Below are 53946 nucleotides of genomic sequence, written 5' to 3' on the forward strand. Positions count from 1 at the left end.
AATTCTACTATAATTTTACTTTAATGAATATCATTTATTTTAATTTTTTACGGACATGATGATTGTCATTTATCAACAAAGTAGAAAGATCATGATAATTATTTATCAACAAAGGAAAGTTGATGCGTGTTTTTTCATAAAAACTAGACCACGTTGACATAGACTGATTTTATACTAAGTCTTACTTCTTATATTTTCTTTTAAAAAAATTATAATAATATAATTTCTCCGTTCCTAAATAGTTGATACATTTGACTTTTTTCATTTTTTATATACTATGTTTGACCATAATTTTTAGTAATGTATTAAAAACAAAATTTATCGTGGAATATATTGTTTAGTAGTTATTAATATATAGATTTATCATAACATAATCATGCGAAATCCTGTTTGAATCGTCCCAATTTATAATTTCATAATAACAACATTGTATAAATTTTACTAATTGATAAATAAAATTATTTACCATTGAAATTGAGTGTGACCAAACATGTTAAAAAAAAATCAATTAAAAATGAACACAAAAAAAAAAATATTAACCATCCCAATGCTTTTTTAAGGAGTAGCTAAGATTCGCTTCCCAACGCACGTGTGTCAGCCACCTTTCCCATCATTCATAATTACGCTTAACCAAGGGATTGGGCTTTTAACTCACCTTTCGTTGCCTTTTGGATGGAAAAGTAGACATAGGTCTCAGACGGTAAAAAAAAGGTCTCAAGTCTCAAAAAATGATAAATTAAAAAATTAGATCCAAACTTATACTTAACTCGATATGACAAGGCTACCATTGATTTATCAAGTAAAATGACAAAGGTGCCCCTCATTTATTAGCTAAAATGATCGTACAATTTTGTGTACATTAAACTTGCAAATAGGGCTGTCAAACGGGGTGTATCATATCGGGTTTGTTTTCGTGTCGATGTTAAACTGTATAAAGAACCCTTGACCTAAACCTAAGCCGTTATTAAACGGGTTGAAAATTCTTAACTCAAACCTAACCCGCTTATTAAACGGGTTACTAGGGTACCCTTTTACCTACATCGTATGTAAAAAACTAATTAATATTCAAATCTAAAATTAAAAAGACATATATCATTAATTCATTAAAGATACTACAAGAGTTTAAAGCTGGTAGGTTTAGCAAAAGATAATACAAGAGTTTAAAGCTAGTAGTTTTAGCAACACAACCATACATAAGAATTGTCCCAAATTAACCGCCAAATTTTAATTTACAAAAGTTGAGAATTTTAATTTGTCTCCAAATTAACTGCCAAAAGATTACCAAAATGTATCAATAATGCCAAGGCAATTTACAAAATTATAAATTTTGAATAAAAAAAATCAGTTTTTTTTACTACTTAATTAATAGGTTAAGTGTGTCAGGTTCGGATTGACGGGTTGTCGTTCAACCCATTTATATAATCGGATTATGCATAGCTGTTTCTGGTTGAAAATTTCAACCTAAACTTAACCCATTTAATTTCGTGTTGAGTTTGTGTCAACCAAATTACGTAAACGAGTTGAGAATTCTTGATCGAAACACGCTTATTTTGGGTTGGATTCGGGATTCGTATGGGGTTATTGTTTCGTGTCAGCTTTTGAGCGCCCACTTGCAAACTTGATTTTATTTCCTCGAAAAGACTCAAAACGTTCTCATTTCCTTCTCTCACCTTCTCTAATCTCCAGTTCTCGACTATACACAAAAACCCTCTGAAATTCCATCTGCCATAACTAGGGTTTTGAAAATTCCCAAATTTCGAAATAAATTCACATCAAATTAAGCAAAAAACCAAATCTATGGATGGTGCATTAGCAAGTGCCGCTGCAATCGGCGATCAGAGGCAGAAAATCGAACAATATCGTCACATTCTCTCTACTGTGTTGTCCTCCAACGATGTTTCTCAAGCCAAAAAGTTCATCGATCACAGTACTTTCTCTCTCCTCTTTCCCTTTTGTCTAATTCAATTTCCTAAAGAAAAAAAATTAATTTTGATGCATTTTTTCGAAAGTTTCAATAATGTGTTTGGTTTTTGTATGATGAATTACAGTGTTGTCGGATGATGTTCCGCTGGTGGTTTCGCGGCAGCTTTTGCAGAGTTTTACGCAAGAATTAGGGAAGTTAGAGCCCGAACTTCAGAAGGAAATTGCTCATTATACCCTTCAGCAGATTCAACCTCGCGTCGTTTCTTTCGAGGAACAGGTTTTTTTATTACTTCATTTTTTATATTTACAGGATTAGTATCTGCATTGTGCTTCGTTGAGTGCTTATGTTTGTTGTGTAAAATTTGTTGAAATTTCGGAATAATGGGGCGCTTTGTTCAGTATTGAGAGATTTTACTTGTTTGGTTATTTATAGGTTGTTTAAAATTTGGGCAGTATTGATGATTGCTGTGGCATTTCGTTCAGTTTTTTGGAGATTTAATTTGTTTAGTTATTAGTTGGGTAGAATTCGTTTAATTTGTTTAGCTGTCCCCAAATTATTTTCGGACTAAGGCTTTGTCGTCGTTGTTGTATTAGTTGTGTAAAATTCGTTGAAAGTTTGGTATATTAGTTGCTATTTGATAAATGGGGTGTTGGGGAATGGGAGGAATTATCTGCATGCAAAGAAGTGCTTGGATGACGAGCTTCTTTTATATAGCCAAATTGTCTTGAATTGAGGATTTGAAGTTGTGGTTTCGAAGTTGAACTTCTTTTTTGGTGCCTGTGTAAAATGTGCTGACCATATAACGAGCATGTTTGGCAACAATGTGGTATCTCGTATGTCTCCAAGTGTGATTTAGAGACATTTCTTCAGGAAGGAACAATATATTCTCTTAATGTTGATACTGGTAGTGAAATAATCTGTCTTGAAGTGGGCACAATATCTATTGATGATGAAATTATTTAAGTTCTGTGCCAGAAGCATGTAACAACTACTCTTTGGCATTTTGATCATGTATGTACAAGTGTATAACAATTCCAAGACCCAATACAGAGGACGTACAATTGATACTGTATGAGTTTTGACTTTTCCTCGGAAAAAACTAGCTTAATTGTGACGGTACCATAATCCCAAATAAAAGATGATTAGTGGGATCTGCAGAATGAGGCATTTGCAAACGATTTAACCTTCAAGAGCACAGTGCTGTTTAATAGTGGGGTACTTGTAGTACTGAGCTAGCGGAGTTTGGCCACTTTTGTTCACCATCAACTTGAATCTTATTGTCATTTTCTGATCCTTGATCTTTTCATAGTGAGGAATTTAGAATTCTGATTCAGCTAGGAAGTGAAAAGTGTGATGGCAGTTTTGTAACACCTTTTAATGGCCACTTTGAGCACTCTGGCAATATGTTTGGTTGGTAATGTTGCTATTTAGCTTGGATTTTCCTTGTCTGACACATATACTAAAGCATCCAGCATTGAAGCTATCACTCTGCAGGTCTTGAGGGTTTGGCTTTTACAAACAGATGTAGTCAATTTGATATAAAATTATGTGTTTGAGACATATTTTCTTTAAATGACGACACTTTGGTCTGTGGAACATATTTTATGTGCATGAAGTTGCTGTTATATTTGTAATGCTAAAGTCTGTAACTCTATGATTTGCTCCAGCTGTGGATTGATAAATGAGAATTTCTATCTGCCGCTGCTCTTAGAACTAGGAGACATAATCTTGAGTCTCATATTTCTTTGTCTTGATTTGCAGGCTCTAACCATCAGGGAAAAGCTGGCTGAGTTGTATGAGTCTGAGCAACAATGGTCAAAAGCAGCTCAGATGCTCAGTGGAATTGATTTGGATTCTGGAATGAGGTCAGACTATATTTTGGTTTTATTGCTCTCTCTCTCTCTCTCTTCACGATTTTCCTGTACTGCATTTTTCGTTGTCCTGCTTTACCCTTAAGTTTAATAATTTCCATCTTTTTTGATATTCTTCAGAGGTATTGATGATTCCTACAGGCTATTAAAATGTGTTCAGATTGCCCGTTTGTATCTTGAGGTACTTGGCATTGTTAATTTTCAGTATATATTATATTTTGCCCCACTCGTTTTGAAATAAGCCATACTATCCATTTGATAAAGAGATTCATGTGTATCTCATTGGTTTCGGCCTTGTTTGGTAATTATCTCATTGATGTACCTGATTTGACTAGCGGGGTATATTAGCAGGTTGTGTAAAAGTGTTTGGCAAATAGCAGTTAATTGTTAGTTGTTTTAGTTATTTAATATCTAAAAAGCTAATTTTTTTAATAAGCTAATTTCATAAAGTTCTTATAACGAGCTTTTTTAAGCCCCAAAAGCTCTTTTAATAAGCTATTTATCAAACACCCAAATTAGTTTTTTTTTTTTAAACGGTCAAACCTCTAATATGGCACAATAAGCTAAAAGCTCTCCAAAAATCTATCTACCAAACAAAGCCTTTGAGTTGTTGAGTATTTAGTTATCTTCCAATGCCTTGGAATTGGCTAGTAAGGTTTCTATAGATGAAACAATGTTGTCCAAGGTCAAAAACCATCCTAATAATATGGTTTCTCTAGATGAAACAATGTTGTCAAAGGTTAATAAGATCTTGGAGAGGGGATGGGTTGCTCACCTAGCTCTTTCTTGTTATTTGAGAGTAAATTTCAGAAAGCTCATAGAAGTTCGATTTTAGTAATTCAACAAAGTTAACGCTATATTTGTTATTTTTGAAGGATGATGATGCAGTAAATGCTGAGGCTTTTATCAACAAAGCATCTTTCCTGGTCAGCAACAGCCAAAATGAAGTATTAAATTCGCAATATAAGGTTGATATTTTACCTTTTTGTGAAGAATGCTGCTTCTTTCTTTTTATTTATTTATTTATTTATTTATTTATTTATTTATTTATTTATTTATTTTAAGCTGTACTTTTTCTGATGCATCTTGCCTTCATTTGTGTATAGGTTTGTTATGCAAGGATCCTTGACTTGAAAAGAAAGTTCTTAGAAGCAGCACTACGATATTATGACATATCTCAGATTGAGAAGCGGCAAATAGGAGATCAGTATGTGTTGAAAGCCTAATTATTATTATTATTTTTATAGTATTTCATTCCGTTGACTTTATACTCTCCTAATTGATGCGACTTTTGCCTATTATAGATACAAATAGGGGGATCTCTAATAACCGTCCTGTGTATGCTCCATGTGAAATTTTTAGTGGTAGTATTATGTTGATCTTTGCTCTATTATTTATTGTGATCTGAGTTTTAGTAATGTATCTGATTTGTCGGGCCTAAGGTACTGAATTTGCTGATCACCTTATTAACCCTGACTTGGAATGTGCCAATTGGTACTAAACTTTTGGACTAGGATAAAACTAGGTGGAACACTATTTTGGTACTTGTTCCTTGAACCAGAATCTACTGTGGTCTAGGTACCTTTGATCAACGCTTGATTTGTTGTTATTACAAAGTTATAGTTAGACTACTAATTATGATGATTTTAGACTTGCTATGATTCTTGTGCAAAGAGTGAAAATCTTGGTCTATAGTTGTAAATTTGTGACTATCCCATTGAGTTCCTGATATTTCCCCTAAACAGTTGTTCAGGGTCCGAAATTAGGTTCCATGGTACATTGACTCTCGCTACAGTTAAAATCTTCTGTGAAATACTCAGAATTTGGACATAGGGGTATGCATGCTTCAGTTTGTGGGTAACAATTACAAATCACATATACTATTTGGAAAAAGGTTGAGTATGACGCATTGATATAAATATCTATGTTGGATAACGGTAGCTGTTATAGGCTGTTAATACTTTTCTTTTTACATTATTTGGTTTCAGACCTTCCAATAGTGTGCAGTTTGAGAATGTGGTCAATCAACTTTCAACATCCTCAGACAAGTTTATTGATGTGTCAACTTGAACTAGATATATATATATTAGAACTTCGTGGTTTTCTTTAGTTTTATACAATTGGATGTTATTGTTAAGGTCAAGACAGTCAAGTAAAGATAATAAGATATATATACTGCAAAAACTTTACTGTGTGTCTGAGCTTCATGGTCTCTACTTTTTTGTTGTTCTAATTTTTTGGGTGGGTGAGAGAGGGGTGGGGAAGCTTTAGACTTACTCTTTATTAGCCTGCTGACTTTTTATATGTTTCATTTCGAAAGGGAAATTGACGAAGCAGCACTAGAGCAAGCTTTATCAGCTGCTGTCACCTGCACGATATTGGCTGGTGCTGGACCCCAACGTTCTCGGGTTCTTGCTACATTGTACAAGGTATGTATCTTCACTTGATGAGTCGAATATGTTGATTTTTTTTTTCCCCGTCTTGATGCTTAAATTTTGAACTATTTACAGGATGAGCGTTGCTCAAAGTTAAAGATCTATCCAATACTGCAGAAGGTTATCTCCGCCTTCTCCATTGTTGTTTAGAATACATATGGTAATCTCTGTCTATCGTTTGACTTCTATTTCTTTAACATAATACGAATACTTGATAATTCAGGTGTATCTAGAAAGGATTCTGAGAAAACCTGAGATTGATGCATTTGCAGAAGAATTGAAACCACATCAGGTTGTAGACTGCACTCTATCCCTGTACTCCTCAATATCTCGTTGAATTATGTACTTCCAGGGCTAAGGCTAATTTATATGAAAATTCCACCCCTAATTTTCTGACAGAAAGCACTTTTGCCCGACAACTTTACTGTGCTGGATAGAGCAATGATTGAGCACAATCTTCTAAGTGCTAGTAAACTTTACACGAACATAAGGTGAGTAATTCCTTGCTTCCTGCCCCTTGTACAAAAGGAAAAGGTTTGAACTGTTTCATTACTTCCATTAATTGCAATTGACCTTAATCTTAATGTCTTTGTCCATTGTGTAGCTTTGATGAATTAGGTACATTGCTCGGTATCCCTTCTCATAAGGTCGGTTTCTATCTTGCTTGAGTATACTTTGATATTTTGTATTGTCTTTTTTTTGGTTGCTTGTGTTGATAATTTCTATTGAACACCAATGTTTCTACTTCCCGCAATTATGTGCTTGGTCTTGCTGAGCTTTTTCCAAGTAGAGTGCAGGCCTGCAGCAGCTGCAGTTAGATATGAATCTGCAATACCTCTATCCTATATTTTAAGTATGGTGGTATTTTTGGGTTTTTTGTGGGTGTCTTTAGGTTGTGTGGCTGTGCAATTGTAAGATGTAACAACTGTTAAGCTTAGTTCGAGTCTTCACCATGTTCATGTTTTCTTTAGAAATGTGTTGTTAGTGCTATGACTCTCTTGAGCGTTGAGACGATAAAAGATGAATGTATTATGCTATTCTTGAGGTCATTTGATTTTATTTTGTCATCCGTTTTCACTTGGACATAAAGTGGAATATAGACTAGTGTTAATCAGTATTCTTGTGTTTTCAATCATACCTATTATTTCTTGTCATTTTATCTTTTGTTTTGGATAAGTTGGTGACGTTAATTCTCCCCTACAAACTGTGCTTAGCCTTTTGGTTCAAGTTCTCCTAAGTTGCAACACCAGTGCTTGTTTATGTTTCAAATGATTTTCTTATTTTCCTAGCATATGCCTCTTTCATCAAGGTCTTAATACGCTTTTGGGAGTTGGATATTTTTGAAATTGTTTTTGTTTTTTGGCAGGCTGAGAAGATTGCTTCAAAAATGATATATGAAGATCGAATGAGGGGCTCAATTGATCAAGTATGGTTAAATTTGATCTTATGAATCGTCTTTGAACTTTACTAATTGAAAATTATTAATGGCTGGGGATGAAATTTGAATGTGAGTGTATTGATAGAGTTATGTCCTTTAAAAGGGAAAATGAATAACGGTTCTTGTACAAAAAAGTAAATCGATAGATAAATTAGTCATTCTTACACAATCCATATTTTAGAATGTGAGGTATGATTGTTGCTTTTCCAGTGGTGAGCATGACATGAACTGGGAATAGGAAAATTTGTGTTCTGATTGTTATGTATCCAAGATCCATCTTTGTTATTTCAAAATTTTCGATTTGTATGGTGTCCAAAATGGCAATATATTCTGGATGCGTTATAAGAATATGGATTTTGGGTAGGATTATTCAAAAAAAAACAAAAAAAGCAACATAATTTGTCCATGTGGGACACTGCTGAAAGGTCAAACATAGTTAATAAATACCCATGGCATAGCACAAGACCTTGGATGATATCATATTGCTCTTGGTGGACATCTGATCTAAACCTGGTATGGAGTAATAGATGTTATAGTTCTACTCTCCTTTGCCTTTAAAAGATATTCATGTTTGGGTTGACACGAATATTAAGGATTAGTGTTTACTGTGAACTATAATTTGTTAATGGATAGAGAGAAATTGCTAAGAGAAAATGTTATGGTAGAGAGAGAGAAAGAGTCAACGTGGCTGAAAGAAAATGAAGAGATTTCTTGAACCCAAATAGGCTGTGAAAATTATTGAGGGACCGAGGGAGTCTTTCTTTTGAAGTTGGGGTATTAATTTATACAGCAGAGTTAGAAAAGTAGTTGGCTTGCTTTGTCTTAATATGTGTTTGTGGTCGAATAATTCATGCATCAGGTGGAAGCTGTCATACATTTTGAAGACGACACAGAGGAACTGCAACAGTGGGACCAGCAGGTAATTCCTATCGTGTCTTGCTTGGAATTTATCTTTTCCATTTTCCTTTGACCCCCCCCCCCCAAAAAAAAAAAAAAAGAAAACCCGGCCTGGGGGAAAATAGATGTAAAGGAAAGTAAAATATGAATTTACAAAGGTTTGAGCCGGGGCTGTCTTTTCACGCAACAACACCTTGATTGCACATGGGTTCTTTTCATGCCCAGCCAGCCAGCCAGGGCATTTGTGCGTATGATAGAATATTTAGGAATCCCATATCACTTCTTTACGAGAGTTTGAAATGATAGAATCTAGATCGTGAAACATCACTGCCTAAAGAAGCCATTATCAGAGTTACAACTTTCTTGATCACTAACTGGTTTACAGTCTCCTTGTGTACATTAAAGTTTGTGCTGCATTCGATTTGTGCTGTCTATATTTGTGCTGCATTCGATTGACTGTTATAAACACCCTTAATTTGAGGCAGCTATGTGGATTCTCAAGACACTTTTTTTACATCTACTTTGCTCAAAGCTCATATGTACAAGCAAAGTGACTAAGCAATCATTTGTACCAATCTCGGCTCCCTCCATGTAAAGACACGAGGATCGTTAAATTTAAAATATGTAATCTGGGATAATATACATGTAACCAAGCATTTAATACATATTTTTAAACTTCTACCAAGACAATCAGTTACCAAGAATAATTATTGAGATGAAAGATGGTCACCTTGTCTGAGTTTCTTCTTGCCTTGAGGCTTCCCTGTAATAAAACATTGGGAATCTTAAGATCCTATCTTCAAAACTCTCAGGCTATCTCAAAGTAAATCATACTGCCTTTTGAAAACTCTTGAGGCTGGAAACTGTTTAGTAGTCATACAAGTTTTGTTGATTTCAAGCTTAATTCTTTTATCCCTCTTAGCTCTTATTCCGATATATACACATGCGTTGAATGGAGACATAGTAACATAGGATGCAGATAAAGTGAGGGGAATGGGAATGGAAAATTCCTGCATTTGTTGGGGACTTGGGGTAGAGTACAATACCATGGTTTGGCATGCTAATACATTAAGCTTTTACTTTTTTTTTTTTTTTTTTTTTTTTTTTTTTTTTTTTTTTTTTTTGGGTTAACGTTGCTTGTGAAACTCTGCAGATTGTTGGCTTATGTCAGTCCCTTAATGATATCCTGGATGGCATGGCGAAGAAAGGTTATCAAATTCCTGTTTGATCAGGATGCAATTCAGTGGCAGGCTCACAGCTGCTGGAATTGTTGAGGCTTAAGGCTTTTGGCATGGCAATTTAATTCTTACATTATAGTTGCTCCTGCATTTGCATACAAGAGCAATCAGCTTCTTTGGTTGGGCTTTTCTTCTTTGGGGAGAGAAGGCGCTAGATAGGGTGTATAGAAATCTCACTTGATGAAACTGATTCTAACTTGTCGAGGAAGCCATCATTTTGCTAAGATCCCGTCTTCCTTTTTTAAACTCGCGTGTCCATCTGCTTCTGGTGGACAGTATCAATACAAATTGTTTCATTTGCACAGAAAGTTCCTGATTTTTATTCTTCTCAACCAATTTTGGTTGTCAATTTTTCTACTGCTTGTTTTCCGTATTGACAAACTTAATGCATTTGGGAAATTCAGTTACTCCAGGTTTTGTATTGTATTGGATTTTTTGTTGGATGATATCCCCCTCCAAATCTCCAATTGATGGAAATTATGGTGTCCTTGTATAAATTATCTACTAAAATAAACAAAGTTTTACTGTAATCCGCATCACCTTGTATAAATGATCACAAACCAACCAATGCAATTGTGTGCACGTTGAACGCCCTGAGCATGCTTTCATAACACAACACTGTCTTATACTCCAAAAGATTATGCATATATTCATGAGAGTAAAACCACTTTGCATTTCGTTCATTAATTTCCAATTTTATGTACACTATCTGTCTTTCACCTTAAAATGTTGCACATGCTACGAACTTCCTCCGTTTCACATTATGTGTAACAAACCTTGTTGCACGTACAGAAAGGGAGAAAATTAATCAACCACCACTACCAACTGCCATGGCCTCCCTCCGACACCACCCACCCACCAGCAACAACATCCACCCACTCCCTGAAATCACCACCACCACCACCACCACCTATCCCGTAACCACCCTCTCACCACCAACATGACCCGAACCCCACTACCAAATCGCACCAACACCGCAACCATAACCTAATCACCTAAAACTCACCCCAACCAAATCGCACCAACACCGCAATCGTAACCCAATCACCGCAACCAAGACCTGAAACTCCTCCATAACCACCCAAAACCAACCTCGTCCAACTCACAGCCACCACGTACAAACCCTAATCAATTATTAGGGTTTTAATTTTGAGGAGAATCGGCGGCTATAACAAGGGGAAAAGGAGCCGGCGGCGACTTTGACAAGGGAAAAGGAGACCGATGACTAGATAGGCGGTTTTTGTGAGAGAAAAGAGAAGAAAGAGAAGCAATAACAAGGTTCGTGGTGGCTGGAGGATTTCTGGGAATTTCGGGCGACAGGGGTGGAGTGAGGTGGTGCTTAGGTGGATTCGAGTTTGGGGGTGGCCTACTGGGTGGGGATTTTCGGGCTGGGTCATGGCCATGATAGAAGAGTGAGAAAAATAGTGGTGGTGGTGGTAGCGGCGGCAGCGGCTAAGAGGGAGGTGAGAGAAAACTTGGTGATGATGATGGTGGATGTGGTTGTGAAGGAGTAGAGAGATTAGGATTAGGGTTTAAATCATGAATGAATTAATGTAGCTTAATATGTTAATAACATAGTTCCTCTATTCTTTTTTACTTGACTTTTTCTTTTATCACGCTTGCTAATGCAAAACTTTAACGATAATTGTAATTCTTCATAAGTAAAAATTATAAAAGTTAGTATATTATGATAGTACTTATTGAGACAAATTCAAAAAGATCCCACATGAATATGTTTTTCCTTAAATATTATTTACAAAAGACTCTCAAAAGAGGTGTGGTGAATAGTGTAAAAGTCAAAGCGGGTCAAGTAAAAAAGAACAGAGGAAGTATAATCTTATTTATTTAAGTGGGTTATTGAAATTAAGTAAGGGTAGATCGTTCATTTTATACAAAAAAATTTACCATGAATGAAAATATTTACTTTGTTGCACATATTGTGTAACTTCCGTTTTTGAAAATTATTGCACATAATATAAAACGGAAGAAGTATAACATTGCATGAAATTGAGACTACAAGGCATCCATGATTCCATGGATCACCAAGAGTCCAAGAGCAACCCTCAATACTATGGAAGCATATTGACCGAACTTCAGTTTCCTGCAATTAAACACCCATAAATTTATTATATTTACTTTAACTATGTATGAAAGGAACATTCTAAAACCATAAAAACGTGACAAAACCTCTAACAAATGGAGAATTCATAGTAACACTTAAAGAAAGATACACTTCCTAGTTCTTCCTATATGAAAAATAAATCCTCTAATTGTTAACCAGGTTCACATAACTATGACATGAAAAGTCTTTTATACACAGTTTCTGATTAATTATGATTGGAATTAAAGTGTCAACAAGGTGATTACTAAATAGTCTATTATTCTCATTCTAAATACATAATCCGTCTTCATACATTTTTTAACAGATTGGAGGAACATTCGAAAATTATCCTCTAAGTAGTAATTTAGGGTATAATTACTATATCACGTAGCGATTTAAATGTATTAACTATTAAGTGACAATTATACCTTTAAATAGCGGTTTTTACATTTAAGTTAAAAATTATACTATACCACGGAGTAATATTTATTTACTTATACAATTTAGCCATTTGAGATATATACTCGTATTTCATTTATCATTACGGAGTACGAGAAACATTTCTCTTTTGTTTTCTACTTTTAAAACCCTTTAAACCCTCAAATCACCTTGTTCATCTTCTCCATTTCCAAAATTTCACACCACCTCAAAAAAACCTCCAACAATGGCGTTTCCTCAACAACTTTCTCTCTCCTCTACCTCCTCTCTCTTCTCTCCCCACTTCAAAACCTCAATACCCTTTTTCAAACTCCCCTTCAAAACCCCAAATCAGCTCACTTTCAACTCTCTACCTTCTTCTTCTTCTTCCTCTTATTCTTCTTCCGAAGAACAAGCCATGCTCGAAGCCGTGGCTCGGTCGCAGGGCAATTCACTCCCTTGCGTTCGCACCTATGAAAACGACATGGCGCGCCTTTCTCTCACAGGCTCCGTCGCTTTCGAGCAAGCCCTTACTGCCGCCGCTTCTGACGGCGGAGAAGCCGCCGGTGAACATGTTGATGCTGGGTTGTCTACCATGGTTGTTGAAGCCCTTTACCCTGGTCCTAATGATGAGCATAGCACTGTTTCTACTAGGCTGGTTAGTTTGAACTTTAATCGGATATTATTATGCTTTGATTTAAAATTATGTTTCTAATGAATGTGTGATTTTGTTTTTGTTGTTGTAATTGATGTTGAGATAATTTGAGAAATTATTGTCCTTTGCAAATGTGTTAAATTGGTATGATGGAATTTCATTTTATTAGTCATTTGTTAGAACTGTGTGGTGATTAGAGTATGCCGATTATACACCCGGGTGTACTTGTTAATGATATGTCAACCCCCCGATGAGTGTAAGAAATTGGGCAATATAACATGAGTATTTTGAAAGAAATTGAGCATGAACTTTTGATTTGGAAGAAAATGGGCATGAGTTCTATAAATTAATGTGGAAGAATGTGGGTGTATAATGTACTCATTTGGGCATAATAAAAAGAGAGAGAGAGCTCATTGCCAAATGCACGTAATTATTGGTAAAATTGTTGCCCTTTGAATTATGGAACTGATCTAGGTAGTGTCTTGCCACTTTGCCAGTTATGTGAACCTTTTGCTGTTCTGACTCCTTCAATGTGCGGTAAAGGTGTGGATTCTGCCAATTAAATGAGAATTGAGGCAACATAATCATATTTTGTTGTAAGTTGTTGTACGAGGAGCTGAGGTATTTACTGAGTGCGAAGTGGATTGAGAAACTTTCATTACACTCCCACATTTCTTAGGAAGGATGTCACTTTTGTCTTTAGGTGGATATTGAGAAACATGAATGTCTAAAATAGCTTCTTCTTCTTCTTTTTTTTTTTATTTTTTATTTTTTTTTATTTTTTATTACTTATTTATTTATTTAATTTTTTTTTAAAGAAATGTATTGTTTTGGACCTTTTGATGACTATCGGTTTAGATTAGGTCAATTGATATATAGGTGAACTGAGTTGTTACTTAGGGAAGCATTTGGGTTTGGGATGAATACCCAGAAAATTTAATATTTTTTTAGGGCTTTCTTCTTTGTTCAATGTAAGTGTTGTTTCACATCAAATCTCTTAGCACCAAATTCTATTTGATTTGCACAGGATTATCTATTCAAATAAGGGTAGATTCTCTTAAATTTCATTTCTGAGTACTGGCCTCAAATCCTATGAATGGAGGGAATTCACATTGTTTACAGATTTCCAAAAAATACATTTTCTTTTTACCATTTTGAAAGTTGATATTGCCCATTAAGATGGAATAGATTTTGCTTGTAATAGAAACTTCCTTTTTTTTTTGTTTGGTTTGGGAAGATGGTTAGGATTGGGTGGAGAAAAAGATCAATAATCCTAGGAGACATAAGGAGCAAATGAACAGAAAAAGGTTTGCAGTGAAGATCGACCAAACACCATAGAGGTTCGTCCGAACTGACATTGAGAATTTCAGCTCAAACAATCTGTGCAAATGTTTGGCCGAACATTGCTAGAGTTTGCCCGAACCTCCCTGGTTTGCCCGAAAAGTGGGAAGGTTCGGCCGAACCTCCTACCTCTGTTTTGATCAGTTGATTTCATCTTATTTGCGACGTGCTTTATTGCTAGCCCTTGGATTGTTACGTAATACCTAGACTATATATATTGTTTCCATTCCTCTTTATTAGGTATTCACAAAATATTAAACACATTTGAGGGTTTATGATAGGTTTTGTGAGGAGCATTTGAATACCACACTATTCATGCTTGTAATCTCATTTTCATTCATCATCAAAACTACTCCATAGTGCAAGGTGGATTTTTTCTCCCGTTTCTCGGGTTTCCCACAGTAACATCGTATCTGTCTATATTGGTATTATTAAAATTAGAGTCTTGCTATAGGTTTAGTTCATCAGTTGTAACTTGTAAGGATGTGTACATTTGGTCCTCTCAAGATGGCAAGGCCTACTAAATTACCAGTGGTAGAGGGGCTAGGTGGTTGCTGTGCCTTGGTGCCAATATGTCATGAATCATGGAGCATATCTCAGCATTTCGGCCCTTACTTTTGGCAATATCAATCATGACAAGTGCAATCAAGAAACATTTTGACTTCATTTGTGGTACTTAGTCAAGGACTTAATTTTACACCTTGATTCCTTTCTGCAAATCACCTCAGACTGAATTATATGCTGTGCAATCCAACTGGTGTGCTTACTGGTTTTTCATTGTTCTTAATGATGCCAAAAGCAAATGTAGGATAATGTCTGATGAAGCTTATTTCTAATCTTTTGATTAATTGTTGAGTATCTGTTTTTTGTGTTTCATAGTTTCTCCCAGCTAAGAAGGTGAAAGAGAAAGCAAGGAAGCTACGGAGTTCCCTCCCGGGAGATATGCTGTCTAGTACAAATTCAAGTAATATACTTGCAATGACTTTTAGACAAGTTGTAGTTCAGGAGCTCTGGAACTTTGAATTGGCAGTTTTTCGACCTGGATCACAAAGAAATATGGAGGATCTTGGAAGCCCAAGAGAGGTCAAGCTTTGTTCCTTACTAGTATTGTTTTGACAACATTGTGATAAATATCAACCTTTCTCAGTTGTAATACCACATAAAACATGTTTGGCCTGCAGGTATCACATGGTACTGATTGGTTCAGTTCTCTTATGCCTTTGCCATCGGCAGGTTACTGCTTCTTTTGTTCTCAGCTCGTCAGATGATAAGGTCATTGCTGGACTTGCAGAAGCTGTTTGCATGTTGGCTCTAGAAAGCACTCAAAAGGAATTCTCTCAGGAATCAGCAGGGAAGGCATCAGATGGTCTTTTCAATTGGTTTTCAAAAACTAAGCAGTTTTCATCAAAAGATTCATCAGTGATGATACATAGGTTTGAGGATAAAATAATTGAAAAGGCCAAAAGCCTTTTTGATAAGTTCAACGTGGTAAGAGCAAAGTATAAGATGACAAACAAGAAATCAACGAATTCTGCATGGACGCCATTGATGCAATCTAAATTGGAAAAGATTGGTGGATTTGAATTTAGTATGTGGACAATGGAGTATGTACCTGCTTATAAGCTTCAGATTGATGCTGATAGACTCACTAATCTGAAGTTTGAAGGATGGAAAAGGACTATGGGAAATTGTTGGGAAGTTTTCTTAACCCATTCACAAATGGTAATCCCCCCCGCCCCTCTTAATTTGTTATAAGATTTGTCGAGGAAATACATCCATTTTCTATTTACTTTGTTATTTTTGGACAAATGTATTGCAGTGTGCAAGTATCAAGTAAAGGTGTTCTCATGAGAGCTGGTGCATTTTGTGTATTGAGAGGGAGTTGTTTTTTTTTTTTTTTTTTTCAGTTGGGGGGGGGGGTGCGGTTGGGTTGTGGGGGAGCAAAGGAAATTGATTTTACGATAAAGGAGAAGCCTGGAATCAAATATTTAAGGGTGATGTGAGAAGAGATAGTTGTATAGGGAAGAATAGGGAGGCCGGAGGCAGGTAGAGTGCTAATGTATTTTGGTAATGTATATGGGATGGGAATAGGAAGTGAGGAAGATGGCATTATGTTGTTTGACTGGTGTGACTTCTAGACGTTATATTTTAATGTATTTTTTTAATAAAAATAAAATCAATGTTTTTATTTATTTATTTTTTATTTTTTAAATGTAATCTTTCATACTCCACCTTTTAGTTATTTCTATAGCTTATTGTTAAGCAACACAAACTCAGATATGTAGTGGGCTTGGGAAGACTGAGATTTGTTCTGGAATTTTATGGCCAGGTAGGTTGAACCATGGTAACAGAATAATAAGAAGTATGAAATAGAATATCTGGGTTGAATGAAAGTTAGTCAGATGGATGTTTCATTTTTGGGATAAAGAAGGCTACGGGCCTTGTGAGAGGTTATTAAAGTAATTTACTTTACCAAATTTAAAATATAAAATAATTTAAAGCTTAATAAGTATTATTGGTGAAGGATATTCGCTTCATGACAACAGTAATGCCTACTTCATATACTTGACAAATGTGACTATTTGCAGGTTGGATTGGCTAACATTCTAGATATATATTTCGAGGATGTCTGCACACTTCCCGGTAAACAACAGCTATCATGTGATGCTGTCAGAAGTCCGAAAAAGTTGTCAAAGAATAAGGTGTGAGTATGCAGTTATATATAATTCCCAAGCTCCCCTAGGAATGCAGTCTTGTGTAGTGAGCTTGATGAAGATGTTTACTTCCCTTTTTTTTTTTTTTTTTTTTTTTTTCCTTCTGTATTATTGATTGCCTTTTGCTTTTAAGGTAATGACTTCATCAAATAATAGTTCTAATACCCATATAAAATGGTTAATGAGTAGGAAATGTTTGATAACCCCTTGCATGTGAGTGTGTAGCTTATTGTTAATCAAAAATATTGCGTGATTCCATCTGTAATCTTTTGATTACCTCTTCCTTTCTTTTGCTCAGAGGGTTAGGGTTTTGAGGTTGGGGGAATAGCTTTGGAACTATTTTGATACCTTTTCGATCCTCTGTTTACCTTTCTAATCCAAATCTTCTGGCTTGATTTCTGCCAGGGAGGTTTTTCTTTGGTTGGTTTTCTGAGAACCACTCTTATCACTGCAACTCTACTGGTTTCTGTTGGTGTGCTGATCAAACTGTTTATGCCACATCTGAACATTACTAGAAGAAGATATCCGGGAGAAAATTATGTGCTTCCATCCTCAGAGAACAATTGTGAACAAGTGTGGTCTCTGAAATTAGAGGATTCTGAGGTATATGACTGAAAATAGCGTAATTGTCTATAAGCTTATATGTAGACTTTTATGCGAAGTCTGTTCATTGGTGCAACTCTGTTAAAGATATCATGAGTGTTTTCTAATAATTGATAATGCTGGCAGTTTATCATTTAATCATAATTGTTTGTAACTTTCTTGTTTTGATGGCTTTGTTTAACAAGGCAACAAGGTCGTCTAAAATTCTTATGAGTTGTGCTTCTTTCCTCTTTCGGTCCTTTCTAAGGTTGTTTTTGCGGTTTTTGATTTGGGAAAATCATCTTATAGCAATTGGATTTATCTTTCACAGCTGGATGCTTATTGCTCTGCAATTGTTAAAAAGATTAAGGATTCGTATGGTTGGAATGGAGAAGTAAAATTTGAACCAAGTGTTGGCGCTTGGATTGGGGAATTTCCTGTGTATTTAAGGTATAATCATGAAGCTGATCCCATTGATCAAAATATTACTGGCAGTTCTGAAGTGTCTGCAACAAATAAGGAAGAGCTGGAACCGTCTGTCCAGGAAATTGCTAGTTATCAGGTATGTTTCATTTGCTAATTTCTTTTCTTATCCTTTGATCAGGCAGTCACTCTGTAACAGTGATGAATATCAGAAGTTCAGAGCCAATTATTTCACATAAAGTGGACTTGAGGAATTTGATGGTAAAATCATGAATTTGATCCCTTTGATTAGGGCTAAATGGCTAATCATGTTTGAACAGAGTGTTTTTACTGAAACTTTTAATGTTACTTATCAAATCTTATTTTTATTGATTAAAACTAAAAATTGATGAATTCTCTTGTGTTTTTCTCATATGTAGTCATTGAACTACTGATCAAAGCTGACCTTTACTGATCAGAATTGTTTTTAAACGAATTTCATTTTCTAAAGTTTAAGAGAACAGGCTTGTCCAGTTAGGTTTTAAATTTCCAATTTGACTGCTATTTGCCTAAAACTATGTGCTTAGTTTTATTGTGAGAGGCTAGAATGCTAATCAAATATATTTACAGCTATATCAAAACATTTGACATCAAGAAGTCAAGAATTTTTAGGGGACTTTTAGGGGAGCTTTTTCCCCTAAACCTCTGTAGTTATGCATAGATTTGTCCCAACATTTCCTATCATGTAGCTGAGAATTTATTGGCAAGTAACTCATACTGTGGCGTAAATGTTTTTGTAGAGGTGAACTAGTACTGTGATCAGTGTGATAGTGTGATGTATAATTCACTGCTTCTATAGATTTGTTAAAGGACCTTGTGGTTTAATTGTCGAGTGAATACAGATAGTTTTGTCGCCTGAGGGAAGAATTGTTGGGTTCCAGCCTACGAGTCTTGTGGCAGTTAATCACTGGTCAAACAATCCGATAGCCAAGGAGCTGTATGGTGGCAAGGAGCTGTCCCCTGGTATGTATCAGCTGCTCTTCATATTTTGCTGCCCTCTCTTGCTGATTTCCTACCTTTTTTGAGCATTAGTTGAACTTCAGGGCTTTTGGAACCTCGTCTAAAGATCCACAAACCCGAGAAGGTGATTGTGCTGGAGTTATTGATGTCATTGAATCAAGATAATCATTTTGCATTGGTCAGACAAATGCAGTGAGGCCATTGGCTGTTGTTTCTCCAATGTAAGTTCTGACCCTAGCATAAGTTAGATCACAGGAAGGTGTACTCATAATTTCATAAATAAATGGAAGGGATAAAATCTATTTGGGCTTATGCGAATAATCTAGTTTTATGAGATTTTACCCACCAATCCAATTTTTTTGCACCTTGGCAGGGTAACTTTATTCAGAAAATTGTAAAATGACAACAGTGGTGAATTGGCTTTTATCACCCCCTACATTGAGTACATTCCTAACAAGGAGTAGGGTTGTAATTGCAAGCGTAAAAGCATGCCTGCTGTTCATGTCCTATCTGGAAGTTGCTTTGTTATCTTTGGTCGCGGTGTTGGTTTCAGATACTGTTTAAGAAGTCAGTATAAGAAACAGAATTTTTACTTGAAGTACCAGAGTCAAAGTGACTAAGCTCAAGTTAGAATGTGGGGACTGAATCTGTTGCATACAGAAATCAAAGTTTTAGTTGGATGGTGAAAATCAAAAGAGATCTTCCTGATGTTGACGCTACTTCCCTAGTGCTCATCTTCTTCACTTCATTCTTGGTTGGAAAATTGCTTCTTTGTCAGTCATGCTTCAATCAAAAGTTGTAATTAATTTTGGCTTGAAATGAATGGAGTTGTTACATATGAGAAGATACAATTGACAAGCTCAGATCAAACGTGTAATAGTGCCTTGGATTATTAGCATTTTTGTGCACTCATTAGGTACACTTGATAGCATGCATCTTGTAACAAACACTATAGTTCTAAATTATGTAATTAAAGATATTGTTTATCAAGATTGTGTGTTGGAGACCGTGCAAAAATAAAATAAGACTAACATAAAAAAAATTAATAATAATGAAAGTAGTAATATATTGCCATTGATAGGTACATTTCAGTTATAATTTCCAAAATTGATCATGCCATATAGATCATTGTGAAAAGGCTGTCCTCTTGTATGCAAGGCCTGATAGCTTATAAAACATGCAAGGAGGAATGCACAAATAATACACATTAGAAAAAATGTCCAAGGAAAATGGCATTGCTAATGGCAATGGAAACTGCAAGCATTTGCATATAGCTATGTGTCCATGGTATGCTTTCGGTCACATTACTTCTTTTCTCCACTTAGCCAACAAACTTGCTGAGAAGGGTCACAAAATCTCGTTCTTCCTCCCAACCAACACCAAACACAGATTTGCCTCTCACAACCACCACCCGAACCTCATCACTTTGATTCCTCTCACAGTCCCAGCTGTTGATGGATTGCCTGTTGGAGCTGAAACAACTGCGGATGTGCCTGCCTCTTCTCGGCCCCTCATTATGGCTGCCATGGACCAAACTCAGGATACAATTGAGTTTTATCTCTCTAGTCTTAAGCCTGATTTTATCTTCTTTGACTTCACTGAATGGGTGCCTAAATTAGCCCGAAAACATCAGGTTAAGTCTCTGTTTTATTCCACAGTGTACCTAGTGACAGTTGCTTACTTGCTCCCTCAGCCAAGGAATCTGCCTATCAACTCTTTCTCAGAAGACGAAATGAAGAAGCCCCCACCAGGATTTCCTTTACCTTCTGTAAGGCTGCGAGCCCATGAAGCACACAGTCTGGCTGGAGCATCTGAAGCCGAGTTTGGAGGCAGTGGGCTATCATTGTTGGAAAGAGTATCGGTAGCTTTCCAACAGTGTGATGCTGTTTGTATCAAGACTTGCAGAGAGATGGAAGGGCCTTATTGTGACTTTGTACAGAAGAATTATCGCAAGCCTGTGCTTCTCGCTGGACCAGTAGTGCCAGAATTGCCAGCTGGTCAGCTTGATGAGTACTTTGACAATTGGTTGAAGAATTTCGGAAATGGTAGTGTGGTTTATTGTGCACTTGGGAGCGAATGTTTCCTTCAGAAAGACCAGTTCCAAGAGCTTGTTTTGGGACTTGAACTAACAGGTACGTATACGACTATATGTTTATATAAAATTTGGTTCGCACCCTCCTTCACTGCAAGGCCCTAGATCCAACCTGCCATAACAAACCAAAGGAAATCGAACCTCTTTCATATAGGGAAGAAATGGAAGGAGCAAATAGTGCTCCATCCCCTCATCTAGAATGATGGGGTTGGATATTCGGCTGGTTTTAGTATGACAGTTCATTTTTTAAATATATATACAGTATATATCTATAAGTTCATGTTGAGTTGCAGTTGGTAAAGCTATAGAATGTTTTGCAAGGTGATCTGCTTTTAAATTCCACAATAGTATTATTATGATAAATAAAATCTGAACTCCAATCCCACATCTTTTAGTTGATTTCAAAGAGAATAATTGTTTGATGAAAAAATTACTAATCTCAGGTAAACCCTTCTTGGCTGCCCTTAAGCTACCTACAGAGTGCTCAACGCTTGAGTCAGCCTTACCGGAAGGGTTCACAGAAAGAACAAAGGGGAGAGGTATTGTTCACATTGGTTGGGTGCAACAACAATTGATCTTACAACATCCTTCAGTGGGATGCTTCTTAACACACTGCGGGGCTGGATCCTTGTCGGAAGCTATAGTTTGCAACTGCCAACTGGTGATGTTGCCTCATGCAGTAGATCAATCTATCAACGCAAGGTTGATGAGCCTTGATCTTAAACTTGGGGTGGAGATCGAGAAAAGAGATGAGGATGGCTTCTTTACTCGTGAGGCAGTTTGTAAGGCAGTGGCGACAGTCATGGAGGTAGAGAATGAAGTGGGAAGAGAGGTACGAGCAAACCATGCAAAATGGAGGGAGATTTTGCTAAGAGATGGACTCGAAGAGGCTTATATCAGTGGGTTCATACAGAGTCTGAAAGACATTCTCGTATAATCAGCTCAAGTTTAACTACACAAAGTCTAGATCTGCTGTTTTTTTTTTTTTTTTTTTTTTTTTTTTTTTTTTTTTTTTTTTTTCTTGTGCAATATTAAAAATGAATGTTTAAAATAAAGGTAGTAATTGTTGAACATGGAATTGTTTAATGCAATTTCATCTTCTTCTATGTAAGACAGAAGTTAAGGTTCAATACTAATTGTAGTTGTTGGTTCATTGGCATCTTTACTAGTTTCAGAAATGGACAAACACAAAGACTAATGTATGCAACAGCTGAAAAAAATAGCCTTGACAGTATAATAGAAATTATAGAGTAAACATAAATAAATAAAACAACAAAGGAAAGGAGTAGGATACATAATCGCAGATCCCGATTTGGATAGCAACCAGAAAGATAATGAGGTTGATGATAAGGAAATACAACCGAATTTGAGTATCACTGCTGTACAATTAATATAGCTAATCAAAGAGTTTGCAGGAGAACAAAGGATCTCTAAAAGGCAACTGAAAACATAGGGGTTGGACTGTTGGAGGTCTCTTGAATTTATAGTTGCTTTCCCTTGATCTCTTTACTACTGTAACTCTTATGAGAAACTTTAGTATAGACATTTGCTCTATGCTACTCCCATGAAAATGAGTATTTGTGATTGTTATCATTAATGGTCATCGGGTATTAAGGCTTCCTATGAATGGTGAAAAGATTGTAGAGCCATAACTCTAGGAAGATGAAAAGTGGTAACTCTCTCAATCTCAAGGAAGATATTATTAGGGGGTTGGAAGTATGACAAACACCATTCGATGACAACTTCATTTTTAGGAACTTCTGTGTGTTTCTGTGGTCAATTGGTCAACATAGAACAACACCAACTTCTTCGTGTTCTTGTACTCGTGCAATTGACGCAAGTTAGTACACAAGTGCTTAAAGTTTGCTTTGAAGAAATGACATGAGAATTGAAAAGGCTTTTACATCGCTGCACTTCCCTTCCTAATGGTAATATCAATATAATTCCATGTAAGTTCGTTTAGCTTGTCTTTCACTAATTATTTAAGGTGAAGTGAATATTGAGCACTCCATTAGGAAGAGAAGGACCATTGTAATAGAACTAGCTCAATGCGCCACTCCTTTCAAGCAAAAACTAATGAGAATGTAATAAATATCATTAACATAATCATCAATCAATAATAATAATAATAATAGGTCGTGTTGTGTCGGTTGCGGCTCAGCGGAAGCGAGACAAGTATGGGGCGCGTTGTAGGGCTATTAGCTATGGTTTTCTTCCTTTTCCCTTTACTTCATTGGGGGAATTAGAGAAGGATGCTGTTGCGTTGCTGAAGTGGGTTCAGGCGTTCGCTAGGACTCAGGATATTGGTGCTCGTGCGGCTGTTCACATCTTCAACAGGATTGGGTTCGCTATAGCTAGAGGGGTGGGGGCCCAAATTGTATCTCAGCTCCCCACTAATTTCTTGTAAATCATTTGACTTTGTAGGCTTTTGTTATAATAATAATAATAATAATAATAATAATATAATAATAATAATAATAATAATATTATTATTATTATTATTATTATTATTATTATATTATTATTATTATTATTATTATTATAATTATTATTATTATTATTATTATTATTATTATTATTATTATTATTATTATTATTATTATTATTATTATATACTAAAAGACACACCAACAATGACACATGTCATCTCCTGATGTGTCCTTAGGGTTTATTTTATTTTATTTTATTATAATTTTATAAAAAGATCTTATACTAAAATAATAGCTATATTCGTTAATATAACAATTACTTAAAATAAAAGATTTAATATACTCAGTATCTTTTAATATACAATAATGACAATTATAAATAAAAAAGTATTCCGTAATCAGATTTTTGTTGTGAAATAAAGAATGAGAGAGAAATTGGGGAGAGAATAGATCAGTCTATTATTCCATTGAGTAGGAAATATATATACATATACAATAGCTAGGGTTTTCTTAGAACACACTAAACCCTAAACCTAGAATATTTCAAAGTGTATAGGAATATAATGGGCATCCACAAATATTTCATAACACTCCCCCTTGGATGTCCATCATCGAAGACTGTGCTTCATTAAAACCTTACTACGAAAAACCCCGTGGGAAAAACTTAGTGAAGGAAAAAGAGTACATCATTCTTCGTAATACGCTTGCAATGCTGCCTCATTAAAAACCTTACCAAGAAAACTCAATGTGGGACAAAACCATGGTCAAGGGAAAAAGAGTGCAACGCGTAATTTCTCCCCCTAATGAATACATAACTTGAGTTCTTCTATTACAATGAATCCAATGCCGGTGGGTAACTTTTCATTTGTAGCAGAATAACATTCCTTGATAGTTGATCTTCCCAAATTGAATTCGAATCTTCAAGTCTTCATGTGAACAAGTAAGGCGTCTTCAATTTCACCATATTTATGATAATAATACTTGTGTTTGTCCACATCTCATTCGAAATCTTTGTTTAAAGTTGCCTTAATCATTACACGTATGCCTTCTTCTAGAGGCCGATGGACATATTTAGTAGAAATTGATGATCAATAATAGATCATAATTTAAGGAAACATATGATTTAATTGTCCAATTTTACATGATTTAGTGATATAAGATAACTACCCACATACATAACTAATGATTCTTCTGAACCATAAAAAAATTATTCTTACCAAAAGATATCTCAATGCTATTCTTTGAAAATTTCATATTTAATGTGAGAGTCCGCCAATGAATACAAAGATTAATTGAATCTCACATACTCAAACTTCAGGTTGAGATATTAATGATGTAGTCGTATTGACTTTTCAGGAGTTTGATAATATTTGCAATATTCAAGATATAAACTTTGTAGGGCTGGATATTTAAATACGATGTATATAAGTTTTTCAGGAACTCTTCTTACATGATTCATAACATGCAATTAATCGGCGTCATCAATAATTTCATCACAATTATAACCCCATTGGAATATAAATATCTCGTTCTAATTTTCCATCAAAGTTTGTAAATATGCCTTACTATAATTTGAATGAATATTCACATACACCACAATTATTGTATAGAAACTAATACATGCAATATGAGATATAGAAAACATGATAACATATTACACAAAATATACAATGAGTAATGCATCTAACAACTTCTAACACATGCATATGAACATATATAGGACTTAAAATAATGCAAGACACTGTACAGTGTGGATTTAAAAATTCATATTTCATTGGACTTCTGGTCCATGATAAACATTTAATTAATATCATTATGTCGACATTAAAATGGACATACATATTTCAGATCCCTTATTCACTAGTCCATTCTATCATGCATATGCATATCATTTATCGGTTCCATAGTATACCGGTATTATAAAATTCAGTAAGATATAATTTCGTATGCTAATTTACTATGATATCTGAATACATCTTCAATTGGCACCATTATAACCTTTTTTTTTCTTCATATTATAGGCCATCTATTATAATTCTCAGATATCTATATATCCCACTTCTATTTGGGGTATTTCATACCTTATGGTATTAATATCAACTGCACTATCTTGCTATATATCACATATATTGGAACCGATCTTACAATCTACACTTCAGGTGTAGTGATTCAATGAAAATAGGCATGATCCATCTCAATGTATGCACATTCTCACTATGACCAAAATATATCTCTCTATGCCTTTGAATGGGTCAAATGGTGTACAAATCAAGTAATAGATGTGCAACATATCTTGATACAAAAGTTAGCATGTAACTTTACAAAGTATCATTATAGCGATCAACTAAATATAATTTTGCAATTTTTTTCCCAACTTACTCCAGTTCTTCTCCCCATAAGTTGGTAAAATATCTCAAATATTGGGACAATTCTTCACCAACTTAAGAATATATTTCGCAGGATAATCATATTGAACAAATTTCACCTCTTCTGGAGAATAATGTAATTTCTATCTCTTCTGGAGATCAATCTTAATAGGGAGTCATGATTTTTGCAGTTGTCTATTTTCTTATTCTATTTTGTAAGTGCTGATATAAAATAGCCCCAATCAAGAGATTAATTTACTATTAAATCACTTGTATGAAAAGCCACTATATGGTGATTTTCTAATTCTCCAAATACTTTAATAATGAGTTTTTAATTACTCAAAATCTCTACACATACAAGTTGTTTTAGTGAGCTTCTGTCCACTTATTACTTGTTCACATGCAAAAATAAACTATTAAATCACAATCTAAATATAGCTCAATCTCAACGTTTTGTCTTGCCATTCAATTCATTTCATAGTATCTAATATGAGAGAGTGTCAGCACATTATTTTTTCATACCAAGTGAAAGTTCAAGTTTCCATGACGGGAAATTATTAAACCCGGATGACCTAATTTAATTATCACATCCAATCACTTCTCTTAATTTGAACTCTGGTCAGTTTTCCAACACTAGTGATCACTTTATTAAATTTACTTTATACATGGCCATGAATACGATGTAATATTAGAACACCAATATGTGTTTCTTTATACAATTAGCAAGACAATTAACTAATATTATCCAAAAATTACTCATACTCTGCTGGAGTTTTGATTATAATCTTGATACATGTTAACTTTGTTGGATATTTCATACTCTTCTGGAGTCTTTTATATAATCATGAAACATATGAATTTTACAAAAGTGGTTTCTTATAGAAATGTAATGGGATTTATCACTTCCTCAAATTTGTCATTGTCAATAATGGTTCCTTTCATTTTCAAATATACTTAATTACCTTTAGTTACTATGATCTATCACGCTTCAGGCGTGCTATGGACCCATCAACAATTGATGTTGTCCTTCTAGGACATCAATTTTATATTAGAGCATTTACAACTAGTATATGATCAATGACATTTATTTACATCCATTTTCAGGATGGTATAGTTTTAAAATATTTAAATAACATGTGGCCACTTTTATGAAATACATCGTTGATATTTAAGTTAATGTATGTACCAAACTGAACATCAATATATTTTATTATTTATGTGCAAGAATTACATAAAATAATGGAATAAATACAATTTCCCCTAATTCTTGCATGTGGGGCATGAAATGAATCCAACAACCTTTATATCTTTTCCACCTTTTAAGACATAAATTCTTTTAGCAATGCATGTATCAAGCATAATAAAATTATTCTTATAAACTCTTACTCATAACTCTTGTCCAATTATATTAATCTCTTATAAGTATGGGCATAATAAATATATTTTTTACAAGTAAGTTTCCCACAATGTCATCTATCTCTTGCTCAAATAAATATTGTGCAATCATATCTAATTTACTTTCAATAATCCAACTTCAAGTAGGTACATCCGTACATAATAATATAATTGAATTTAATTGCACATCAATCAGCATATTCATACTAAAATTGTGATAGTTGTACAAATCATATGATCATTTTAATAAAGTCAATTATGATGCATATGTACATGAACTATATCTAAAACTTACAGTTCATATATGAAAAGGAGTATGCAATTAATGTATTAGTAGTACACTACTTGTCTTAACATTTCATAAGAAATCATTGTTATCTCATGTAATAGACATAATCATTACAAAGTATTATTCATCAATGAAATCCTTTCACATATAATTAACACAATAAATGATTGTTGTCAAATTCATCTTCAAACAAGTGCTACCTAGAACGAATAAGTCTGTTATTCCATTGAGTATAAGTAATTTTATGAGCTTCAAAAATTACAAGTAGATCATTATACAAGGATAACAAAGCATAGCATCAAGATCAGAAATACATAGCAACCACTTACACATAGGTCTACACACCAAAAGTGGCACAATATAATATAAATACTACCTTATTTAAAATGACAATAACTCTTTCAAAAAATAAAATGACAATAGCCAATTTAGACTTTTAAGGTAAAATATCCAATCGCCGAATCCTGCCTATTGTTTATCGAAGACAAATCTTGTATGCAGAAGAAAAAAATGGCCATAAGTAACCATCATTTTTGGGCTTTATATAATCAATATAGATTGTTACCTCTATGGGGTTACTTATAGACATCTTATTTATAACCAACATAATGTAAGTGCTCAATAAACATAATGCGAATAGAACATTAACACTAAAGTGCTCATATTGATTCGCTTTGATTATGTAGGAATTAGTCAAGGTTCCTTCCATGATTATAGGAACCAATATAGTTAGTAGTATATTTTCCAGAATTTACAGGCTGTAATTAAGGTGTTAGTTTCCATATTTTGTTAGGACTCTCTTGTATAAATTAAATCTTGTAAAGTGATTATAATATACGAAAAACAGTATTTAAACCCAAAACACATTTCCGCATAAGTTTCTTCATGGTATCAGAGCCGTAAGGTTCAAGATCCGAGAATCCGACCTCTTCGGTTCTCATCATCTACCATTACTTACCTGTAATGGCCGAACAGAGCAGTGACTCTACAACCCAAATGAGTTCCATGGAGCAACTGGAACAAATGTTCCAAATGTTCCAGAATATTCACAAACCAACAAATCCAACAGAAACCGCGACACCACAAACAGTGCGTATTGCTGAAAAACTCAATATCAAAACACATAGCCTGATTTGTACAAACATAACCTCTCCCTGGATTTTTGATTGTGGTGCAACTGACACAATGACCCATGAGCCCTCAGATATTTTATCTCCCCGTTCTACCAACCGGACCCAAATCCAAACTGCAAATGGGGAGAGTATTCCTATCACCCAGGCCGGCACTGTGGATATTACCTCTAAAATCCATTTAAAAAATTGTCTTTTAATTCACAATCTAACACATAAACTAATATCTATTAGCCAGTTAACTAAGGAACTTAATTGTACTATTCTCATGACGTTAACTGGTTGAGTTGTGCAGGATGCTCAGACGAGACAGATCATTGGACATGGTACTCAACGAGGAGGCTTATACTCTGTGGATGAGGCGACTCAACAAGGTTAGGCAATGCTTGCTCATGGGTCACCGGAACATCAACTCTGGATGTGGCACCGACGACTAGGTCACCCCTCCCTAGGTTACTTAAAACGTTTATTTCCCTCATTAAAGCACATTGATATAACTTTGGATTGTGAAACATGTGTTTTAGCTAAGAGTCATAAGCATTCATATTACCCTAGTTTAACTCATACTACTCAACCATTTGCTTTAATTCACTCTGATGTTTGGGGTCCTACCCCTGACTTTGATTATCATGGTTTTTCATATTTTGTTTTATTTGTGGATGATTGCACTCGTATGAGTTGGGTATACTTTCTAAAACATAAATCTGAGGTGTTCACTTCTTTGTTAAGTTCTATAAAATGATTTGCACCCAATTTCAGGCCCAACCTCAGATCTTACGTTCTGACAATGGGGGGAATACGTTACATTAGACATGAAATAGTTTATTACTGACAATGGCCTCCTTCACCAAACTACTTGTCCTGACACTCCACAACAAAATGGGGTGGCTGAGCGGAAGAATCGAACCTTACTGGAAATCACCCGAGCCCTTATGATTGAGTCTCGTGTACCTACTTCTGGCCTGAAGCCATTGCTGCGGCTACATACCTCACAAACCGTCTCCCTACAAAACCACTTGATTACCAAACCCCACTTAACACACTTGGTTTCCATGTTTCGATTCCATCTTCACACTCTCTACCTCCATGAATTTTTGGTTGTGTTGTTTATGTCCATCTTCCTAAGAAAGTTCGTACAAAGTTTGAACCAAGAGCTGTTAAATGTGTCTTTATTGGGTATGGGGTCAATCAAAAGGGGTATCGATGTTATGACCCTGTCCAGAACCGAGTCTATACTACTTTAAATTGTGAATTCTTTGAGCACTCTTACTACTACACCCAGCTTGGTCCTCGGGGGAGAGTATGAGTGATGACCTTAGCTTGCTGACATATCCAGTTGAGATGGATTTTGTTGATGACCCTACAACGCAAGTAGGCGATACCACCGATGTTGTCTCTGAAAATACAGTATCTCCTCGTCTGTCCACTCCAACCCCATCACATGAGCATCCATCTAATGATGAGAACTCTCCCTTAGAGGTAAATTTTGAGAAGTCTGATACTGCTGTTACTAAAACTAACTCTTGTCCCAGTGATACTTTCCCAGGCAGGTATGAGCTACCTCCCAGGAGCACAAGGGGCATACCTCCAAAGAGGTACGATCCAGAATATGAGGCTCAACGGTCTAAATATCCAGTGCAGAAAATCAGTGATGAGAACATGTCTCAAACAGCCATAGCATTCACTGCATCACTATACTCCACTGACATACCAAGAAATGCCGAGGAAGCTCTCAAAATCAAAAGATGGCGGCAAGCCATGGAAGATGAATACAAGGCTTTGCAGAAAAATGAGACATGAAACAAATGCATACCGCCGAAGGGAAAAAGGAAGGTGGGATGTAGATGGGTGTTCTCTATAAAGCACCGTGCAGATGGATCAGTTGAGAGATACAAAGCATGATTGTTAATTAAAGGGTATACTCAGACTTATGGAATTGAATATTCTGAAACTTTATATCCGGTATCCAAGATAAACATAATCCGGGTCTTATTTTCTATTGCTGCTAATAAAGAGTGGCCCTTGTATCAGTTTGATGTGAAAAATGCCTTTCTTCATGGGAGCATTGAGGAAGAAGTATATATGGAAGCTCCTCCATGATATTCTCAGGAGTTCAATGACGGAGAAGGTTGTAAACTTAAGAAGGCTCTTTATGGCCTGAAACAATCCCCGAGGGCTTGGTTTGGAAGGTTCACTAAAGCAATAAAACAGTTTGGCTACAAACAGAGTAACTCAGACCATACTCTGTTTCCGAAGAGAGTAAAGGATCGAATCACCTGCCTTATAATATACCTTATAATATATGTTGACGACATGATCATCACTAGGAACGATGAAGAAGAGATCGCAGATTTGAAAGGAAAATTATTCAGAGAGTTTGAAATGAAAGACCTCGGAAATCTTAAATACTTCCTTGGCATTGAAGTACTAAGGTCGCAACAAGGTATCTTCATTCACCAAAGGAAGTATATTCTTGATCTTCTAGCCGAAATTGGGATGCTTGACTGTAAACCCGCCGAGACACCTATTGTAGCTAATCATGGGCTACAGATTATCGAGGGAGAAAAACCAGCCGATAAAGAACAATATCAATAGATGGTGGGAAAACTAATTTATTTGTCTTACACACGACCAGACATAGCTTATGCTGTAGGAGTGGTGGGCAGATTTATGCACCTTCCACAAGTACAGCACATGACAACAATTATGAGAATCCTAAGGTACTTAAAGGGTACAAGCAACACAATTTACTTTGATAAGAATGCCCATCTCGACTTGATCACATACACAGACGCAGACTAGGCAGGAGATCGGGATGGCAGAAATCTACCTCAGGGTACTTTACATTGGTTGGTGGAAATCTAGTGAATTGGAGGAGTAAGAAACAAAAGGTTGTGGCCCTATCTAGTGTAGAGGCAGAATTTAGAGGAATTGCTAAAGGAATCCCTAAAATCTTATGGATCCGGAAGCTCATGAACGAGCTTGGTTTTCCACAGAAGACAGCTTGCGAACTGTATTGTGATAATAAGGCAGCTATCAGCATCTCAGAGAACCCGGTTCAACATGAGAGAACCAAACATGTTGAAATAGATCGACACTTCATTAAAGAAAAATTGGAAAACAAGATCATCAAACTTCCTTTCGTAAGATCAAAAGATCAATTGGCTGATATTCTGACTAAAGCAGTTGACACACAAGCCTTTGATGAGACTTTGTGCAAGTTGGGCATTGGTGCTCCCACTGTCCAACTTGAGGGGGAGTGTAGGAATTAGTCAAGGTTCCTTCCGTGATTATAGGAACCAATATAGTTAGTAGTATATTTTCCAGAAATTACAAACTGTAATTAAGGTGTTAGTTTTCATATTTTGTTAGGACTCTCTTGTATAAATTAAACTCTTGTAAGGTAATTATAATATACAAAAAACAGTATTCAAACCCAAAACACATTCCCGCATAAGTTTCTTCAGATTCAGTCGAAACCCCCATGCTATCATAAGGATAAAAGATCCAACTTGGTTAACCAAATAATACATATTAACAAACGAAAGATATGAAAATTATACTTAGCATGATTGACTTCATAGTTTGACATCTTTAATTAGATAAAGCAGTGAAGTAATCATTCAATGAAAACAAATATAATATTAAAAACCAATAAAACCATAATTTTATTATTTAAATCATAACACACAAAGTCAATACAAGGTCTCACACAAATCAATAAAACCAAAATCTTACGAAGTACATAGTAAACCTTCATAAAAAACAAAGCGTACAACATACAATTTCTAGGATAGCGATTAACCAATAAAATCGGATCTCGCACAAATAATCATTTTAATATAGATAATCACATGTTTAAAGATAACGCTGATTTAATAAATTAAGCGTAATCAATCGAATAAATCAATATGGAGCATTTCATAAAATTCATGGGTAGTCATGAAAATTAAACTGAAAAATGCTAATTTGAACACATAATTGTTAACCTACACCAATTTAATGAATTGTACACGTACACAATATAATTGACAAAAGCAATATGCATAAAGTCTGATAATCATGCATGAGGACACTAAGCCAGATTACAAGATATACTACATATCTTTCATAATATATACCTTACGATACCATAACACATGCTCATATATATTACGATCTATTAATTAATTCTTATAAGATTGATTAATTAATTTATTATTCACACATCAAAACCACCAAAATTCTTAAAATTTAAGGTAGTGAAATATCGTATATTTTAGAGATTATGTAAATCAACAATTATGTAACTACATACACACAAATTTAGGATATATAAAGTTAATTATAGAGAAAAAGAATGATAACTTATCATTCAACTGCTAACACAAAGCAAAGAGATTAGCAAAGAAAAGTAAATTGCATGATTCATCAATAAAGGGATAAATAAGGTAGCCGACCGACCAACATAATAAGCAGGGGCCTTGATAAATGAGTCCAATATAAATAAATAACTCAAAACCATTGATGGTATTTGCCGATCATGATATAACAATCTATACTGAATAATTACTGATACAAAGTCATATAATAACAAAAGATAATATTTAACCAATACAATCCAATGCAAATAAAAATAAGCGGTGGCAGAAGAATAACTTCCATTCCTTGGGTATTCTGTAACTGATATTATCAAATCGGTGGTAATTAACATTAAAAAAAAATTCATGTTCGCTCGTACATAAATTATTTACTTAAAGCTATTTGGTAGTATATGTGTACCTTTAATTCGGATCTAAATTAAACAATTTTCGTAGAGTTTTGGTACTGATAACGTGTTGTGAAATAAAGAATGAGTGAGAAATTGGGGAGATAATAGATCAGTCTGTTATTCCATTGAGTAGGGAATATATATACATATACAATAGTTAGGGTATTCTTAGAACACACTAAACCCAAAACCTAGAATATTCCAAAGTGTATAGGAATATAATGGGCATCCACAAATATTTCATAACAATTTTACTATTTTAGACGTATTTTGTGACATGTTATACTACCAGAGATATATTATAATTTTTTTTTTTGAAAAACTGAAATATATTATAATTGATACTCTCACCGTCCCATAATACTTAGGATGTTGGGGTGGACACGTAGTTTAAGAAAACTACAAGTGAGTCCATTTGAAACATTTGTTTATTATATAAAGGATTTTCTTTTGTATTTTTATATTGTAAGAAAACAAAATGTGGAGGAGGTGGGGGTAGTGAGGAGAGAGAAAATGTAGGATTTAATTGTGTTTTAGGGTTTGTGGTCCCAAAGAGATTATAGAAAAATATTTTTTTTTATTAGTGGTCCCATTCCATATTTAGTAACGTATCAAGTATTTTGGGACGGACGAAAATAGTAACTGTGTCAAGTGTTATGGGATGGAGGTAATAGGATGTAATTAAATATTTATCTAATTATTTTTAATTAATTAATAATACTAAACACAAATTCTTATATGTGGCTGGCCACACCGTGTGGCTAGCCATCATACGGGTTACTTCGTTAGTGTAATGATATGTCGTGTTTTGTGTATATTATTTGGCTTGTTTTTAGTTAGTTTTGTTAGTTTAGTTGAGTATTTGAGTCCGTTTTGGCGTATTTTGCTTTAGTTTGGATAATTCGATGCTTTTATGGGTAGTTGTGTTGTTTTTGATGAATTTCAGGAATAATGGAACTAATTTGGATGAGTTATGGATCCATGAGGTAAGCCAAGGCCCATGAAGTTGAAGAATTGAAGTTTTAGAGGTAGGCACTGTCGTGCCTACTATGAGGCACGTCCGTGCTTCTGAGTATACAGCAGCGCCTTACTGAAGACCCTAGGCACGTCCGTGCCTAGCAAAGGGGCACGTCCGTGCCCAGGTAAAGAAGCAGGCACGTCCGTGCCCAGCAGTCAGGCACGTCCGTGACTGGAAGACAGACTCAGCAGCGTTTTTATTTTTAGAGAGGCACGTCCGTGCCTCACACTAGGCACGTCCGTGCCTCCTGGAATTTTAGTGCGCCAAACTTAGGAGTTAAATCTTATCTTTTTAGGTTTGTTTATAAACCTTTTAGCCGTGTTTTGAGGATTTTGAATTAATTAAGCCTTGATTTTATTTTTTTTATTATTCTCTCCTTAAGAACTAGTTCTCCATTATTATTTTCCAAGTTTTTGTAATTCAAGATTCAAGATTCAAGCTTTCTACTTTCAATTTTATTCAAGATTTGGTATTTATTTTTCATCCTTTGTTATTTAATTATGTTTTCATTATTTATTATTTTTTTTGTTTCTTTAATCATGTGTGAGTAGATTCTTTAATTCAAGATCTAGTGTAGCCCTATTATTATTGATGCATGAATTAAATCTTTAAATTCTTTAATAACTTTAACAATTGAATTGCTAAATTGATTGTGATTATGCCAATATTAGGTTAGACGTAACTATAGTATTGCGATTATTCCATTGTTTTTATCACAGCGAGAGTTGGGTATAAACGGATTTGAGTAAATTAATTTAGGGTTTGATTCATATCACGAGAGTAGTTATGTTTGATAATTGGGAAGTGAGAGTATTGTGTTTAATGTCTCTAATATGCATGATACCATGAGAATAGGATTGATTGTATGTTAGGGAAGCCATTGATACTTGAGAGAGATCCTTGGTATTTATTAGGGTTTACTTTTCCCCGTTTGATTGAAATCGTATGTTAAGGGTAGAATTACAATTGCATCGGTAATAATTGTGGTGAAACTAGATCTTGGATGTTTTAAGTACTTGATTTAATCATCTTATTTAGTTTATTTTCGAATTCTTCTCATACTTAGTTCCTTAGATAATTGATTATAATTGATTCTTGCTTAGTAGAAATTCGAGTCTATTTAATTATTTTTGAACCTTAGTCTCTTGGGATCCGACCCTTACTTGCCAGTCTACATTAGTATTGGTCTGTTAGGTTATTTTTGATAGGTACGCGACACGCCTACCATATAATAGGGGTTACTTGGTCAATGTTAAAGGGGTAACTCTGTCAGTGTTAAAAGGGTTACTCTGTCAATGTTATAGGGGTTACCCAGCCAGTATTACAGGGGTTACTTGTACTACGGAATGACACGTGTCAATTCCTGATGCTGTTTTCCCTCCAACTTTAAAAAAAAAAATTTAATTTCTTGTAAATATCCATGTGATTATATACAAGATTTTCTATAAATTTATTCAAAAAAAAAAAAAAAATTACCTTGTATATCAAATCTGAAAGTCATTGACTAACATATGCATATATATTTAGGTCCAAAGATATTGCAATTTTATTTATTTATTTATTTTACTTTTTATAAATGCAATGTCTCCTTCGTAATTTAGGAAAATTTATTAAACAAAATATTTTTTAAGTTACAATTGATTCGCTTAATTATACATACAAAGTATAAAACAATAGGACCTACAAAGTGTATCAAATTAAAAATCTCAATTTATAACCTATATTATTGTCTTCTTATTTTGGTAATCAATACAATCTATATACAATTAACTAGAATATTTGTACATATCTTTATTAGGTAAATTTTTATGTATACTGGAGTATTATATAAGGTGATTAGAATTTACCTAAAAAAGAGGGATAAATAGAATTATATTATCAATTATTACAATAATATTACACAAACTTTCATATGTGGTTGGCCACACGGTATGGCCAGCCATCATAGGGGTTACTTCGTTAGTGTTATAGTGGTTACTTAGTCAAATAGTCGGTTACTCTGTCAGTGTTCTAGGGGTTACTCGTTAGTATAATAGGGGTTACTTGGTCAATGTTATAGGGGTTACTTTGTTCTTTTATAAGCAGCCATATGGTGTAGCCAGCCGCACACAAAACGAGTTGATGATATTATCATTCTTTTCTCTTGAACTCTATTTTCTTAAAATAGAATTCATTTCATTAAAATATTTATTTTGATAACATACATGAAGTATATAGGAAAAAAAAAACACAAAAGTTAATAACTTTGATGTCTTTGGTATTGGATATAGTTTAAATTTAAGTTATTTGGTTAAAAATAATTTTTTGTTAACATCTTTAAAAATATATATGACGATATAAAATTTAAGATAACTGTGCATGGCACGAGACTTTAGCTAGTTTACAATTATAACTTTTACTATTAATGTCTTTGATATTCAGTTAATAAAATTAAATTAAAATTTGATAATTATAAATATAGCCCTTGAATCTCCCACTAATGCCCGCAAAATAAAATATATTTTACAAATTTAACTTTATATTAAAAAAAAAATTTACCCCCGCCTCAAACATAATTTACCCCTCAAACCCTCAGTCCCTCTTCTCTCTCTTAAAAACAATTCTCTCTACAAACCACCACCACCACCTCCTCTTTTAACCACCCACCACCACCTCCTTTTATCTTCAGTTTTTCGATCTACACAATTAGTCGCGGAAATGACGAGGAATGACAAGGGAAAGGCAATCGCCGGAGATAAGGTATGTTTTTTTCTTTTTTTTTTTTTTAATATTTTCTGAAATCGGGTTCAAACGCCCAATTATTTCGATCAATCTAGGCTCAAACGCCTAGATATTTTGAACGACTGTATGGTTGTTTGAAAGATTTGGGCAGTTGAGATGAAACACCTAGAAAATTCGAACAACTATATGGTTGTTCGAACGAACTAGGCATTTGAGCCTAGGTTGTTCGAAAAATTTGGGCGTTTGCCTGGGTTTTGGGTTTTTTTTTTTAAATTTGTTTTTTTTAAATGATTTTTACTGTTGTTGTTGTTTATTATTCTTGTAGTTATTATTAGAGTTTATTATTGTTATTGCTCGCAAATTTGCTCCTAATAGTATTAAGCAGTTGTTGGAGATTAGTTCTACCATTTTTTCCAAACGCAAATGCTACATTTGGCGAGAAAATTGGATTAATACTACTGAAAAGTTTGAAAATCATGATCGTCTATATATTTAATAGTTGAAGACTTGTGTGTTATAAAGCATGCTTCATATCTAACACTAGTAATGTGCATAACTTAATTATGTGTGTTATAGACTTAAAGTAACATTTAATAATTACAAGAGATGTCAATAATACCTGTACACTTTGGTCAACAGTCTTGACCTTGTTATGAAATAGGCAGTAGGAAATGTAGTACTAATAGCAAAGTTGGACCACACTAATTGGTATAAATGTACAAAAACTTGGACCTGCAACTCTTACTCTTGGCCAGCCAGTTTGTAGCTTAGTTTTGTTTAGAATTATGGTTCATCTATTGACATGGTGCTGAAAAACATAGCTCCCGGACAATGTTTTGGTTCCGCAAATTTTCGAATTGATGTTTTGCATTCTTGCAAATGCTGTGATTACTTGCTGTATGTTGTGGCAATACAATGTAGGATTATTGAAGTATAAAAGTTAGTTAAGAATGGGCCATAGCTTGTTAGTTTTATATCAATGCCATTTTAAACTCATTAGATTAAAAAGCACAAGTTATTAGATGAAGGTCCTGCAAATTGGGTTTGTTTTAATCCATTTGTTATTGTTATTATATTTTAATGAATTTATTAAAATGATACATAGAATATATTATAGTATTTATTTTGTTTTCAATTGTTTGCATCACTTATTTTGTTTTTATTATTAATATTAGAATTTATTCTAAATTCATAATGTAGTTGAGGGTTCTGGTCCACGGCATGCTAGATCACGCGGTATTAACTCGTCGATTAGGAGAGATAGGGGGATTAGTATACGGGAAGGTAGTTCAGTACTGGAGCGCAATAGGGTAGTGAATGATTCTGGGACTCATTTGGTTGAGCAGGAGGGAGCCGGTGGTTGGCCTAATGCTTTGTTAAGGACTGCCTCGAGTTCGGGTTCGGGTTCGAGGAACGAGGATGATGAACCTGAGCACAATGACGATGAGGGTGAGGCTGATGCTGAGGAGCAGCCGACTGTCATGACAAGAGAACTTGATGGGAGATTTACGAGTTCCCGACCACCTCGATCTGCAGTGTCTTGGCTTGTTCAAGGGTCGATGGACTGTGGGCCCCAAGATAGGAGCGTTATTCCTAGTTTCAAGGCCATGTTGCTCAATATATTTGGGATGGGGAAGATCGAGATTTTTGCGGTGTCAGACTACAGCTGGTGTGTGTAGAGACTTGACTGAATGGCTAGAGCGATTCACGACTGCCACTACTACGCGGACACAGTAGACTAGGTTGTCGCACCTGCCTAGCATTATGCACGACCACCTTAATTTTCCGCTGATTTCTGCTTTTGTTGAGAGATGGTAGCCAAACACGAACACATTCCACCTACCTTTTGGTGAGATGACCATCATGTTGCACGACGTACACCACATACTTGGTATTCGGGTTGATTGGGATATGGTTTCCGGTGATCTCCCTAGTGACCAGTATAGGACGTTGGTAGCTGGGTTGTTACAGTTGACTCCGGAGGAGCTACAGGTCAAGACTCAGAACGCCATATGTAGGAACGGTGGCGTCTATATTGACCAGATTATTGCTAGGTGTCGTAGTGAGGAGCAGCCAGAGGCGGTTCAGGCCATTGGTTACATGTGGGTCCTTTTGGGTAATACGCTCTTTACAAACAAGAGCGGTACCCGTACCCACCCTTCTGTTCTCAGTGAGTTGTGTGTGCAGGATAACCTGGAGAGGTTGACGAGATACTCCTGGGGTTCAACCACACTAGCATACTTGTATCGTCAGCTCGGGCATGCCACCCGAAATGGATGTGATTCAATCGCGGGTTGCCTGACTCTTCTACAGGCTTGGATATACGAGTACTTTCCATGTTTTTGACCTCACCACGGTGTGTTGACGCGAGATGTCCCTCATGCTCGTGCAGGGTTATGGGATGTTGGTATGATGCGGAAGCATTAGCATGGTCTCGTGTCCTTTCGTACATGACTTGATCAGCTGGGTGACCATGAGGTATAAATAGATACATAATTACTATTTGTTTCATCTTGCTTTTATTTACTAAGTGATTTACACTTGTACTAATTTGCAGGTATGCTGGTTACCGTACGGAGCTTTTATCGGGGCATCATAGAGCCATATAGGCCCGATCGAGTTGTTTGATAATTGGGGTTTACACAAGAGATTCCCGATGACATGATTAGGCCCGATGATGCTCAGAGACCACTTAGTGTGAAGTCTTATAGGGTCAGTTTTTCAGCTCAGATGACCACTCTCATGTGGGATAGATTTGTCCCCAGTGCTGCATTCAGTCTTCTGCTTGGTGGATATACTAGAGTTCCATGAGGCGAACATACTTGTGCACCTGACTATCTACCATGGTTTAGTAGAGTTAGCCATCCTATCGTCACTCCTAATGTTGAGGATGATTACGGTCTTCCTGAGAGGACCAACGTTGATTACCTAAGTTTTGTTAGTTAATTTTAATTAATGTTTATTTTTTTCCTATTATTACTATTAATAACATATTAATGGTCTGTGCAGTGGGTAGGGCAATTCATGGTTACGGCGCAGTGATCAATTAGTGAGTACCCTACGCTATCTAGTGACACCAGAGCAATGTTGCAGTAGGTGATTGATGATTGGAATGCAATAAATAGACTCGGAAATTAGTTGTAATATGTATTTTAGCTTTGACTTTGTTATTTTATTAGACTATATTTTGGATGTTGTTAGTGGACATTCATGTTTAGACATTTGTTGGGAATTATCTAGTTGACATTTATGTATTAGTTTTTTTATTTTCTATTGCGTAGTACTTAGTAAATTTTAAAAAGAATTACTTCTAAAAAAATAAAACTTGTTTATTAATAAAGTTATATAAAGTTTAATAGAATCTATAATAGTACTCAAAGGTACTCAAGAGCTAACTAATGTCTGCCACAATTGAAGCCTTCTCTCGTACCTTGCCTCCCATCCGACTACACTTGCCTGACGAGTGTTAAACCACAATGGTGAAATTGGATGAAGTGGGTGGTCACGATCCATATGCAAACGAATGAAATTCGATCCACCAACAGTTCCAATCACAAACTCTGTAGTAGGCCTGTCTAAGCGTCCTCGATTGCTCAACTGTAAAACAGTGGTAGATGGATAATAGCATGATTGTCTATTTCCTAGTCCATAACAAATCACCGCCACATTCCATATTGTGGCAATAATAAAAAAATCCTGTTGTGCTACCATCCAGTGCTCCTGTCCACGCGTATCACCGTCCCATTTGATCCGATCTACCTCTCTATATAGTCCTGAACCTACCTCCTGACCCCATATGCCGTAGTAGATCATGCTGTAGAGACAAGGTTGAGAACCAACCTCATTTACGATTTGATGTCGAACCAATCGCCACTCTTCCTGATCTGCATAACATAAGTCTACTACGTAATGAAATCCGTTGTTCTCATCTCCAATTACGTCCTTAACACTTACGACGTAAGGCCAGATGATGTTGGGAATCGCGTAGCTGTATCTGCATTGTCGCATGTCGAACCTGGTACTTACAAAATAAAAAACTTAATATGACATTTAATTAAGTTATTACACAAAATAAATGAAAATATACGATGTATAATTTTAATTTTTTTTTTTTTATCTATTTCTGGATCGAGTATCTCGCCCATTACGTTGAACATGCTCGAAAAATGAAGGATCCAGCGTGTTCCTTCTCTCGGGAGGTCGCCCCCTTACTCGAGGGTTGACTCGAGGCTCCTGAAGGTCATCATAGTTAAGATCCATCTCACCCTCAATCACTCGAGACACATGCCTAAGCATCATAGGGTCGCTGGCAATAACCTGATCAACAAGGGTGCGGAAATGAGCTCGATCCTCATCATTTTCATCAACTATATCAAAAATGTCGACACCCGCTCCAATGACTCCAATATGGATGAATGTTCTTCGTATACAACCCCTTTCCTGCAGCAATTGAGTCATATATTTGGCACGCACAAGGTAACCCATGGGTAGTACGTAGAGCACACCCACAACGTCGATGGACATCCGTACTCAACCCTCGCTTCCTGTTCGTCTCACCGAGAAGAATAGACAGACAATAGTGGGATACCTTTCCGTTCAGCTGATGCAAAGGCTTCTGACCATGAGTTGTTCTACATGCCTCCAAACCATTACGAATGGCTATGATCTGGTTCTCAATCGAGCAGTGCACCTGAGCCTAAACTGTGTCTAAAGAACATGTCAAACTGTCAATCCAACACTTCAATGCCGAATGCTGGCTCTCAATGCTGCAGTTGTTAACGTTGCCGAAGTGCAATACCTGGTTTGTCCAAAACATCACAAACTTCTCCTTGTGTACGAGCCAAGTGTCCACAACATAGTCAATCACTTTCGACCACCGACCCTTGGTTTTCAGTTCTACAAGTTCTCTTGTATACGCCTTTTCAAACGTAGCATTAATCTCATGCCTCCACCTCCCATTTTTGAACTTGGCATCAATCTCCTTCTTTTTGTTAAACATGGAAGTAACCTTCGCCTCAACATCTTTGTTAATATGCCACACACACAACATGTGTCTTGTGTTTGGAAACATGCTCTTCAACGCTGCACAAAGGCCAATCTCCCTATCTTTCAGTAGTACCGACGACTCTCTATAATGACCGATCAACAACCTCTGAAGCACCCACCGATAACTTTCTTTGGACTCCGACCTCATGAATGCGCATGCCACAAGAAAGTTTTGATTAGTCGGTGTAACCCCAACAATCTCAAAGAATGGCATGTCGTACCGGTTTGTCTTGTAAGTGGAATCCACACCTATCACGTACAGATATGTGCGTAGCAAATTTGTCATGATCGGGTGTGCCATGAAAGCATGTTGTAACACATTATTGGTATCAGTCATAACCCAAGTGAGGTATTTGCTCTGTGTAGCCAAATGAAGCACCTGGTGAACTACCTCTCTTCCCTCGAATTGCTCCATTCTGATGTTACTTCTGCGGTTGTAGACATGCTTGATGTTTGGATGGTCTCCGGGAAAATTTTCTACTAGAGTTCTCATGATATGCCGAGGCGACACCTGTGCTTGAGTCATGTCACGCACTACCTACTTAGCAGCAGGACTAAGACCGCTGATTTGTCGATGTCCCTCGGGATACACAACCAAAGAGTGGTTGTGAGTTCATTCAAGCAACTAAGCTTCCAACCACTAACTACTCTGACATACTCAACCTTGAATTTGAAGGGACAACTGTTTGCCTTGCTTTTCGTGTCTTTGCGTAATGCGTTCATCATGTCTCTTATCATGCTCTTTTTTTCCACGATCACAAGTCACATATCGATACGATCGACCACTCCAATCATTCTTGTAAGAAGCCTTCACTAACATAAATCCGAGCGGCCGACAAACATTTTGTCCCCGCAGAATAGCATCCTCAAAACTCGGAAACATAGTGTCTGTAAAAAAATGTCTGCTGTAGTCCACACCATCACCATCCTCGGACTCAAAATCCTGTATAAATATTAATAAAAGTTTAGAACCAACAAACACAACTAATAACAATAATAACAACACACAACTAATAATAATAAAATCTAATAATATTAATAATGACAATTCTAACAACACAACTAATTATAAACAATTTAATTATCTTCAACAACACCCAAAATTTTTTAACCCTAAAATAATTCTAATAACAACATTCTAATATTATAATATAATTCTAATAACAATAATAATAACGAATGTGTGAAATCCAATAACAATGAACGTATGCGTTAAATCCAAAACAAACAAACAAAAAAAGAAAAAAAAATTCAAAACCCTGGCAAACGCCTAGGATTTTCGAAAACCCTAGGTTGAAACGCCTAGTTTTTCAAAACTTCCTAGGACGTTCGAAGAAACTAGGCGTTTCAGCCTAGGGTTTTCGAAATCCTTGGCGTTTGCCTGGGTTTCAAATTTAATTTTTTTTTTATCAACACGTACTGACTCCGTACGATTCGACGAGCTTTCGGCGAGCAACTAGGCTATGTTTCCGGTCTTTCATCGTCGTCCATAAGATCCAACGAATTTGATTTTGCAAAATTTATAAAATTAGTTTGATTATGAAAATCATGGTGGTTGACCGATGATCGTTGGTGGTCGTTGACCACTAGAGAGAACGATTAAAATTTTTTGTGTACGGTAAAAGTGTTAAGTTGAGATAAAATTAATTATTTTTATAATCGTTATTATAAGGATAAGTAATTTTGCGTTATTTTGCGGGCGTTAGTTAGATATTCGAGGGCGACGTTTAGCTTTCCACGTATAAAATAAGACAAATGGGTTGTGGTTGATTAAAGATGAATATTAAAAACAAGATAGTAGTAAGATTTGAGTAATTAAATGTGAAATGTACTTTCATTTAGGAACAAAGTTTTTATGTGAACTAAGACTTTTATTTGGGGACGGAGCCATCAAGGGAATTTTTTAATTCATGGCCAATTTCTTTGGTCACTAATAATGAGAATGCCCTATCAAGTGAATGCCAATATTGCCAGCTGATGCTATTGCCTATCTTGGCAAAGTATGGAATTCAGTTCATAATAAACACAAAGCCAATAAGCATGGAGATTGAAGTAGAGCCGATGGTTTATTCACAAAGATGCAGATTGTGAAGGCATACTACAGAGTGAGATAGATGGAAAAGCCATTCTAAACAAAGAGAAATACGAGGAATTGAGTCTAACATTAGTCGTAAATTCATAATACTGTAATATGGTTCATTCAGAATCTACATCGTCTACTGGAACACCGCTGCAGGGGTACCTAACAGTTGGCTTATCTGTTTCTTCAAAAAAATCCCCCTTTTCAAATGTCTACATAACTACATAAACCATTACTTCTAAGCACGAACCCAAAAGCAGCACAAAAGAAAGGAAACAAATGAATGGAAGATTTAACATTACTCTGGCAGCAAAGCCCGATGCCTCAAACAAACCTCCCTGCTCCCTCTTAAAAGCCACGTATAAGAGGCTTACAAATCAATGAATGTCACAGAATGCTGAAGCAGAACAGTAAAAGTCTTAGTGCTGAAGCAGTTAAGATTTTTTCTATCTTACGGTCTTACCACGTCCACAATTATACTTTACAGAACCTTAAAGCAGTAACACTTCTTTCTCCAAAATGTTACCATTCAAAATTATCCATATATCGGTGAAGAGAGCACGAATCATCTCTCATGTAAGTCATGTATGCTTTCTGCTTTTCTTGAAAGGGATGATCAACACATCTAGAAAAAAGGAAGTAAACATGATTCAATATCACCCATTAAGAGTCAAACTTAATATCCCTATATATTTCAGGTAACCAACAAAAATACATGTTGCAAGCAACAATAGAGTTTGGGAGGAACTAGGTTCGTCAAGTTCGATTATCACATAACTAGTTTAAATTTTCCTATAACAGTGAAGACAAAAACTGAAAATAGCAAATAATATTATAGCTAAAGAAAAAGACTAAACCCCTCAAAGACCAAGCAAAATGTGACATAAAAAGGTTCTATTCCAAAATGCTCTATAACTTCTCAACAGCAGCTCAACCCCAAATAATTGCTCTGGCCTATGATTCACACTCCTTACACAGAACCTAGACTAAATCACGCTCCACCAGCGCCGACCACTCTTAACAAGCTCAGCAACATAGACCATTACTAATCAGTATCGTATATTGCATAATTCTTGTTCAAACTAATAATCATCTAGACATCTAATGCATAATTCACTATCAATGATATAGCATTGGCATCATAGTAAAAGCAACTATTAATCACATAGCATGATAAACATACCAACGAAAAGAGACATGGCAATAGAATATCAATAGTTAATCTACATTCTAAATTTGAATCATAACCAAAAATAAGGTAGAAAAGAACCCTATATGTAATATGTTAAATAGTTCTTGCTAAGCATCAAACTAACATAAAATCGAAAACAATTGCAATATTTAAGTACAAATCACTTACTACGCCGCTGCAAATCTCTCTATCTATTGATATTCAACATAGCCTTAGCTTCAGTCTGCTCCTCCAACAAATTCTCACTAGTATACTTACTCAACAACTCCATTTTCTTCTTCTCCACAACCATCCTTTCAATCTCCTTCTCATCCGGCAATGGCACGTGCACAACGAAGTCCTTCTGCAATGCATCCGCCTCCTCGAGCCTCTCCTTCTCCCTCCTCTCCTCCTCCACAACCTCCTCCTCTTCCTCGAACAAAATATCCTTCACATTGGCAACCTCGCCGCTCTTCACCGCCTTTTTCGCCTCCCTCTTAATCTCCTCCATCAAATTCCACTCCTCCACCGCCATCTCCCTCATCACCGCCTCCGCCGGCCCCTCCAATTTCACCAAAACTCCATCTTCCTCATCTCTATAACCATAATAGCTCGCATCAATCCTCTTGTATATATCATACCTCGTTCGCCTCTTCCTCAACTCTGGCGGCTTCTCGAACAATTCCCTCACTCCAGGAAGCTTTTTCGCCGCACCAAAGTACCTATACCCAGGCCCTCGGCCACTAGGGTTCGGAACATCGACAATATTTCCTTCCAAATCAGTCATCTTCGCCGATTGCTTCATATAATTCGGACCTCCAAGCTCGATAATCCGACGCTCCCAATGCGATTTCTCACGAATTAGCTTGTTAATTTCATCGTTGAGATCTCGAAGTCGGTGTTCTCCAAGGCCTTCGTTCTGGATTTCGGCAACTTTTCGACCGATTTCTCGCATGATTTGCTGCCTCCATTTGTCTGCTTCGGCGAGGTCGCGGCACTCGGAGGCTAAGAAAGGTCGACGTTCTTTGGGCTTCTTCTTCTCGTCTTGCTTCATAGTGATGAAGCGATTGAGCATAGACTGCGCTTTCTCTTCGTTTCTCGCCATTGTTGAGCTTGCGAAGGTTTGATTCTCTGGTTGATGGAGAGAGAATACCAAGAAAACAAACCCTAGAAAATTGTATTCGTTTGATTATCAGGGATAAAGGGGGAATCAATATAAGGGGTTTTTGCAGACTAAAGGATTTTAGGAAAGTGTTGATGCTGAGTTCGGATTAGTAAGGGACTAAAGGACGGTGTGGAAATACTGGAATTAGATGACCGCTGGAGTTGGCAATCTTGGCATTAGGTCGTGTCGGGTTCACGGGTTGATAGGGTGATGTCTCGGGTGATTGTTTGATTTGTTTCACAATCATCTATTTCAATTGACTCGAAGACTCTATTCATCCTAACTTACTTTTCGTAAATATTACTCTGTAAATTAAAATTGAGGGTTTGTATTAAAATAATTTGATGCGTAATTTTGACGGTTTATTTTAATGGAAGGATTTGAGTGATTTTATTGGTGGAAATTAGAATGATAGTCTTAGAAGGCAACGACTTTTAAGTTTGATCTTAGAAGCAACAATCCCAAAACCCTAGTTAACAATTAGTTTGAACCTCAACAAAGTTCTCTTCAAGCAAAAGCTTAATAATCTCAACTTTTAATTCATAAAGCGTCCTACTAAAAATAATTGACATACAACTAGTATATATATATAGGAAAAATAAATCTACCCTACTTGCTCCGTAAGCAAACTAAATAAAAAGCTCTAATAATTAATTAATGAACCAATATAGCCCACTAATTAATTAGCACAACTTTAGAAGCCCAAGGCCCCATAACTATTACTAAGATCATAACTAAAAATATTATTAAAAACTCACTTGTAAAACCCCTACTTTAAGAGTAAGGTAAAACCAAGAGAGTACCTAAGTAAAGCAATAAAGATAGTTATAAGAAAGGGGACTCGACTCACATCATTCCCTCCCTCTTAAAAAAAAAAAAAACTTGCCTTCAAGTTTCGTTTGGAAGACAAGGCACCAAGTCACTAGCCCTCATTGTAGCACAAATTCCCGCTCCAAGAAATACTTGAAAAGTATCATAATTCTCCCTATGCACAATCTTGAAAGGTCCTTCCATTAATGGTTCATTCTTACCTCTAGAATTATTAAAGATTTTTTTAGCATTCAAAGATAAGAAAACATAGTCACCAATCTCAAAAGGATGTTGGTTTCTCAAAGACAACATATTAGCCCTTTTTTTCCTTTTTGTCAAGCTTAGGCATAATCAACAACTCTCTAGCAGGAGCTTGAATAGGTGGTGCCTTAGGGGGTAAAGGATGTAATTGGATTCTCTTGTCCCCAACCTTCATTGAATAAACATTCGTCACACCATTAAATAACACCCCTCAATCATATTGCCAAGGACAACCCAAGAGTATAGAACAACCAGTCATAGGTAAAAATCACACCACACACTATCAGAATATGAACCCATGGAAATGTTTACCAAAGCTTGCTTTTTAACTTGTAGTCCATCTCCAACATGTAACCAATTAAGCTTGTAAGGAGTAGGATGGTCCCTAGTAGAAAGATTCATAGTGTCAACCAACTTAGTGGATGCAACATTGGTGCATAATCCCGTATCTATAATCAACGAGCAACTGTAGGACATTTTAGGTAATATAAGCGGAATTTCATGAATCACATTCATACGCACCTAAATCAGGATCACATGCATAACACACAAGAATCACATAATTATACCTTTGAAGCGTGAATACCACGTAGCTATTAGATCAGAAAATCAGGGAGAGAATAGAGCCCCAAGCGTGACTCCTCTACTTGGTCCACGGGATTCGAACAAGCGTCCACCAATACTAGATTAGTCGAGTGAAGGGGAAAACCACGATCACTACCTTTGACGGACAACCGACCACCACGACGAACCACCACCACCTTGCACACGCCGGCGCCGTGAGAGAGAGAGAGTTTGAGAGGGGTTGGGTCTCGTGTTTTCTAATTAGGGTTTCACAAAATAACAGTAAATTGTTCTCATTATGGAAAAACTTAGGCACCTAGTCTACTTATAATCCTATTATAATTATACTAGGTTAGGAAGCCCATAAACCTCTAAACTCCTCCATATGGCCGGCCACCTTGGGGATGAGGCCCATCGTGGGCCTCGTCCTCTAATGCTTGATCTAGGCCCTTTGTGTGACCTTATAGGATCCGTCCAATTTGGCTTTGACCTATTTAACTAGTCCAAAGATCGTTAATACCTCTAGCTATGATATAACGACGATCCAAATGGACGAACTTAATTATCTCCATAATTTGATCCATTTATATATCTAGTAATTGCACTTGACGAAAACATAAATCCTTCAGCAACTCCTATCACCTACTTTGCATATAGTATGGAACAAATTTTCCCTTTACTCATGTGTAGTAGGAGGAACAAAATTAGCAGGCAAAACTCTCCTTATGATACCAATATGGGGATGTTCAGGTTCAGGAGTAATCTTTTCTTGACCTTCAAACTTTTCAAGATCGAACTCTTCCTTTGTATTGAGCAAACATGTACTCTTTTTCTCTTTCTCATCTTGGTCAAGATAAGCTAACAACATTCTATGTTATTTTTTGGATACCGTCACTTTGTTGCCACAATCTCTAGGAATGTGTCCCACGCCTTGACGCTTGAAACAAACTTTTTTCATTAATGCAGCTTGTTCGGGAGTAACAACAATCATCTCCCCTTCATTGTTTGAATTGTTAGAGTTGATATTCGAACTCTCACCATTAAAGAATGACTTCCTCTCCTTGAAATAAGAAGTTTTCTTTTCTTTCTCTTGTTTCTCAAATCTCTCTGCCAACCTTAAGAAATTATCAAAGAACACATAATTTGATGATTCCACCTTGTGAGAAATCGAAGGTGTCAACCCTTTTATGTATCGTCCAATCTTCATCTCCTCTTTTCCCTGCAAATCACAAAGCATGCAAAATTTCTCAAACTCTTTAGTGTATTCGGCAACACTAAGACTCTTTTGTTCAAGATGATTCAACTTCAAGAATTGATCTTGGATAAATTCCCGTGGTAGGAACCGTTTCTTTAATTGTCTCTTCAACTCACTCCAAGTATTAATTCGTGGCTCATCTTCTCTCAATCTCTTGGCACATAAATTTTCAAACCATAGAGAAGCATATCTCGTTAATTTTAGGTTTTCAACCTTGTAGACTTTTTGCTTATCAAAACCTTTATAGTCAAAGACCTTTTCCATCGGACGAAAATCTAAAAAGTATTCAGCATCCCCATCACCAACAAATTTCGGAAGTTCCAAGAACTTCAAATCTCGATCATTGTCAATTGGAAAATTTCTCATGACTCCCCTGGTTTGTTCGTTGTTGATTATTCTTCCTTCCCCAACCACTTGAGTTGATAAAGTTTCGACCCTTTGATTGGTTGGGAAATTTCTTGCGTACTTTTCTCAATTTTTTCAATCATTCGTTCATGACTCGCATTAAAATTTCTCATCATATCAACAAGCATATTATCAAGATCCTCCTTTGTTAAATTATTCATGATATCGAAATTATAATATCGGATGAAGGTAGCTCGATCAAATCAATTATCAAGAATCACTACAAAAAAGAATTTCGGGCACTACTACAATGCTACCTCAGATTTTATATTTTATTTTATTTATTACCTTATATCCGCAACTCTGCAAGATTGAAATCCCAATATTACAATCACTCCTAGCCGTCAAAGACAATTTGCAGAACTTGAATGCAATTAAATCATGGAATTTAAGGTAAAGCCTTCAATTAAAAAGAGTCTTGTTGTACTATGTCGGCCCAACTAACAATATATGCAAACTACAATGTAAAAAGCCACGCAAGTGACGCAACCATGTAATATTTATGTAGCCAAGTATCCCACTTTGCTTCTAAAACTAATAAGATATTGATTAGGGGAATTTTCCCGCCCCGTGGAAGAATTAAATCCTGCCACGTGTCATCCATGTGGACCAACCAGAGCCCGCCACGTGTTACCTCGTGAGAGGTCCAAGGTGGACCAATCACGCCACGACACGTGGCAGGCAGATTGCCAACTAGGAAAGTGGCCTTTAATGGCCCAACTACCTAGGAAAGCCCGGTCAGTCCTAGGTTCCTAAAAACCTAGTATTGGGCACACATTTCAAGACCCTATAAAGGGAGATGCTCCCTCTGAGGAAGACCATTCAAAAATTCCCAAACACACGTGTACATTGATTGATGTGCATTAACCCCAGCATTAATTGCACTCTTTGAGAGCTAAGGCTCGGATATTGAGACTGTCCCAGACAGCCGAATGATCACTCCCTCTTCGAGAGGAGCCTGATCCCCTTTACTTTCCGCATCTTTATATCCGAACACGTTCTAACTTGATCGTCGGAGGCGGAACTCCCACCCACGGGAGTCTCCGTTGTTTTGCAGGTACAGGCGTCCGGAGGCGAGTCTTGGTGTTGTAACTCTCCCGCAGGACATCCAAAAAACCTCGAAACATTTGGCGCCGTCTATGGGGAGAATACTTCTAAGATGACTTCACAAGAACTTGTACCGCCTCTTAATGAGAAACGGCTTATGGCCGACGTCTAGGTCTATACAGACTAGGACACAGATGACGACTATGAAGTTGATACACACACGGCCCTTGACGGGTCCCTAAGAACTCGGCGCATCCGTCCCCTCGAAAGGAAGGAACAGAATGTCGAACAGGCGGGCCTTAGCTAACCAGTCGGCCAGCCGGTCGGTCAACCTCAGGCGGCAGAAGGCTCCGTCCCCATCACTAGAAACGAGCTCATGACTCTCATGACAAGTTTCAAAGGGGAGATTAAGGACCTGATCGATAAACGGACGGTTGTCCCTACCAAGGAACAGTCGGCCAAAAATCCTTCCTATTCTGGGAGGAATAAGACGGTCAAAGACCGAGAGGCCACTCCTTACCCTAAATCAAGGGAGGGACAGAAGCCCTTGATAAATTTGGCCAGACTTCGGTTCCCTGAGCCAGGGAAGAGGAAGGTCATCCGGCATGTACAGCCGGATGGTTCTAAGAAAACTTATTCTAATGCCCGGATGTTAATCCAGCAAAAGAAGAACATACAATTGTCGGGGTTCAACATTGAACTTGCAAGACAACCTTCACAATCAAACCGAGAGAACCAGACAGGCGGCATATCCGCCCACTCTAGTCCTCAGATGCTCCATGCATCCCCGTATGCGCCTCAACAACCGTACATGCCGCATGGACAGCCTTACATGCAACCGACCCTCTTTGGGGGGCTGGCGACACATAATGTCCAACCCTTGGACTGACTGCTCCGACTGCTAAGACTGGGGGAACAATTCTCTGCTTTTTCCAAGGAAATAACTAAGGCTGCCTAGCCGGCCAAGGTGAAAAATGTCTTGGTAGGAACCTACGACGGTACCACCAATCCAGAAGATCACCTTATGGCATACACCAACCTTATGTATCTTCAAGGGTTGGATGATGCCGCATGGTGTAGGTGCTTCCCAGCCACATTGAAGGGCGTCGCCTAGCAATAGTTCGGCAACCTGCCAGCCGGATGCATCAATAACTTCAAGACGCTTACATACTTGTTTACGTCAAACTTCTCAATGAATATCCCTGCAAAGAAAACAAGTCTTGACTTGGGAGCTATGCAGCAGGGTGAGAAGGCAGGGCTACGCTCGTATATCAAGCGGTTTAATCTGATGAGAATTCATATTCAAGAACTATCTAATGAGGTGGCTTATATAGACTTTTTCAAAGGTCTGAAGGACGGGTCGACCTTCAAGTTCGACCTTGTCAGGAAGAGGGTTGCTACCCTCCGAGAGACGCTGATGGAGGCGGACGCCTATATACAGGCGACCGAGCTCTGCAACATCAGCAAACAGTTGGACTCAAAGAGGTATGACAAAATAGAGAGTCGGCCATTACAGTCGGCTAGAAAGAAGAAAATAAAAGAAAAGAAGTCTAGGTGGGTGATAAATCTGAACAGCCGTCCCAGAAGAAAAAGAGAGAAACAAAAACGTACTCCCCAAAGTACGAATTCAATAAAGACTGTCACTCCATCGTCATGGAGATTAAGGACCGGGTCTCCATTGACAAGCCAGCTGCTATGAAAGGTTCCGCAAAAAGCCGGAACAAAAATAAATATTGCCACTACCATGAGGATATTGGCCATGACACCAACAAATGCTTTAGTCTCAAGCGGTTGTTGGACCGTCTGGCTGATAAGGTAGTTCTCAAATCTTATATTTTAAGGCTCAAGGTTACCCTGAAAACTAACCCTGGGCAATCGTCTAAGAAGAAGCCTCACTCTGCTAATAGTTCGGACACTGATGAAACACCGATCTATACAATAACAGGCGGCTTTGTTGGAGGCGGCCCAACGATCCGGGGTAACAAGGACTACATCAGACGGCTCGACGTCAACTCGTTCGATGAGGGGCAGGCGTCCAAGGACTCCTTCCCCGAAGTTGTAGTTACTGAGCATAATAGGGGCAAAGTCAAGAGGCTGCATGATGACCCTATTTTCATCGAATGTAAAGTGGCCAACCAAAGAGTTGGTCGAATCCTCATTGACACTGGGAGCTCGTCTGATCTCATCAGTCATAAATGCCTGGCCAAGCTCATGTACAAGCCTGAGAACATGCACCAGGTCTCTCATCCCTTAGTGGGATTTAGAGGTGGTGTGGTACATCCGGTAGGTCGAATAGACCTACCTATTCGTCTGGGCGAAAAAGGGGAGCGACGCCACATGGTGTTCCGGTTCTTAGTTGTTGAAGAGCTGACGACCTATAACATGATTTTGAGGTGTCCTACCCTGAATGAATCCAAGGCTATTATCATTCCTTCTCTTATGCTCCTCAAGTTTGAGAAGGATGATGGAACAGTCGGCTCCCTTCGGGGAGACCAAAATATGGCCAGGGAGTGTTACCTCTCTGATGTTAAACCCACTATGGTCGCATCCGGCCCCAGTGAAAAAACTACTGACCTTGAGCAAATCAAGGAAGCCGCGCCTGCTGCCACAGCAGCCGGCAAGAGGAGAAAGGCCAACCAAATGGTGGCCGAGAAAAAAGACAAGCAATATCAATCATTGACCGGTGAAAGGCCGGATGAACTCCGTCTCCAGCTACCGGCTGGTGAGCACATGGACATCGTCCTAGATGACTCTTGTCCAGAACGAACTGTTAAGGTGGGGACGACTGCTTTTGCTAAACTTGGTGCAGAATTGCACAACTTGTTAAAAGAATTCAAAGACATTTTTGCCTTTGAGGTGGACGAGATGCCAGGCATCAGCCCAGATCTAGCCATCCACAAGCTTGCTATGGATCCTA

At 36.6% G+C, this 53946-nt stretch overlaps 3 protein-coding genes and 1 pseudogene across 3 annotated transcripts; 3 read left to right on the forward strand and 1 right to left on the reverse strand.

Moving 5' to 3' along the window:
- The first annotated feature begins 1612 nt into the window (after positions 1 to 1612).
- LOC110730511 (COP9 signalosome complex subunit 4) lies at positions 1613 to 10280 on the forward strand. The gene is made up of 14 exons (XM_021910312.1): positions 1613 to 1927; positions 2049 to 2200; positions 3686 to 3789; positions 3916 to 3976; positions 4671 to 4763; positions 4902 to 5002; positions 6116 to 6224; positions 6306 to 6350; positions 6454 to 6522; positions 6630 to 6721; positions 6835 to 6877; positions 7597 to 7656; positions 8528 to 8587; positions 9719 to 10280. Exons 1-14 carry the CDS (start codon positions 1798 to 1800, stop codon positions 9791 to 9793), a joined length of 1194 nt encoding a protein of 397 aa, XP_021766004.1. The 5' UTR covers positions 1613 to 1797; the 3' UTR covers positions 9794 to 10280.
- Positions 10281 to 12437: 2157 nt separating this feature from the next.
- Positions 12438 to 20075, forward strand: LOC110730512. The gene is made up of 9 exons (XM_021910313.1): positions 12438 to 12979; positions 15197 to 15400; positions 15551 to 16039; positions 16906 to 17019; positions 17437 to 17634; positions 17945 to 18175; positions 18918 to 19038; positions 19119 to 19256; positions 19409 to 20075. Exons 1-8 carry the CDS (start codon positions 12569 to 12571, stop codon positions 19229 to 19231), a joined length of 1881 nt encoding a protein of 626 aa, XP_021766005.1. The 5' UTR covers positions 12438 to 12568; the 3' UTR covers positions 19232 to 19256; positions 19409 to 20075.
- Positions 20076 to 20216: 141 nt separating this feature from the next.
- LOC110730513 (anthocyanidin 3-O-glucoside 2''-O-glucosyltransferase-like) lies at positions 20217 to 22286 on the forward strand. Its single transcript, XM_021910314.1, has 2 exons — positions 20217 to 21167; positions 21571 to 22286. Exons 1-2 carry the CDS (start codon positions 20252 to 20254, stop codon positions 22062 to 22064), a joined length of 1410 nt encoding a protein of 469 aa, XP_021766006.1. The 5' UTR covers positions 20217 to 20251; the 3' UTR covers positions 22065 to 22286.
- A 22137-nt stretch (positions 22287 to 44423) lies between these two features.
- On the reverse strand, positions 44424 to 46855 carry LOC110730514 (annotated as a pseudogene).
- Positions 46856 to 53946: the final 7091 nt, after the last annotated feature.

Source organism: Chenopodium quinoa, unplaced genomic scaffold (assembly GCF_001683475.1).
Source record: "Chenopodium quinoa cultivar QQ74 unplaced genomic scaffold, ASM168347v1, whole genome shotgun sequence".
NCBI classification, from domain to species: Eukaryota; Viridiplantae; Streptophyta; class Magnoliopsida; order Caryophyllales; family Amaranthaceae; genus Chenopodium; species Chenopodium quinoa.

Coding starts and splice junctions, on each gene's coding strand:
- LOC110730513 (XM_021910314.1), top strand. CDS start 20,252: ATGTCCAAGGAAAATGGCATTGCTAATGGCAATGGAAACTGCAAGCAT. Junction 21,168..21,570: donor TTTGGGACTTGAACTAACAG/GTACGTATACGA, acceptor TACTAATCTCAG/GTAAACCCTTCTTGGCTGCC.
- LOC110730511 (XM_021910312.1), top strand. CDS start 1,798: ATGGATGGTGCATTAGCAAGTGCCGCTGCAATCGGCGATCAGAGGCAG. Junction 6,722..6,834: donor AAACTTTACACGAACATAAG/GTGAGTAATTCC, acceptor TCCATTGTGTAG/CTTTGATGAATTAGGTACAT. Junction 8,588..9,718: donor TGCAACAGTGGGACCAGCAG/GTAATTCCTATC, acceptor GAAACTCTGCAG/ATTGTTGGCTTATGTCAGTC.
- LOC110730512 (XM_021910313.1), top strand. CDS start 12,569: ATGGCGTTTCCTCAACAACTTTCTCTCTCCTCTACCTCCTCTCTCTTC. Junction 12,980..15,196: donor GCACTGTTTCTACTAGGCTG/GTTAGTTTGAAC, acceptor TGTGTTTCATAG/TTTCTCCCAGCTAAGAAGGT. Junction 17,020..17,436: donor AAAAGTTGTCAAAGAATAAG/GTGTGAGTATGC, acceptor GATTTCTGCCAG/GGAGGTTTTTCTTTGGTTGG.